The sequence below is a fragment of the Lactuca serriola genome, chromosome 5 (assembly GCF_051521515.1).
Source record: "Lactuca serriola cultivar US96UC23 chromosome 5, Lser_US96UC23_V15, whole genome shotgun sequence".
Taxonomy (NCBI): domain Eukaryota; kingdom Viridiplantae; phylum Streptophyta; class Magnoliopsida; order Asterales; family Asteraceae; genus Lactuca; species Lactuca serriola.
The window spans coordinates 51582734-51654822 of NC_136412.1; positions in this window are offsets into that span (position 1 = coordinate 51582734).

Genomic DNA, 72089 nt, shown 5'->3' on the forward strand with positions numbered 1-72089 from the left:
GGTCGCACCCGATTAAGTTGTCGTAACCCGGCGAGGTCGAATCTAAAAATTCTCAAATTAATAATGTGGGCCGTTTACATGAGGTTCTAAAGGGTTTAGACACTCATGATATCATAATAAACATATTAATTTGGATAACTTAACCCAAAAACTAAATTGGAACAATTCGCAAACAACGAGCTTTATGGACGGAACGGGTTACGGCGATGGAAGAACTTCGTGTTTTCACAATGGGTATTAGAGTTTAACCCTAATCGTCCATACTATATAACGAGGGCCTTGGTTCTAGAATATGCACTAGTGTGTGTTTGAGAAACAAGAGTGGGCCGATTTTAGTGAGAATCGTATTCTCTCAACCATTTCCAAATTGTTTTGGGTGATTTGTGACACCACTTGATGCATCCATTCTATTGGTGCTAAGCTCTAAAACTCCAAGCAATCAACTGCAAAAGAAAGGTATGTTATTCTACTTAAAGTTTTATATTACAAGTACCCCATAACATGCTATTTAGGTTGTGATCCTTGGAAAACAAATTTGCATGTATTTTAGAGAAAAAATAGATCCAAGGTTTTTAGGGTTTCATATACACCATAGGAGTGTTAGAATGCTCAAAACCCATCAGTGGTATCAGTGCCTAGGCTTGATTTCTTGATACTTGGTGTAAACTGTTGAAAAAAATCATGTTTTATGCATTTTGCTGAGTGGAATCTTCGAGTCCATGCGTTCCTTCTACCAACTCGCCGAGTCAGTTCATGCACACGACGAGTTGGCATGTCAAAGTGCAGTTTTTTGAGTTTTGCTGCTGGAAATGGACTAGAAACATTACCCTAAACTGTTGTGGTGTTTTAAAACTTGTTTTTGATGGTGTAATGGTTATGCAAATCCATTTACAATGGCTAATATCAAAATTCCATGTTTTATATATGTTAGTATGATTCTCGAAATTTTGATATAAATGTTCATGTTCTTATGAGTTATTGTTAGATCATAGAAATTATTTGTTGAATTGTTTAATGATTAATTCTTCATCAATTATGTGTTTTAATGGAGTCCATAATTTGTCCTCAAGTTACGGATTACCAAAAGTAACTCTTTTAAAGTCCATTTATAAACACATGGATTACATAAAATGAAAAATCTCTCATTTTTATAAACCATTAACTCATAAGTTATGAAGTTGAAAGGTTTGGAATAGTTTCAATACTTTCCCTCAAGTTTTGAAATTTGTAAAGTCTCACACATTAATACTTTAATTCCAAATTGACCTTAGAATTTTAAAAGTTTAAAATTCAACCCTTATACTTCTATAATATTAAAAGTTTAATTATTATATATGTATAAATATAAGTCAGACTTACCGTTAGTAGGCCTCATTCACGAAGCCGATCTATAAGGGGGGGTATAAGGTTACTGCCTATAAAATGGCAGTTTAATGGATGTCCACTCTCACCCACCGCTTACTGGTGGAGGGTCGTTAGCCGAACGGGTAGGATATGACCTTAATCCTCATTAAAAGTATAATGAAATTATAAAGTAACTAAACCTTTATAAATTCCCAATCTTAGTTACTTTAGTAAAATGTGAAATAGGCGCTAACCCATGAAATTACACTTTGTACCTTACCAAGTCGTTAGTGGAGCGTGTGTGGTTAACCGACACACTAACAAGGACTAGTAAGACTGGCAAAGGGTGACTTAAGTTTTATCATAGATCGGTGGAGCGCGTGTGGTTAACTGGCACATTGATTTGGTGATAAAATTAAGGGTACCAAGTCAATTTGCATGGTTATTCACACCTTGTTTGTTATCCTAGGCATCCCATTCACAAACTTGAGAGGACACAATCGAGATTTAAACATGCCATTGAAAGTTTAATGAATCTCAAAAGATATAGGAGTTTCAAATCCAATTAAAACTTAATAATTTATTTTGTTTTTCATGGTGGAAAATGGTAAATCGTCATTTACCAACCTTCAAATATTTTTTAGCTTGAATTACGACATCCCTCTTCCATGTTATGAAGTAGTTTGTAGGGTCGTAGCCGTAATATTTCATTTGGCACTACTAGAAAAACAGCCTTTTACGACGCGCAAAACACGACGCTCTTTAATTTATGTTACGCATTAGTGAGCGACATTAAAAAAGAGTCATCTCTTCAAAAAATTTAAGAATTTAGGTCGTGCATTACTGAGTGCCCTTAAATTAGTGTGTAATCCAAAAAAAAAAAAAAACACGGAGGGCACCTATAATAAAATGTGTGTCGTCTATGGATGTCGCTTTACAAATTTTAATGGAACGCGCGTTCCATCCCTTAATAACCAGGGGGAAAAATGAAATCCTAAAAAATTAAAAACCCCGCCTCCCTTTTTTTCTCCTTTCCCTCTTGCCCTAATTATCGACGCTCAAATGAAAAGGAAAGACTAGACGCAAAGTTGAAATTGAACGGAGAATTCAATCTACGATGCAAAGTTGAAAAGGAACGACTCAGCAAAATCCGTAATGCTGCGATAATGCTTCTAACTCCTGAGGACAAAGATCCACGAAGAATATTCAAATGCAAAGCTCTCATGAGGTGGATGAAACGGTATGGTTTGTTCGATGAACGTTCTTGCCCTCACTGTTGAAAAATTCATTCAACATCGTGTTCTAACCCTATTCTTCATTGAACACTATTTATCTTATCAAAAAATTAATGGGACCATTATCTAGGGCTTTTTTCAAGGAGTGCTCCCTGAAACTTTCTCTACCTCGGCTCTTCTCACCTGCAAGCGACCTTAGCTCACCTCTTTCCACCGGAGACCTTAGGCTCACCTCACCTCACTGGAGACTGGAACGACTGCTCAAGTTTCCAAGCCCTAGAGTTGATTACGGTATGTTTATCATGATCTCGACACACCTCAACAACACCACTACAACTCATTCTCATTCATTGACTTACTCTGCTGACCAATGTTCTCCATATCACTTACTTCTTGCCTTCCCATGGTTCGCTAATCAGATCCGATTCGCCAAAGCTCACGACTCCATGTGAGTTCATCCCTTTGTGTTGTATCTGAAGAAATTAGAAAAGTTTATTATTAATGTTCATGAGAATTACTTGATTTACCTGATTGAAATCACTCTCCATAGACAAATGATTTGAGCACAAAAAAAGTGAATTTGGAAATTTTTGTCTGTTCACTCGTGAACCATGAGAGCAGGTAACCTGTTTGAATAAATGCATATGAGATGTTACTTTTATAATTTCTGATTGTGAGAGAAAAAAGAAGAAACCTATAGAGCATGTAACCTAGTTTCATATGTAATTTCATTAAGTTATTTAGCAAACCCAACTAATTCAGGGTTAAATGTTTGTTTTCATTACTGGTAATCTATTTTTGTTTATGTAAAACATTATCTTTCATTAAGTTAGTTAGTTTCATATGTAATTTCATTAAGTTAATCTCATTAAGTTATTTAGCATACCCAACTAATTAAGTTATTTAGCATACCTGACTAATTGAGGGTTAAGTGGGTTGGTCTCCAAATGGCGGCCTAAGGACGGAGTAATCTATTTTTTCCTGCATTTACCCCTTTATCATTTTCGATTTCCTTTTGCATTTTTTATGCTTATGAGATAATCTGCTATCAGACAAGATGTATTCCTGCATCTGTCTGACCTATTAGTTTCCCACTAATACTGATTAGATGAGTGGGGTGACCTGTTATCATGTATGCTTGCCACATAAAGCTATATTTTGCCATGCCTGAGTGTCTTGCACCAACAGTTATTAATCAAAAATCTTGTAGTGGGTGATTTAGTTTTATTAGTTAGAGTTCACATGGTTATCAAAGTAGTTCGCTTTAGAGATTTACTGGAGGCTGCTGTTGCTATATGCCAAACCCAACAGCATATTGTTGTTGCTGTGATATACAAATCTTATCTTGTTGTTCTTGTAGCAGTGATAATTCATTGCTAATACAACTATGCATTTGAAAACAAATGCTATGTTGGTGTTGGGTGGTTATTGGTAGTGTATTTCTTTATAGTTAGCTCTGAAATGATAATTCATTGCTAATACAACTATGCATTTAGAATTTTTCTCACGATTGTGCCTCTTCTCTTTACCCAATTTTTTACAAAATTGACAAATATTCACTTTTTGATTGATACATTTAGGGCTATTAGTTGTTTCAATGCGAATTTAGATCATTATCCCCTTCTTGTTTGTCTTTCGTTAATTCAATTGAAACCTGGTGTCAGTGTGGTTGAATTTTTCCTAATGAAGGATAACTAACTGGGAAGCACGGTCAAACTTCTAATTGGAAGCTCTTACATAATTTTTGTATCTTTCTGATTAATGACATGATCATTGATCACACACATTGATTTTAAATTTATTTTAGTGACAAGCGCTTCAATGTTAATAAACTTGGCAGTTGTATTATCCTTACTTATTGTTCTTCGTTACTTCACATTGGATTATGACATGAAGAGAAAAGCTGCATCATATAACAAAAACCCACCAGCAACCCATGTTTTTTCTGTCAAAAAACCACCCTTAGAACCTACATCCATCTCAGGAAAGTCAGACTGGAGAAAAAAAAAAGTCAACTCTCCAGTTGTTGAAGATGTAGTAGATCAAGTCACAAAAACATAGTTTCAGAATGGGTCACTGATCTTTGGTATTCCTGTATTACCCTTGACAAATAAGGTCCAGATGAACTAGTGCTCATTACTTCTTGTAGGTTCTACAACATCTTATGGATGGGTTAATATCTTTAACAATCAGACATTAGGATCTGAATTGTTCTTTATTTCGTTACATAGTGAGGGAAATGATTTCTTGTGCAGTAATACGACCAATTATAAATTTAGCAAATCCCAGGTTTTTATAAATTCGGTTAATTTTTTACTTTTTTTTTTATCATTTTTCTTGTAGTGTTCTTTATTTTTTTCTTTTATTGGATTTAGGTTTATTAGTGAAAGGATTGAAAATGTGGTTCAAAATTCAGCAAGAAAGCCTGAAAAAGTATCAGCCTACAGCAAGGTAAGGCACTGTTTCTTTTTTATTCTACTAAAGTACCAAAATACCCCTGTTATATATATCATTAATTTTTGTTATAAGCTGATCTTAAGGATGCTTGTTCATAATTTTTAATAGATCAGACCCAATTCCCTTGGTGATATTCATAATTTTTAATAGATGAAGCACTAGTGGATCATTGTGATACATGTGTAGCCATTTTTTGATCAGGTGTATTCAATTTTAACGATCATGTTTTCAGAATTAAAACCTTTTTAAAGCCACCTAGTTACCCTTCCCATAATTTATAAACCCAATGAGAATCAGTGCAATCAAATGAGAATCCGTGCATCTTTTTTTTTTAGTTTAGATCTATTACGCCATCTCTCACCAAAAAAAGCTATAATTTGATTTCTAGTTTTCATATATTTGACTTACTCTTTGCATTTCATCCCATCAGGGAACCAAATAGAGCTTTGGTAACGGCTGCAAGTATCATATTTAAAACATAAGATTGACATTTAAGAATCTTGATCTATTACGACATCTCTCACCAATGTCGGCTGGTACTGGAAAATTAATTATAGAAGTCAATGTTGGTTGGTACTGGAAAATTGCCTGGTCGACTTTAAACAAACACATTAGGTGCTATTTCATTTGATTGGATGACAGGAAGTACAATTTGTGTGGCCATTTAGGTGGATTTTTTTATTACCTTTTTATTAGGTTTAGTAAAGTGAGTTGTATCTTCCAACTGATTTGGTTGGTATGCAAGCCTATCTTGATGTTCTCTATCTAGGGGTGTTTTAGGATCGCTATTTCAAAACAACTTTTAAAAATAATAATAATAATAATAAGTGTTTATTAGCTTATGAGGTACCAAACACAACTTAAGAAAAAGTGTTTGGGTTAGCTTTTGTGATGCCAATACACAATAAGCTGATAAGTTAAAATAAAACCACATATCCAAACACTCAAATTAGCTTATTAGCAGTACCTAACCAGAAAGAGATGATAAATTAATAAAGCAACTTCTCCAAAAGTGCTTCTTTAAGTCAATAAACAGAAGCTGTTACTAGCTTATTGGATGTAGTAAACCACAATAAGCTAATAAGAACTAAAGCACCTTATAATTATTAGCAATCCTAAATACCCCCTAATCTTGATGTAATCAAATGTATCCACTGTAGTTCTTGACCATTCATAAATGACTGATGTGTGTGGATTTCTTTTACTTCAGTTGACTATTAGTAATATCTAAATGGGTTTAGTGCTTTAACAATCCTGTTGCTTGAAGTGGAAATCTGAATGCCATAACATGTGCATCTGAGAGCTGTGCACGTATACCAAGGTAATGAAATATTATCTGTATTCCAACCATGTGACATTGGCAGACATACTTTGTGTATTGGACTATTGGTAAAGTTTCAAGTTTTATCATCTAGTTCAGTTTCAGGAGGCATATTAAGATGTGCACACAATTTCATGTTAACTTCCACAATTTGAAAAAATTTCTTTGTGGTTAATACTTAATACATTTCATTCTAAGAATTATTTTCCTTCTTTTAGTTCTAATGCAAATCCACCATTTTGGATTCCAATACATATTGTGATCCCTGAACGACCTACCGAGTCAACCGTATTCAATGTCATAGCAGGTATTGTGTGTGAAATTCTTTTAGGTGACTTCATTTTCATGTTGGCTTTTACTTCAGTTGACTATTTGTAATATCTAATTGGGTTTAGTACTTTAACCATTCTTTATGTTTGAGCTGAAGTTATCTTGCCAAGTTCTTTAGGTTGACATACTAACACACTGATATTGATATTGACATGTTTAATGATACTACAGGGAGCAACTAGTTTTGTTAAAGATGCTAGTTGTTGGCAACGTGAACATGAGTGGAGACAGGATATTGCAGTCATAACAAAGTGGCTATCTGGGTAGGGGAGTGCAAAAAAACCGCAAAAACGAAAAACCGAGCCGATCCGGCCAATTCGAAACCGAAAAAACCAGAACCGAAATAAACCGAAACCGAAAAAAACAAGAACCGAAAAAACCGACTATATACGGGTCGGTTTCGGTTTGGATATTTCAATATCCGCGGATAGCCGAACTGAACCGTTATATATATATATATATATATATATATATATATATATATATATATATATATATATATATATATATATATATATATATATATATATAAGTAACTAAATAAACTAGAATAAATAATAAGAATATTGTTCCAATTTCGTTCGATGCTTCCACACTCGATCAACATTTTCTTTAATTTATTCGTCCTACCGCGTACAATCCAGTAATTCCATATCCCAAACAAAGCTCAAACAATAGTTTAGAACTTTCATCACCTTTTATTGTTAATTTAATTAGTTATTATGTAAATTATAATATATAATTAGAACTTGATGACATACTCATAGTTTATATTTTTTATTAATGATTTTGATTTTTTGTATTTAGTGGGTACCCGTGAACCGAACCGTGGTTACCCGCCTTCATCCGGTTCGGTTTGGTTCGGTTTTTTTCATAATTCGGTCCGGTTTCGGTACCCGCCCCGTGGTCGCGGTTCATAATTTTTTTATTATCCGAGCCGAACCGCCCCGTAAACACCCCTATATCTGGGGTGTCTAATGTATGATGCTTATACTCTCTGGTCTTTTGCCTTCTGTTCATACATGGTAAGATAATCAGGTTTCTCTGTCAAATTACCTTTTTGCTCCTTATTCTAAGACCATGATTCATGGTCAGATGTATCATTCTGTTTTCTGTGTGTATTTGACTTTTTTAGCACAAGTCGAGTACTGCATGATGTACAATATTATTTACGAAATTCCCTAAGATTTAAAAGGGTAAATGGTTATGGTGTTTGGCTATTTATTTTTAAAGCATACAACACAAGTAGGGATTGGTTGGCAACTTGGCATGTATCTTTGTTGTGTTTGACAGCTATATAGACAATGATCTTTTGAAAAGTAAATTTGGAATTTTATGTAAGCGTGGGAGCTTATCACATGTGCCCTGTTTTTTTTTTTTTTTTTATCATAATATGACCTTTTTGGAACTTCTTTTTGCAATGAACATTGATTAGTTCTTTGATTCATTTATATTACTTTTCTTGAAGAAGAAACTCATTGTTTATATATTTTTTACTTGGAACAGTTGCTCATAGGATTTCAACTATTATAGAGAGTGACATGGTCATGGTCCTCTCCTTTGGTATGTATCTTATTCTTCACAAACCCATATATCTAATAAAATGACACAATTACCCTCTACAAAATAGTAAAATTTCATGTATAATAGGTGAAATGATGGAATAATATGCGCCCTCCAAGCTAATGGAGTCGGATTCTTATTTCTCAAAGCTTGTTGCTGAGTACTGCTCCATCTGCAGGACATGATCCATGGGTAATTTCTTTTCAAGTTAAAAGTCGGATTCTTATTTCTCAAAGCTAGTGGTGCCTTTTGTATGTCAATTCAGCAACTTGTCTGCAAATTCTGAAATTAGTATTTGGAATTACAGCCTCTTTATGTTTGTCTAAAACCTTCTGATTTTTTTGACTTTTTAACTTTGTTTTTGGTTTCATTTAGTAATAAAGGATCAAATATCAACAGTTATGTGGTAGTAATCCTTCTTAGGGGGTGTTTGTTGGGCTGCTTCTTTCAATGTCATTAACAACAGTGGTAAGTAAAATCTTACTATTATGAAACTCTTTTGCTTAAACCTATCTTATTTACCTGTAGCTGATTACACATTAATTTAATTATGCAGGTTTTGAAGTTTTTGATGGAAAAGAATAGTGTTAATGCTCTTCATAGAAAAATATGTTGGTATTTTAGGAAATTTGGCTAATAATTTAGTTAATTATATAAAAAATGTTGAAATGTTACATTTGTCTACTATTGGAAGGATTATTTGATGTATTACATTTGTCTACTATTGGAATGCTTATTTGTATGACATTAACTTTTGTGCAATGTATTGTATTTTTTGTATATGGTATTTTATTTTCTATTATGAAACATGAAATGCAAATTTAATATGAAAATCAGTAAATCTATAAATATTTTTTTTTAAAAAAAGTTAAAATTACGATACGCAAAAATGTGTGATGTCTTCATTTATGACATGGCCTTTCTTGACAGGGGCTTCCTTGATACGCATTGCATGTCATAAACACGTGCGTCGTAATGTTACGACACGTAAATGCGTGTCGTATTCCTTTATGACAGAGCCTTCCTTGATACGCATTGCGTGTCATAACCGCGCATCGTAAATGCGCGTCATAAATGTGCGTCGTAAATGCGCGTCGTCTCTCTTTATGACATGGCCTTCCTTGACGCGCATTTGCGCGTCGTCTGAGCGTTTTACGACGCGCAATGAGCGTCGTAAAAGGCTGTTTTTCTAGTAGTGTGGGCGACTTATTAAGGACTCTTTATCTAATTAAAACTTGTCTTTCTTTTCATTCAGACATCTTCCAACATTACTGCTGGCTTAAAACCTACAGGCTGCTTTTCCCTCATGAAATTATGTGGCAAATTCACTTTTGATGGTTCTAATTTCAATGAATGGATTAGGAACATCAGAACGATTACCCGCAATGAGGACAAGGAATATGTGCTTGACAAGGAGCTTAAGGTTATCAATGAGTCCACTACTACTACTGAGGAGATTGCGGAGTTTGCTACACATGAGAGGGATGCTACTACAATGTACATCAATATGTTGGCTACTATGACTCTCGAACTCTAGAAATCCTATGAAGATTCTACCCCTATGAGATGCACCAAGATCTGGTGGAAAGGTACCATCAGAGTGCGCATGAAGAGAGGTATGAAATCATCTCCTCTATGATAACATCCAGGATGAAGGATGGTGAACCCATCACCGGTTACTTGCAGAAAATGCAAAGGTTTGTCGACTGGTTGCTGAAGCTTAACGTAGACTTCCCTGAGGACATGGCGATTGATCTCATTCTCCATTCCTTACCTCGAAGGTTCATTTGCGATAGGGTAGCAGCCACAACAGCACTGACAGCTGCTTGAAACATGACGGGATGAAATTGTGGAGGGGGTGGTGGTGGAGGAGGATTGTTATTCTTTGAGCTGGGTCTTTTTCTTGGAGGCATCTTGATCTAAAATAGTCAGGAAAGAGAGGATCATAAGTCCTCTGAATTGAATCAAGAGATATGGAACAAGGGTTATCTCATTAAGACATATATAGAATTCTATTAAGCGATAAAGCAGGAAGGATATATCAAAGGAGATAAATTTTTGCTAAAGAATGATTATGGAGCAACGCTTGAGTGACGATTTCTACAACGGATTGGCTCGAGAAATACTCCCATAGTATTTCATGATTCGCTGTAACGACGGCTCGTTGTTTGGGTATTGGGTAAGTTTTAGACATGCTGAACACCATAGCCACTCCCAAGCACATGTTGGTCGTGTCTCGAATGAATATAGTTGATCAGGCTATATTGACCCTAGACACGACTACATAACTGCCCAGGTTTAATCGCAGTGTCCAACACCCATTTACTTATGTTTTGTTCTACTTGTAGTTACTGATCTCGACGGTTAGGCTTACTTTTATACTTTTTGAAAATTCTTATATTTGAAGTATACTTTTAGTTCAGAGCACTTAGGCCCCTTTAATGTTTATAATCTTATACCATGTAAGGTTTGGTATACTTTGTTCACTATAAACAAGGGCTCTGATACCAATCTGTCACACCCTGAAACCGAAGGCGGAAACGTACCGGGGCGGAGGTGACGTCATGAAGTATCGCAACCAATGTACATAGTAAGCATAGTAAACACAAAACATTACATTAGATAGAATCATTTACATTTGTTTGAAAGTAAAGTTATACAAGTGTTATACATATATATATCATATGAAAAAAAAGTGAAGATGTGTCTTCTGCGTACACCGTCTTCGCCAAAAAGGATCACAGGGGTACCTGCCTAATGTAGACCTGAGAATACAAGCAGTTTGAAAATCAACATAAAGCTGGTGAGTTCGTAAGCAGTTTATTTTTTAAAAAGAATGAGTTTCCTTTGGTTTTCTGAAAAAGTTGTTATCCAAGAAAATCCCATATTTTCTTATGAAAACAGTTTAGTTATCATTCGTTACACGATTCGATTATGAGTAGTTATGATATCCCAGGAAAATCCCTTATTTTCCTAATTGTTTAGTTATCCATTCGTTACACAATTCGATTATGAGTCGTTATGTTATCCCAAGAAAATCCCATATTTTCCTAATAGTTTAGTTATCCATTCGTTACACAATGTACTAATATTTACCATACTTCTAGTATTAGTTAGGTATTCTGATATCTTAGTTATCCTACACACAAATGTCAAATATCTACCATACTTAGTTGTATTTTCGAATATTTGGATACACTCAGAAACGTACATTAACTGTATATTCGATGTTCTGGTGACTTCCAAAAGCGTACTTTAGTTGAATTTCCGAAGCTCTGTCGACATCCAAAGGCGTATGTTTTCGAAACTCAGTCGAAGTCCAGAGGCGTACTTTCGAATTACTTCTAAAACTCTGGTGACACACAAGGCGTACACTAACTGTATTTCCGAAATCTTAGTGTCATCCAAAGGCGTTCTTTCGTATTCGATCTATTCCTAGTTGTACTTTCGTATTCGTTCTGTTCGTAACTGTACTTTTGTATTCGTTCTGTTCCTAACTGTACTTTCGTATTCGCTATGTTCCTAACTGTACTTTTGTATTAGTTCTGTTACTATCCGAGGGCGTATCTTATTAGTATTAATCCTAGTTTAAGATTAGTATGAATCCTTTTTAAATTATAAAATGTAACATAGATTATAACACTTTATAAAGGAATCTACATTTAGTCTGAAAGTTAACTCTGCAATTCGAACTATTGGTTAATACGAATTTCGATAATTAAAAGCATACAAACTATGAAACATTTGAACTGAAAATAATAAGTTTAAGTACAAGATCTCCTTGTACTTTTGCTTGTATTCCCCCCTGAAAACATTTGAAAAACACGGAAAAAGAGTAGCGGTATGAACTCACCGGTCGAGGGACGTGTCGGTTCGGATGCTAAACGTCAGTTCGGGGCTTGAACGCGTGCGAGGTTCCTATGTAATATGAAAATATACACATTTGTATCTAATTAGGCTTTGAACTACTAATTAGTTGAGGATATACACTTCTAGTCACAAAAACACTTCATTTCAAGTGTTTAGAGTGACACGGGTGACATCTATGGACGTATATGGCTTGGATATGGAGTTTACTCTTCAAGAGTAAACTCCCAAGATAGTTTACAACCCTAATCACCCACTCCCCATGAGTTTACGGCTGTAAACTCATGGTGGGGTGTTCTAGGGTTCTAAATGTCCTTATAACATTTGAGGGGTGATGCTAGTTTTGGTTCTCAGGCATTGGAAGTGTTTAACCCATCATATGGACCATTATAGGGAGTCTATGGCCATAAGCTCCCCCACACACCTTCCTTTGATGTTTTTGTGGTCCTAGGTCATTTACAAGTATTTCTAGCTAAATCTACAAGCCATGGAATGAATTTAAGGCACCAATTGAACCATTTATAGGAGTTTACGGCCCAGGAACCCATCGTTGGGGGGTTTACACCCGTGAACTCCTAAGGGAGTTTTTTTCTTCATGTTTAAGGCTTCTAATTCGTTTGTGGTTGCTTCTAGATATTAGTTCAAGGCTTAGGAGGTGTGTAAGTGGAATTTTAACATCTTAAAAGGAGTTTACTACCCATGAAAGCGTGTTTACGGCCCAAGCATTTTCTTGGGCAGTAGACTCATGTTTATGTTGGATTAATGTCTAAGTCCATAACTATATTTGGTATGTACTTGACCCGACCCGGCATGGTCCATTTGGGTTGCACTTCACCGACACAATTTATATGGATAATCTTTTGAGAATAGTATGTTTATGATTAATATTAATATATTATAAGTTCTAATATATTAATATGGAATCATATTATTTAATTAGTATTGATCAAGAATTAATTTATAATTAATTAAGTGATCAAAAGGAACTAATTAAATATGGACTCTTATATATATGGAATGGGTCAAGTTCATTTATGTTGGGCTAAGCTTTCATGGATAGTCCATGGAGTGTTTAACCCATGGATCCTAGGAAATGAAAGGTCATGGGTATTAGGGTTTAACCCTAATCCTCCATACTATATAAAGATGTCTTTGGTTGGTGAAATTGGCACTAGTGTGGATACACTAAAGAAGGGCTAGCCAATTTCACTAGAGAGAACCAAGTAATCATATTCTCTAAAGTATTCCAAGGTGTCTTGGTGATTTGTGATTCCACTTGAGGCTTCCACACTATTGGGGCTAAGCTCTTAAAGCTTGAAGACATCAAGCTACATCAAGAGGTATGTATTCTATCTTGTTACATTCATGTTTTTGTATGCTAGATTAGGATAATACCTTGGATGTTCTTATTTTCATGTATAATAGAGAAAACATAGATCCAAGGTATTTAGGGTTGCATGTACACTTAGGAAGTGTTAGAATGCTCAAAACCCAACAGTGGTATCAGAGCCAGGTTGTTTTCTGTTATATTGATGCAAATATTTTATTTTCAAAGTTGGAAAAAAAAAAGGAAAAAAAACATGAAGTTTGTCAAATTTTAAGATAATTACTTGTTCTTGTGAAAAACTAATTATTTGTAAAATTTGAATAATTTGCTTTATGAGTTGAATTAGGTCAAATTTAATAAAAGATAAAATAATATGATTATTTTATTAGTTTTAAAAGTTTGATCTAAAGAGTTTTATTTTTTGAAACCTCCATAAGTTATGGATATGAAAAGGTTTTAAAAAAAATTGATTCAAAGTTTTTTATGGAGTTACAAAACTTGGTCTTAATGTTTTAAAGAATTCCATAACTTGTTCTTAAGATATGGAACATGAAAAGTTTTTTTTTGTGTTATCTTGTTTTATGAGTTAATTTAGATTGATGAAAAATATTATTTGTTAGTTGCTTTTAATCCAAATTAATCTAAAAGAAGTTCATAAAATGTGTTTATGTAACTTAAAAGTCACATTTATGAATCTTAAAACTCATAAAGTTGGCAATGGTTACAAAATGAAGAGTCTTGTGTCATTGAATAATTTTTTATGACTCCATAACTTGTCCTCAAGTTATGGAAGTTCAAGAGTCACTTCATTAAAGAAAAATATGTAACCATAATTAAATCCATAAGTTATAAAATAAAGAAAAGTTAATTCTTTTATTAGTTTAAAGTCTTCCATAACTTGTCCTCAAGTTATGGAACTTGAAGAGTTTTTGGATTAAAACTACTTTAAACACATAAGTTATGGAATTAATTAGTTTTGAATAGTTTCAAAACTTGCCCTCAAGTTTTGGAATTTGTAAACTTTTCTCTTATGAATACTTTAATTCCAAGTTAGCCCTTAGAATTTTAAAAATTAAAATTCAACCCTTATACTTTATAATATTATAAGTTAATAATATATATATGTATAAGAGTAAAGTCAGTCTTACCGCTAGTACGCCTCATTCACAAAGCCGGTCTATAAGGTGGGTATAAGGTTGTTGCCTATAAAATGGCAACTTAATGGGTGTCCACTCTCACCCACCGCTTGCTTGACCGGTGGAGGGTCGTTAGCCGAACGGGTTTGACAAGACTATAATTCTCCTTCATTAAAAGTATTAATTATAATACTAAGTAACTAAACTCTTAATAATACCCAATCTTAGTTACTTAGGAAAAATGTGAATAAGGTGCTAACCCATGAAATTACACTTTACACTTTGTCTAAGTCGTTAGTGGAGCGTGTGTGGTTAACCGGCACACTAACTTGGACCTAACAAGGTAGGTAAAGGGTGACTTAATATTTATCATAGTATCGATGGAGCGTGTGTGGTTAACCGGCACATCGATTGAGGGGTAATTTATTTAGGGTACCAAGTAATTTGCATGGTTACTTCACACCTTGTTTTGTGATCCTCGGCATCCCAGTCACAAAACCTGAAGGGCACACTCGAGATTGAAACATGCCTTTGAACAGTTCAATGAATCTCAAAGATCTAGGAGTTTCAAAACCAATTAAAACCTAATAATACATTTCGTTTATCTTGGTGGAAATTGGTGAATCGTCATTCACCTACCTTCAAATATTTTATAGCTTGGATTACGGCATACCTCTTCTAAGTTATAAAATAGTTTGTTGGGTCCTAGCCTTAATATTTCATATTGGGTGTCATATTAAGGACTTTAAATCAACTATCTTGAATATCTCCCAAAAGATGTCTGGTTTAGACATTTATGATCTCCCTAAATCTCTTGAAACAAGCTTTCCTAAATGAAGATGATGTCCCATGGATATCATACTTCTTTCTCCTCCTGCAACTATTCTCCCTAACCCACAAGTTCTTGAAAAGTTTAAGGTCACTCAAGCCCTATTGGCAAGGCAAGGTCTAGGTGTGAGCACATCTTGGAGATGTAGTCACATATTGACAAGCCGGGAGAGTTGGGTGTCAAAGTCTTGAGAAAGTTGGTGGTTCAATCACTTTCTAAGTCACATAGTGAGTTCCTTTGGGACACCTATGAAACAGACTATGACAAGACACTTAACGATCTTATCTATTTGCTAAGATCAACTTCCTAAAACTTTATGGACATTGACAATGATGACATTGGATATCCAGTAAAGCATTCTCTTCCCAATGGAAAGGGATCGGCCATAGTCAACTCGGTTGACCAAATGGTAAAGAGAAAAGCTAAGTCTGTGATAGTCTCGTGTACCATTATCAAAGGGTCCATATGTTTATATTGCCAAGGGAAGGGGCATTGGTTGCGAAGCTGCCAAATTTACCTAAGGATGTTAAAGTCAATAAGTTTGACTCTACTTCAGGTAAAGACCACTATCTAACTCTGTTAAGTTTCTATTCTGAGATTCCTGATACATGATGTGACTGGGTCACATGGTGATGTTTTAAGAATCAAAGAAAAGTGAAGAAACTTAAAGAAAGAATATGCTGAATCTGATGGCGTAGATGGATTTCTATCGCATAGTTTGAAGATCGGATTCTTGAGCAACTTCTTAGGAGTTATGAGATATTGCTTAGGAATAGATAACAACAAGTTTTCATATGGATTGTAAGGATAAGTTTTTCCGCAAAGTTTTAAAATAAAAGAAAATTTTTTTGATTTTATTTATTTTAAAATATCCTTACAATGGCTTTTGAGGAAAAATTGTTGCTTATATGATTCCATTAAGAGCAAGAGTGGAAATATGAAGTTGATTCTTTCATTTGTGGTAATGTCTATATTTACCAAATAAGGAAAGATTCTCATCACCCAAGTTTCATTTGGACCGGGACTTGGAATAATGCAAGTTATATAGCATGATGAATGAGAACTTTCAAGTTTTGGAAAATTAAGACTAATTACTCGGCCACATGGATGTGTGAGTCAAGTAAAGGACTAAGGGATCGAGTACACATTCTTGTGCACTGATTAAGTCCACCACAAAAGTTTGATAAGACTATTCGTCATAGTTTACTAAAGCTCAGTAAATATGATTATACTTACAAGCTTAAGTGTAACTCTGAGACATTGGAAAAGGTTCCAATGTGTGGCAGGGCGAATAAGAAGAATCAACTTAGGCAGAAGGATAAAAGTTTCTCAAATCTGAAAAGATGGGAGAGTACTTTTGTATCAGTTTTGTGATAATCTTGATGATTTAGAGACCTTATCACAATTCATCCTCTAAGAGCCTTCTTATAGCTAAGAAGAGGAACTTGAATTGTTGAAGTGGTTAAATCAAGAAGATGATTCATACTTCGTTCCAAAAACAATTCTTAGAGTAATACTCTAAGATTGTAACTTGAGTGACATGTCTTAAAGAAGGATTAAAACTCTTGTACATTTGAAATTGGTAAGTTGTGATGTTTTGGATAAAACAAAGACCAACTAAGGCCAATTGTGTGAAGTGTTTGTCTTGATTAGAATCCGCACTATTTTTTGGATGTTTGACAAGGGAGTCTTATATGTCAAGAGGACAGTGGGAGTCTTAAAGGTCTTGAAAGTCTCAAGAACTAATCAAGAATAAACCTGAAGTTCTTCACTAGCACACGACTTGAGGTTTATAACCTATCGTGTTGACATATTTTGTGCCCATTCCAGTTAAAGTTGGCTTTGCATATGAGTTCTTAGAGTTCTCAATTTGTTGCACAACTTCTTGGAAGCAATGGCAGGCCCTTGAGCTGCCAGGTGGCTAGAAATTAAGATTGAGTTCAATCCATATGGTTTTGGATTTGTCATTATCCTTGTCTTGTGGCTATGGTTTTGACAATTCACATGGATAAGAACACATACACCATTAAATCTAAGTGTCATAAGGTTTCTCTCCGATTCATGAAAATGATGGTGAGGAAACACTTTCACTAAGTAGATTTTATCTAGATAGCAATTGTGATATTTGCATTCTCAAAGTCGTTAGTGGAGTGTGTGTGGTTAACCGGCACACTAACCTGGACTTGTGAGAAGTGGCAAAAAGGTCTAACCATTATGATTACGGCATACCTCTTCATAATTGTTTAGACACACAAGTGTGCTATCTAAGGGAAGGTGTATGATTTTGATAAAGTTTTATCAAAACAATCTAGCATCAGAAATCTAAACTTTGGTAAGAAAGTCAATGAAGTATTGATTTCTAGAAGTCCAGGTGATTTCTGAGAACATGTCAAAGCTAGTTGGAGCATAAGTGTTATGCTAATAATCATCATGTTAGTGGGAGCATGATAATTATGATAAATATTGCAAGTTAGCAATGTTAATTATAGAAAAACAAAAAGTTTCAATTCGTGAGGTTGCAGGGGTTGAAAAAGTTGTTTTGCTATAATTAAGGGAGAGGAAATTATACTTCATCTCAAATCTATAAGTTTAGATTGTGAGGTTTTAATCATTTAGTCAAGGATATATATGAATTTCATGTTGGAGTGGCTCAACATAAGGAAATTTTGTATATGGATCCATTATTTGCGTTCTAAAATTCGATTATGATTACGGCATCCCTTTTCATAATCTGAATTATGAGAACTTGGCAAATAGAAATGGAAATGTTATAGCAAAAGACTGGTTTAGTCTTTATGTGAGACATCATGAATCGTGTCCCATATGCTTCGGATATAGGTTCGATTACATGTGCTATATTCATCCTTTCTAAAATTTTCCAGATGCCTGGGGCATTAAGAAGGGAAAAGGTTTAGAACTGGATATGACTAAAAGGATTAAACAATTGTCGAGGACAATCTAAGGTTTACCAAAGATTGGTTGCTCAAGGACATTTGGAAGTATAGAGATAATTTTGAAAGGACCATATTGACATAATCTGTAAGGAGGCAACTCCTGTTCAGAAGTGATAGTCAAAATGGAATATGGAAATGTTTCAAAGTTAGAAATTATTCAATCTGTGTAAGATTAGGAAACTTAATGCAAGAAGGATGTTTCCAAGGAGCTAATCTCCTTTGGAATACTCTGTAATGATTGTTGTCAAGTCTTTCTGACTTTGTGTATAATCATTACAAGAGGTTCAATGCATAGAAGTTTAGAATCTAACAGATTTCAGTAAATGGCATGAATTTGGAATTCTTGCATTTGCAGTAAGGATTTGGGACTGTGAAAAGAGAATCATTGAAGTTATGTTCAATTGATCTAGCTCACAAAGTAAAGATCATAGACAAACATAGTATGCATACTTGGTGTATGGCATGACTAGTGTTTAGAAAACATAGTGTACATGCTTGGAGCATGGGACAACTATTGTTTTAAATTCAAGAATAAAGTTGATAGCTGAAACAGTATACAATGAATAATGTGTAATCATATGGTGATAAATAAAAGGTGTTTTATTTATATTCATAAGTTCTGAGACCATATTGGATTCGATTATTATTGTGTTTCATGTTGCATGTTTTGACTTCCCGAATAAACTAGGTTATTCTTCCGGAATGACTAAGTTATTCAAACCATCCACAGTCGGTCATATGTTGGAAGTAGATATGAATTAAGACTGTCATGGGTTGGCTTGTAGAGGTCTAAGGTGTTGGACAAAGGGCTACAACACTCATGAGTGCTCATAAGTTCTGAGTATTGGATTCAACCCGCGCTCATTGGAATCACTTCATGGATTTTATCACGAGTGATCATGAGACGATAATATCTTATATTCTTCAAACCTAGAGATATGAGTTGTTACTATGAGTTGATAGTACATTGATTGCACGAAAACGCATACGGTAACTCGGTGTTATAAAACGTGCCTTTGTGTATGATTCAATAAGTAGTAGAACAAGCCATATGAGTCGAAGTTTATCCGTTCCTTTTTCCTTCGGGATAAAAGCGATATCTGTGGGCCCCTCGATGATTTGATGATGACAAATGGAAGTGCTCGGCCGGGCCAGGACTGATTTGATTTGTTCAATTAGTCAGTCGTCATAAATCGGAAATCGGGAAACAACAAATGGACAGAGAGAATGATTATAATCCATGTCTCAGTCCATATGATATCTAGAATGGAGGAATATATGATCCCTTATCTAATGGACAAGTTCGTTGACAAGATCAGAGTTCGACAGCAGCTTTAAGAGCTACGATTGCCAGTTAGGTTTGAAGTCATACGCAATAATAGTTTTAGACTTATCCAAGTGGGAGACTGTTGGATTAATGTCTAAGTCCATAACTATATTTGGTATGTACTTGACCCGACCCGACATGGTCCATTTGGGTTGCACTTCACCGACACAATTTATATGGATAATCTTTTGAGAATAGTATGTTTATGATTAATATTAATATATTATAAGTTCTAATATATTAATATGGAATCATATTATTTAATTAGTAGTGATCAAGAATTAATTTATAATTAATTAAGTGATCAAAAGGAACTAATTAAATATGGACTCTTATATATATGGAATGGGTCAAGTTCATTTATGTTGGGCTAAGCTTTCATGGATAGTCCATGGAGTGTTTAACCCATGGATCCTAGGAAATGAAAGGTCATGGGTATTAGGGTTTAACCCTAATCCTCCATACTATATAAAGATGTCTTTGGTTGGTGAAATTGGCACTAGTGTGGATACACTAAAGAAGGGCTAGCCAATTTCACTAGAGAGAACCAAGTAATCATATTCTCTAAAGTATTCCAAGGTGTCTTGGTGATTTGTGATTCCACTTGAGGCTTCCACACTATTGGGGCTAAGCTCTTAAAGCTTGAAGACATCAAGCTACATCAAGAGGTATGTATTCTATCTTGTTACATTCATAGTTTTTGTATGCTAGATTAGGATAATACCTTGGATGTTCTTATTTGCATGTATAATAGAGAAAACATAGATCCAAGGTATTTAGGGTTGCATGTACACTTAGGAAGTGTTAGAATGCTCAAAACCCAACAGTTTACTCCCCAAATGATGAGTTCTAGGTGTTCCAAGTCCATTCCAATAAGTCCTTAAGCCATATCTAAGCTCTAAAGGTGGTTTGGAAGGGTTTTAAGGCTCAAAAACCCCATTTGCATGTGTTCACGGCCTAAGGTTGTTCCAGGGACGTAAACACATGTTTATGGTCCTATTTCATAGATTAACCACGAATTTGAAGGCTAAAGATGTTATACCAGGAGCTAGGATAGTTACCTTGATGATTTGAAGCTTGAAAGGAGTGATTTTGGATCAAGAACTTGGATTTCAGGAGAGAGGTTAGAGTGAGAGTGAAAAGGCTTCAAATGAGGCTTAATCAACTTTATATATGGTTTGGATTTGAGACACGGTGGAATTCAACCCGATACCAACGTTAAACGGGGCTTTTGGTCGCACCCGATTAAGTTGTCGTAACCCGGCGGGGTCAAATCTAAAAATTCTCAAATTAATAATTTGGGCCGTTTACATGAGTTTCTAAAGGGTTTAGACACTCATGAGATCATAATAAACATATTAATTTGGATAACTTAACCCAAAAACTAAATTGCAACAATTCGCAAACGACGAGCTTTACGGACGGAACGGGTTACGGCGATGGAAGAACTTCGGGTTGTCACAATGGGTATTAGAGTTTAACCCTAATCCTCCATACTATATAACGAGGGCCTTGGTTATAGAATTGGCACTAGTGTGTGTGAGAAACAAGAGTGGGCCGATTTTAGTGAGAATCGTATTCTCTCAACTATTTCCAAATTGTTTTGGGTGATTTGTGACACCACTTGATGCATCCATTCTATTGGTGCTAAGCTCTAAAACTCCAAGCAATCAACTGCAAAAGAAAGGTATGTTATTCTACTTAAAGTTTTATATTACAAGTACCCCATAACATGCTATTTAGGTTGTGATCCTTGGAAAACAAATTTGCATGTATTTTAGAGAAAACATAGATCCAAGGTTTTTAGGGTTGCATATACACCATAGGAGTGTTAGAATGCTCAAAACCCATCAGTGGTATCAGTGCCTAGGCTTGATTTCTTGATACTTGATGTAAATTGTTGAAAAAAATCATGTTTTATGCATTTTGCTGAGTGGAATCTTCGAGTCCATGAGGGGACTCGACGAGTCCATACGTTCCTTCTACCAACTCGCCGAGTCAGTTCATACACACGACGAGTTGGCATGTCAAAGTGTAGTTTTTTGAGTTTTGCTGCTGGAAATGGACTAGAAACATTACCCTAAACTATTGTGGTGTTTTAAAACTTGTTTTTGATGGTGTAATGGTTATGCAAATCCATTTACAATGGATAATATCAAAATTCCATGTTTTATATATGTTAATATGATTCTCGAAATTTTGATATAAATGTTCATGTTCTTATGAGTTATTGTTAGATCATAGAAATTATTTGCTGAATTGTTTAATGATTAATTCTTCATCAATTATGTGTTTTAATGGAGTCCATAATTTGTCCTCAAGTTACGGATTACCAAAAGTCACTCTTTTAAAGTCCATTTATAATCACATGGATTACATAAAATGAAAAATCTCTCATTTTTATAAACCATTAACTCATAAGTTATGAAGTTGAAAGGCCTGGAATAGTTTCAATACTTTCCCTCAAGTTTTGAAATTTATAAAGTCTCACACATTAATACTTTAATTCCAAATTGACCTTAGAATTTTAAAAGTTTAAAATTCAACCTTTATAGTTCTATAATATTAAAAGTTTAATTATTATATATGTATAAAAATAAGGCAGACTTACCGTTAGTAGGCCTCATTCACGAAGCCGATCTATAAGGGGGTATAAGGTTACTGCCTATAAAATGGCAGTTTAATGGATGTCCACTCTCACCCACCGCTTACTGGTGGAGGGTCGTTAGCCGAACGGGTAGGATATGACCTTAATCCTCATTAAAAGTATAATGAAATTATAAAGTAACTAAACCTTTATAAATTCCCAATCTTAGTTACTTTAGTAAAATGTGAAATAGGCGCTAACCCATGAAATTACACTTTGTACCTTACCAAGTCGTTAGTGGAGCATGTGTGGTTAACCGGCACACTAACAAGGACTAGTAAGACTGGCAAAGGGTGACTTAAGTTTTATCATATATCAGTGAAGCGCGTGTGGTTAACTGGCACATTGATTTGGTGATAAAATTAAGGGTACCAAGTCAATTTGCATGGTTATTCACACCTTGTTTGTTATCCTAGGCATCCCAGTCACAAACTTGAGAGGACACAATCGAGATTTAAACATGCCATTGAAAGTTTAATGAATCTCAAAAGAGATAGGAGTTTCAAATCCAATTAAAACTTAATTATTTATTTTGTTTTTCATGGTGGAAAATGGTAAATCATCATTTACCAACCTTCAAATATTTTTTAGCTTGATTACGACATCCCTCTTCCATGTTATGAAGTAGTTTGTAGGGTTGTAGCCATAATATTTCATTTGGGTGACTTATTAAGGACTCTTTATCTAATTAAAGCTTGTCTTTCTTTTCTTTCAGACATCTTCCAACATTGCTGCTGGCTTAAACCCTACAGGATGCTTTTCCCTCATGAATTTTTGTGGCAAATTCACTTTTGATGGTTCTAATTTCAATGAATGGATTAGGAACATCAGAACGGTTACCCGCAATGAGGATAAGGAATATGTGCTTTACAAGGAGCTTAAGGTTATCAATGAGTCCACTGATACTACTGAGGAGATTGCGGATTTTGCTGCACATGAGAGGGATGCTACTACAATGTACATCAATATGTTGGCTACTATGACTCTCAAACTCTAGAAATCCTATGAAGATTCTACCCCTATGAGATGCACCAAGATCTGGTGGAAAGGTACCATCAGAGTGCGCATCAAGAGAGGTATGAAATCATCTACTCTATGATAACGTCCAGGATGAAGGATGGTGAACCCATCACCGGTCACTTGCAGAAAATGCAATGGTTCGTGGACTGGTTGCTGAAGCTTAATGTAGACTTCCCTGAGGACATGGCGATTGATATCATTCTCCATTCCTTACCTCCAAGTTATGATTAGTTGCGTATGAGTTGTCATATGAACAAGGAGTAAGTCACACTTAGCAAACTTCAAGGACTTTTAAGGACCATTGAAAGTGGCCTTAAAGGTAAATCAGTTGTTACTTCTACTCCTACTCCTACAATAGCCCCTATTCTGGAAATTGGGTAGGGAAAGGGGAAGAAGAGGAAGACCCCTTCGAAGGGTACCAACTGAAAGTCTCTTGATGGCTCCTCTGCAAGTGGGACCAAGAAAGGTCCCATTCCTCATTATTCAAACCCAAAGGAAGCACAATGCTTCTACTGCCACAAAAAGGGGCACTGGAAGCGAAGTTGCCCTAAGTACTTGCAGGATGTAAAGGATGGGAAACTTAAACCCACCCGTTTAGGTATTTATACCATATTGTCTAATAACTCATTGCATACTAACTCTGGGGTGCTTGATATAGGTTTTGTTATTCATATTTGTACTGATTTGCATGGCCTAAGAAGTAGTGAAGAAGTGGAGCACGGGAAGATAAACTTAATCATGGGCAATATGAAAGCATCACCTGTGACCAAGATTGGAGTTTATTCTTTATTGCTTAATAATGAGTTAACTTTAGATTTGAATAAATGTTGTTACTCGTTAGGAATGGTGAGAAATATTATTTTTCCTCATAGTTTGTACAAGCAAGGATTCACATTTTCATTTGATAATAAAATTGGTGCTATTGATGCTTTTAATAATGATATGTTTGATTTTAAAGCATTACCTTGTGATTGTGTATATGAAACTATGTCGATTGTAGAAAACTTAGGAAATAATGTATTTCATATTGATTCTTCGATTACCTTGGATAAAGCATCCTTGTGGCATTGTTGTCTTGGACATGTCAACATGAAGCGCATAGGCCAACTCAAAGGCTGGAGTTTTGGAATCATTTGACCTAAAATCAGCTGATAGCTGCGAGTCTTTTTTACTTGGAAAAATGACCAAGTCACCTTCACTGGTACTTGTGAGAGGGGTGAAGGTTTGTTGGACCTCATACACACAGATGTGTGTGGACCCTTCAAAACTGCCATAAGGAATGCTAATCGCTACTATGTGACTTTTACTAATGGTTACAGTAGATATGGATATATCTACTTAATCAAGCATAAGTCAGAAACCACTGAAAAGTTCAAAGAGTTTAAGCAGGAAGTGGAGAATCAACTGGGTAGGATCATCAAGATGCTCTGATCCGATCGGGTAGGAGAGTATCATAGTATTGATTTCCTTGACTATCTTAAGGAATGTGGGATTGTCTCACAATTGACACCTCCTAGGATAGCATAGCTGAATTGTGTGGCTAAGAGGCGCAATAGAACCTTGTTGGACATGGTTCGTTCCATGATGAGTCGAGCTTCGTTACCAATCTCATTTGGGGGGTATGCCTTAGAGACTTTTGCCCATATCCTTTATCTAGTCCCTACCAAAAAGGTTGCCAAAACACCTCACAAGATGTAGACTGGGAAAGTTCAAAATCTAGACTACACCAAGATTTGGGGTTGCAAGGGTTTCTTGAGGCGCAAGTCTCACGATAAGCTCGACCTCGAAGTGAGAAGTGTATTTTCATCGGCTACCCAAAGAAATCCTTTTGTTACCTCTTCTACAGACCAAACGAGAATGTGGTCTTTGTGGAAAGAAGACGATTCTTTTGTGAGATAGAATTTATAAGCCAAGGAGATAGTAGGAGGCAAATTGACCTTGAAGAGATTCAAGAGTCAAGCGGTGAAAGAACCTCAAACACTAGCGACCAACCTGAGGAGGAAATTCCTGTTGAGCTGAGAGATGAGTCCGTACCTTCGAGGCGTTCCACTAGAGTTAGGAACACACCTGATTTTTATTATGGTTATCACATCACTACTGAAGGTGATACATTTATTAGTGATAGTACATTGATAGATTTGGAGGAACCTAATAATTACATGGAAGCCATGGCAGGCCCCGAGTCTGCTAAACGGATGGAGGCTATGGATAGCGAAATTCAGTCCATGTATGACAATCAAGTTTGGATCTTGGTTGACAATGTACCAGGTCGTAAGAAATTTGGGTTCAAATGGATCTTCAAGATGAAGACCGACGTGGATAGAAAGGTACACACTTACAAAGCGCGACTGGTGGCGAAAGGCTTTACTCAAACTCCTGGAGTTTTCTATGATGAGACCTTCTCACCAGTAGCGAAGATTAAGTCTATTAGGGTTTTGCTGGCCATAGCTGCATTTCATGATTACGAAATATGGCAAATAAATGTCAAAACCGCTTTCCTTAATGGAAAGTTGGCTGAGGATGTTTCCATGAATCAGATAGAGGGCTTTGCGGATGCAAAATACCCTAATAGAGTGTGTAAGCTTGAGAAATCCATTTATGGATTGATACAAGCATCTCGCAGATTGAATCTTTGCTTCGATGAGAATGTCAGAGAGTTTGGCTTTTCGAGGAGCAAGGATGAGTCCTGTGTATATGTTAGGGCTAGTGGGAGTATAGTTAGGTTTTTAGTACTGTATGTGGATGACATACTACTCATAGGAAATGACATCCCAACTTTGTAGGAGGTTAAGTCCTAACTTGGGAAGTGTTTCGCTATGAAGGACCTTGGAGAAGCTTCCTGTATCCTAGGGATAAATATACTGAGACATAGGAAACAGACTAATTCGACTTAGTCAGAGTACCTACTTGGATAAGGTGTTGAAGTGGTTCAACATGGAGAACTCCAAGAAAGGGGACTTACTGATCTAGCATAATGCCAGACGGAGTAAGACTCAGAGTCCGAGTATAGAGGCTGAGATAGCTGAGATGAGTCGATTACCATATGATTCCACTGCTGCCTCGATCATGTACGCTATGACTTGTACTTGCCCTGATGTGACATTTGCTTTGAGCATGGTCAGCAGATATCAGGAAAACCCTGGCAAGGCTCATTGGATTGCGGTAAAGAATATTCTCAAGTACCTACAAAGGACTAAGGACTGAGTTCTTACTCTCAGTGGGAGTGATGACTTGAGAGTAGTAGGGTATAGCGATGCAAGTTTTCAAACTGATAGGGATAATTTCCGCTCCCCGTCAAGTTGGGTCTTTACCCTAAATGGAGGAGCGATTACTTGGAAAAGTTCCAAGCAGGAGATAGTAGCTGATTCTACTTGTGAATCAGAGTATATATCAGCAAGTGAAGCGGCGATATGGCTGAAGAACTTCATTGGAGACATTGGAGTTGTACCAGCTATATAGGAGCCTATGGCGGTTTTTTGTGATAGCAATATTGCGGTTGCCTTAGCCTAGGAACGCAGAGATCATGGTAGATCCAGACACATAGACAGAAAATATTGCTTCATAAGACATAAGATAGAAGAAGGACTCCTCATAGCAAAGAGGGTATCGTTAGAAGAGAACCCTGCAGATCCCTTCACGAAGGGACTGACTTGGGTTAGGCATTTGCAGCATGCGAGGATCATCGGGATGAGAGATGATATTAGTTTTAGTAATTAGATAGCTATTTACGAAACTTGTAAAATGTGATTTACATTTGATGATTAAATAAAAGTTGTTATTTATTTATAAGAAAGGTGTTACTATCTTATGTTAATCGTTTACTATTGTTTCAATTTTTCATGTTTTCACTTCCAGAATAATTATTTTACTCAAAACTCTCCACAGTTCGTCATACGTTGGAAGTAGGTATTGAATTAAGATTGTCATGAATTTGGCTTGTAAGATTTGTCTAAGGTGCATTAGGCATGCTAATGGTTGCGGCAACATTCATCAGTGCTCATAAGGTCTGAGTATTGGATTAAACCCACGCTCACTTGTATCACTTCATGGAATTTATCTCGAGTGATCGTGAGACAGTAATATCATATATATCTTCAAACCCAAAAATATGAGTTGTTGACTATGAGTTGGTTATCCATTGATTGTACGAAAACGCATTAGTAACTTGATGTCATAAAACGTGCTTTTGTGCATAATTCAACAAATAGTTAGTACAAGCAAATGAGTCGAAGTTTATCTATTCCTTTTAGCAATAGAAGCGATATATGGGCCCCTTGATGATTTGGTTTTGACTTTTGGTGCCGGGCCCGGTCAGAATCTAATTGATGTGTTCAATTTAGTTCGATGTCAAACAAATCTGAGATCATGAAACAACTGTTGGAGAATAAGTACAACATTGTTCCATGTATTTGTCCGACTGATATCTTGAGAACATAGGATTTTATGATCACTTATCTAAAATGGCCCTTCATAGTTCAACAGAGTTTTAAAGAGCTATGATTTCTGGTTGGTTCATGAAGTTATACTTGCAACTATAGTTATAAAACTTATCCAAGTGGGAGACTACTGGATAAAGTGTCTAAGTCCGTAACTCTATTTGGTATGAACTTGACCCAACCCGGCATGGTCCATTTGGGGTGCACTTCATCTAACAATTTGTATGGATATACTTTTGAGAATATGATGTTTATCATCTATTAATATATTATAAGTTGTAATATATTAATATGAAATCATATTATTTAATTAGTGTTGATCAAGAATTGATTTTAGATATAATTTATTGATCAAAAGAGGCTAATTGATATGGACTCTTACATATATACGGATTATGCTAAGATATATTTAGGATGGGCTAGAGTATATGGAAGTCCATGGAGCTGTTAACCCATGGATCCTAGGTAAATGAAGATTCATGGGTGTTAGGGTTTAACCCTAATCGTCCTTACTATATAAAGAGGTCCTTGGTTCTAGAATTGGCACTAGTATGTGTGAGAAACAAGAGTGGGCCCATTTTAGTGAGCATTATATTCCCTCAAGTATTTCATAATTGTTTTAGGTGATTTGTGACACCACTTCAGGCATCCACACTATAGGTGCTAGGCTCTAAAACTCCAAGCAATCAACTACAAAAGAAAGGTATGTTATTCTACTGAAAGTTTTGTATTACAAGTACCCCACAACATGCTAGTTAGGTTGTGAACCTTGGAAAACAAATTTGCATGTATTTTAGAGAAAACATAGATCCAAGGTTTTTAGGGTTGCATATACACCATAGGAGTGTTAGAATGCTCAAAAAAAACCATCAAATAAATAAGAAATAACCTCTTTCTCAATTCTCCAACCTATCAAATTGTTTTGGTGAAGTCAACCTGGAATGGACCATGCTACTATCGCCTCAAGTACATACCAATTATAGTTATGGGATTAGACACCTATTCCAACAGTCTCCTACTTGGATAAGTGTAACAACTATAACTGCCAATGTAACTTTAAAATACGTTTAGCAATCTTTGCTCTCAAAAATCCGTTGTCGAACTCTGATGTGTCCATTAGATCATGGATCATATAATCCTCCATTCTTCAAGATATCGTAGGGAAAAATACATGGAACATTGTCATACTTATTATCCTACAGTTTGTTTCCCGATTTATGATTTGTTTGACATGGAACTTAACTGAACACATCAATTAAGTCCTGACCGGGCCCGACACATAAGTCAAAACAAAATCATCGAGGGGCCCAAGATATCGCTTTTAATCCTCTTAGGATAAAAGAAACATATAAACTTTAATTTATATGCTTGTACTAACTATTCATTAAATCATGCACAATAATATGTTTTATAAAATCAAGTTACTTATGTGGTTTCGTACTATCAATGCACAACCAACTCATAATCAACAACTCATATATCTTGGTTTGAAGATTGTACGATATTATCATCTCACAATCACTCGTGATAAATTCAATGAAGTGATTCATGTGAGCGTGGGTTTAGTCCAATACTCAAATCTTATTTCAAGAGCACTCATAAGTGTTTGTAGCTTCTGCTATGTCTAACACTTTAGACAATCTTACAAAAACCCATTCTTGACAGTCTACTTTCATATACTACTCCAAAGTATGATTGACTGTGGATAGTTTGAATAATCTTATTATGTTGGAAGTCAAAACATGCAAAAATGAAAGAATAATAAACAATAGGCACAAGATAATAACTTTACTTATAAATAAAACTCCTTTTATTCAATCATCAAATGCCAATTACATTTTAGCTATTACAAGTTTCTAAATGTCTATCTAATCATAAAAACTACTATTGTCCTTAAGCCTGATACTCCTAGCATGTTGCAAGTGCTTACCCTACTTAGAACCTTTGTAAGGGGATCTGTTGGGTTCCCCTATGACGATACCCCCTTCATTACGAGGAATCCATCTTCTACTCGATGTCTTATGAAGTGATATTTTTTTTTGATGTGTCTGGATTTGCCATGATCCCTTGGTTCCTTGGCTAAGGAGACCACACCCTCGTTGTCGCAGAAAATCTCTATAGGCTCCTTAACCGCTACTATAACTCCAAGGTCTCCGATGAAGTTTTTTAGCTATATTGCCTCCTTCGACGCTTCACTTGCTGATGTGTACTCTGATTCGCATGTTGACTCAGCTACAGTCTCCTGTTTGGAAATTTACCAAGTTAATTCTCCTCCATTTAAGGTAAATATCCAGCCTGACTAAGAGGGGAAATTATCTCTATCGGTCTTAAAGATGGCGTCACTATACCCTGTCACTCTCAAGTCATCACTCCCACCAAGGGTAAGGACCCAATGCTCAAAGCAAAGGCTACATCAGGGCGAGTACATATCATAGCATACCTGATCGAGCCAACGACAGAAGCGTATGGTATTCGACTCAATTCTGCTATTTCGACCCCTAGACTCGGAGTTTGAGTCTTACTCAGTTTGGTATTGCTCTAGATGGGTAATTCTCCTTTCTGGGAAATCCTTCACATTGAAACGTTTCAAAACCTTGTCAAAGTAAGTACATTGACTAAGTCCTATTAGTCTTTTACTCCTATTTCTCAATATCTTTATCCCTTGAATGTAAGCAGCTTCCCCATGGTCCTTCATAGAATAACACTTCCCAGGCCAGAACTTAACCTCCTGCAAGGTTGGGATGTCGTTTCCTATGAGTAGTATGTCATCCACATATAATACCACAAAGCTAACTATAGTCCCACTAGCTTTGACATATACACAGGACTCATCCATGCTCCTCGAAAAACCAAACTCTTTGAATTTCTCATCGAAACAAAGATTCCATCTGCGAGATGATTGATTTAATCCATAAATGGATTTCTCAAGCTTACACACTCTATTAGGGTATTTTGCATCTACAAAACCCTCTGACTAATTCATGTAAACATCTTCAGCCAACTTCCAATTGAGGAAAGCGGTTTTCACATCCATTTGCCATATGTCATAATCATAAAATACAACTATGGCTAGCATAACCCTTATAGATTTAATCTTCACTATTGGTGACAAGGGCTCGTCATAGTCAACTCTAGGATTTTGAGTAAAGCCCTTCGAAATGAATCGTGCCTTATAAGTGTGTACTTTCCCAGCCATGTCGGTCTTCTTTTTAAATATCCATTTGCACCCGAATGTCTTACAACCCGGTACATTGTCAACCAAGTTCCAAACGTGATTCTCATACATGGACTAAATCTTTTTGTCCATCGCGTCTTTCCATTTTGGTGACTGGGGGCCTGTCATGGCTTCCTTGTAGTTATTAGTTTCATCCAAATTTATCAATGCGCTATCACTGATAAACATATCACCTTTAGTTGTTATATGAAAACCATATATATACAGGTGGAACAGTAACTCTACTCGCATGTCTCAGAAGTAAGGACTCGTCAATTTGTTCAACTGGAGTTTCCTCCTCAGGTTGAGCGCTAGTGTTTGAGGTTCATGTTGGATTAATGTCTAAGTCCATAACTATATTTGGTAAGACTTGACCCGACCCGGCATGGTCCATTTGGGTTGCATACCATCATGCACTTGGATGAGAGAAATAAGACACTTATGGTTATTAATATATTATAAGTTCTAGTATATTAATAATAAGAATAATGAGATTATTTAATTAGTATTGATCAAGAATTAATCTAGGATTAATTAAGTGATCAAAAGAAGACTAATTAAATATATGGGTTGATTGTGTAAATCATCCATACTTGTATAGTAGGCTAATGCTCCATGGATAATCAAGTTGGGCTAAAACCCATAGGATGGTCCATGGATGCTCCATGGTGTATTTGAACCCATGGATCCAAGGAAATGGAAAGTCATGACAATTAGGGTTTGCCCTAATTGTAACACTATATAAAGATATTATTCTTGGCAAAATTGGCGCTAGTATTATTCTAGAGAGGGCTAGCCGATTTCATGAGTTGTAGAATTCTCTCAAGCTATTGTAAGTGTTTTGATGATTGTGATTCCATTTGAGGTGTCACACTTGGGGCACTAGGCACTCAAGCTTCATGAAGACTTTCTACACCAAAGAGGTATGTATTCTATCTTGCTATAGTCATTGTTTTGTATGCTAGATTAGGATAATACCTTGGAAGTTCTTATTTGCATGTATAATAGAGAAAACATAGATCCAAGGTATTTAGGGTTGCATGTACACTTAGGAGTGTTAGAATGCTCAAAACCCAACAGTGGTATCAGAGCATAGGCTTGCTTTCTCTTGTACTTGTAATTAAAAGTTGGAAAAAGTTGAAAACTTGCTGTCTGACGAATGGACTCGGCGAGTCCATGGGGGGGACTCGGCGAGTTCATGTGTATCTTCAACCTACTCGGCGAGTAGGTTCATGCAACTCGGCGAGTAGGGTCGACAGAGTGCAGATTTTCGACTTTAGTTGCTGGAAATGGATTGGAAACATTACCCTAAACTGTTTTGGTACTTGAAAACTTGTTTTAGCTGGTGTAATGTTTTTGCTAATTCATTTACAACAACTAGTTATCAAAATTACAAAGTTTAATGTGATTTTGATTCTTGAAAGTGTTCATGTTCATGTTCTTGTTCATATGAAGTTTAGATGATCATAGGAATTATTTGTAACCTATACGGTAGTTTAATTCTTGATCATAATGTGTTTTAATGGAGTCCATAACTTGTCCTCAAGTTATGGAAAACCAAAAGTCTCTTGGATTAAAAAAAACCATTAAAAGAACACAAGAGTTAGAAAAATGAAAAGTCCTCATTTTATTACTCTATTAAACTCATAAGTTACAAGAAATGAAAAGTTTTGAATAGTTTCAAAACTTGCCCTCAAGTTTTGGAATTTGAAAAGTTTTCACTTATGAATACTTTAATTCCGAGTTAGCCCTTAGAATTTTAAAAGTTAAAATTCAACCCTTATACTTTATAATATTATAAGTTAATAATATATATATGTATAAGAGTAAAGTCAGTCTTACCGCTAGTACGCCTCATTCACGAAGCCGGTCTATAAGGTGGGTATAAGGTTGTTGCCTATAAAATGGCAACTTAATGGGTGTCCACTCTCACCCACCGCTTGCTTGACTGGTGGAGGGTCGTTAGCCGAACGGGTTTGACAGGACTAGAATTCTCCCTTCATTAAAAGTATTTAATGATAATACTAAGTAACTAAACTCTTAATAATACCCAATCTTAGTTACTTAGGAAAAATGTGAATAAGGTGCTAATCCATGAAATTACACTTTGCACTTTGTTTAAGTCGTTAGTGGAGCGTGTGTGGTTAACCGGCACACTAACTTGGACTCAACAAGGTAGGTAAAGGGTGACTTAATATTTATCATAGTATCGATGGAGCGTGTGTGGTTAACCGGCACATCGATTGAGGGGTAATTTATTAAGGGTACCAAGTGATTTGCATGGTTACTTCACACCTTGTTTTGTGATCCTCGGCATCCCAGTCACAAAACCTGAAGGGCACACTCGAGATTGAAACATGCCTTTGAAAAGTTCAATGAATCTCAAAGATCTAGGAGTTTCAAAACCAATTAAAACCTAATTATACATTTCGTTTATCTTGGTGGAAATTGGTGAATCGTCATTCACCTACCTTCAAATATTTTATAGCTTGGATTACGGCATACCTCTTCTAAGTTGTAAAATAGTTTGTTGGGTCCTAGCCTTAATATTTCATATTGGGTGTCATATTAAGGACTTAAGATCAACTATCTTGAATATCTCCCAAAAGATGTCTGGTTTAGACACCTATGATCTTCCGAATCTCTTGAAACAAGCTTTCCTAATGAAGATGATGTCCCATGGATATCATACTTCTTCACCTCTTCAAATTATTCTACCCAACCCACAAGTTCTTGAAAAGTTTAAGGTCACTCAAGCCCTATTGGCAAGGCAAGGTCTAGGTGTGAGCACATCTTGGAGATGTAGTCACATATTGACAAGCCGGGAGAGTTGGGTGTCAAAGTCTTGAGAAAGTTGGTGGTTCAATCACTTTCTAAGTCACATAGTGAGTTCCTTTGGGACACCTATGTAACAGACTATGACAAGACCCTTAATGATCTTATCTGTTTGCTAAGATCAACTTCCTAAAACTTAATGGACATTGAAAATAATGACATTGGATATCCAGTAAAGCTCTCTCTTCCCAATGGAAAGGGATCGGCCATAGTCAATTCGGTTGACCAAATGGTAAAGAGAAAAGCTAAGTCTGTGATAGTCCTGTGTGTCTTTATCAAAGGGTCCATATGTTTATATTGCCAAAGAAAGGGGCATTGGTTGCGAAGCTGCCAAAATTTACCTAAGGATGTTAAAGTCAATAAGTTTGACTCTACTTCAGGTAAAGTCCACTATCTAACTCTGTTAAGTTTCTATTCTGAGATTCTTGATACATGATGTGACTGGGTCACATGGTGATGTTTTAAGAATGAAAGAAAAGTGAAGAAACTTAAAGAAAGAATATGCTGAATCTGATGGCGTAGATGGATTTCTATCGCGTAGTTTGAAGATCGGATTCTTGAGCTACTTCTCAGGAGTTATGAGATATTGCTTAGGAATAGATAACAACAAGTTTTCATATGGATTGTAAGGATAAGTTTTTCCGCAAAGTTTTAAAATAAAAGCATAGTTTTTTTTTGTTTTTATTTATTTTAAAATATCCTTACAATGGCTTTTGAGGAAAAATTGTTGCTTATATGATTCCATTAAGAGCAAGAGTGGAAATATGAAATTGATTCTTTCATTTGTGGTAATGTCTAGATTTACCAAATAAGGAAAGATTCTCATCACCCAAGTTTCATTTGGACCGGGACTTGGAATCATGCAAGTTATATAGCATGATGAATGAGAACTTTCAAGTTTTGGAAAAATTAAGACTAATTACTTGTTCACATGGATGTGTGAGTCAAGTAATGGACTAAGGGATCGAGTACACATTCTTGTGCACTGATTAAGTTCACCACAAAAGATTGATAAGAATATTCGTCATAGTTTACTAAAGCTCAATAAATATGATTATACTTACAAGCTTAAGTGTAACTCTGAGACATTGGAAAAGGTTCCAATGTATGGCAGGGCGAATAAGAAGAATCAAATTAGGCAGAAGGATAAAAGTTTCTCAAATCTGAAAAGATGGGAGAGTACTTTAGTATCAGTTTTGTGATCATCTTAATGATTAAGAAACCATAGCACAATTAGTTCTCTAAGGAAGTCTTAGTGCATTCTTATGACTAAGAAGAGGGATCTTGAATTGTTGAAATGGTTAAATCAAGAAGATGAGTCATACATCGTTCCAATACAAGTCTTAGAGTCATACTCCAAGATTGTAACTTGAGTGACATGTCTCAAAAGAAGGTTTAAAACACTTGTCAAATGTAAGAGTAAAAGTTTTCTACTCTAGTACATTTGAAATTGGTAGATGTTTTGGATAAAACAAAGACCAACTAAGGCCAATGGTGTGAAGTGTTTATCTTGATTAGAATCCGCACTATCTCTTGGATATTTGACAAGGGAGTCTTACATGTCAAGAGGACAGTGGGAGTCTTAAAGGTATTGAAAGTCTCAAGAACCAATCAAGAATAAAACCTGAAGTTCTTCACTAGCACACGACTTGAGGTTTATAACCTATCGTGTTGACATATTCTGTGCCCATTCCAGTTAAAGTTGGCTTTGCATATGAGTTCTTAGAGTTCTCAGTCTGTTGCATAACAACTTGGAAGCAATGGCAGGCCCTTGAGCTGCCAAGTGGCAAGAAATTAAGATTGAGTTCAGTCCATATGAGTTTAGATTTGTTATTATCCTTGTCTTGTGACTATGGTTATGACAATTCACATGGATAAGAACACATACACCATTAAATCTAAGTGTCATAAGGTTTCTCTCCGATTCATGAAAATGATGGTGAGGAAACACTTTCACTAAGTAGATTTTAGCTAGATAGCAATTGTGATATTTGCATTCTCAAAGTCGTTAGAGGAGCGCGAGTGGTTAACCGGCACACTAATATGGACTTGTGAGAAGTGGCAAAAAGGTCTAACTATTATGATTACGGCATACCTCTTCATAATTGTTTAGACTCACAAGTGTGCTATCTAAGGGAAGGTGTATGATTTTGATAAAGTCTTATCAAAACAATCTAGTATCAGAAATCTGAACTTTGGTAAGAAAGTCAATGAAGTATTGATTTCTAGAAGTCCAGCTGATTTCTAGGTACATGTCAAAGCTAGCGGGAGCATAAGTGTTATGCTAATAATCATCATGTTAGTGGGAGCATGATAATTATGATAAGTATTGCAAGTTAGCAATATTAATTATAGAAAACAAAAGTTTCAATTGGGAAAAAGTTGTTTTGCTATAATTAAGGGAGAGGAAATTATACTTCATCTCAAATCTATAAGCTTAGATCGTGAGGTTTTAATCATTTAGTCAAGGATATATATGAATTTCATGTTGGAATGGCTCAACATAAGGAAATTCTGTATATGGGTCCATTATTTGCGTTCTAAAATTCGATTATGATTACGGCATCCCTTTTCATAATCTGAATTATGAGAACTTGGCAAATTGAAATGGACATATTATAGCAAAAGACTGGTTTAGTCTTTATGTGAGACATCATGAATCGTGTCCCATATGCTTCGGATATAGGATCGATTACATGTGCTATAATCATCCGTTCTAAAATTTTCCAAATGCCTGGGGCATTAAGAAGGGAAAAGGTTTAGAACTGGATATGACTAAAAGGATTAAACAATTGTCGAGGACAATCTAAGGTTTACCAAAGATTGGTTGCTCAAGGACAGTTGGAAGTATAGTGATAATTCTGGAAGGACCATATTGACACAATCTGTAAGGAGGCAACTCTTGTTCAGAAGTGATAGTCAAAATGGAATCTGGAAATGTTTCAAAGTTAAGAATTATTCAATCTGTGTAAGATTAAGGAAACTTAATGCAAGAAGGATATTTCCAAGGAACTGATCTCCTTTGGAATGCTCTGTAATGGTTGTTGTCAAGTCTTTATGACTTTGTGCATAATCATTACAAGAGGACCAATGCATATAAGTTTAGAATCTGACAGATTCCAGTAAATGGCATGAATTTGGAATTCTTGCATTTGCAGTAAGGATTTGGGAGTGTGAAAAAAAGAATCATTGAAGTTATGTTCAATGGATCTAGTTCACAAAGTAAAGATCATAGACAAACATAGTATGCATACTTAGTGTGTGGCATGACTAGTGTTTAGAAAACATAGTGTACATGCTTGGAGCATGGGACAACTGTTGTTTTAAATTCAAGATTAAAGTTGATAGCTGAAACAGTATACAATGAATAATGTGTAATCATATGGTGATAAATAAAAGGTGTTTTATTTATATTCATAAGTTCTGAGACCATATTGGATTCAATTATTATTGTGTTTCACTTTGCATGTTTTGACTTCCCGAATAAACTGGGTTATTCTTCCGGAATGACTAAGTTATTCAAACCGTCCACAGTCGGTCATATGTTGGAAGTAGATATGAATTAAGATTGGCATGATGGGTTGTAGAGGTCTAAGGTGTTGGACAAGGCTACAGCAATCATGAGTGCTCATAAGTTCTGAGTATTGGATTCAACCCGCGCTCATTGGAATCACTTCATGGATTTTATCACGAGTGATCATGAGACGATAATATCTTATATTCTTCAAACCTAGAGATATGAGTTGTTACTATGAATTGATAGTACATTGATTGCACGAAACCGCATTTGGTGACTCTGTGCTATAAAACGTGCCTTTGTGTATGATTCAACAAGTAGTAGAACAAGCCATATGAGTCGAAGTTTATCCATTCCTTTTACCTTCGGGATAAAAGTGATATCTGTGGGCCCCTCGATGATTTGATGATGACAAATGGAAGTGCTCGGCCGGGCCAGGACTGATTTGATTTGTTCAATTAGTCAGTCGTCATAAATCGGAAATCGGGAAACAACAAATGGACAGAGAGAATGATTATAATCCATGTCTCAGTCCATATGATATCTAGAATGGAGGAATATATGATCCCTTATCTAATGGACAAGTCATTGACAAAGGTCAGAGTTCATCTACAAGGTCAGAGTTCGACAGAAGCTTTTGAGAGCTACGATTGCCGGTTGGTTCCTGAAGTCATACGCAATAATAGTTTTAGACTTATCCAAGTGGGAGACTGTTGGATTAATGTCTAAGTCCATAACTATATTTGGTAAGACTTGACCCGACCCGGCATGGTCCATTTGGGTTGCATACCATCATGCACTTGGATGAGAGAAATAAGACACTTATGGTTATTAATATATTATAAGTTCTAGTATATTAATAATAAGAATAATGAGATTATTTAATTAGTATTGATCAAGAATTAATCTAGGATTAATTAAGTGATCAAAAGAAGACTAATTAAATATATGGGTTGATTGTGTAAATCATCCATACTTGTATAGTGGGCTAATGCTCCATGGATAATCAAGTTGGGCTAAAACCCATAGGATGGTCCATGGATGCTCCATGGTGTATTTGAACCCATGGATCCAAGGAAATGGAAAGTCATGACAATTAGGGTTTGCCCTAATTGTAACACTATATAAAGATATTATTCTTGGCAAAATTGGCACTAGTATTATTCTAGAGAGGGCTAGCCGATTTCATGAGTTGTAGAATTCTCTCAAGCTATTCTAAGTGTTTTGATGATTGTGATTCCATTTGAGGTGTCACACTTGGGGCACTAGGCACTCAAGCTTCATGAAGACTTTCTACACCAAAGAGGTATGTATTCTATCTTGCTATAGTCATTGTTTTGTATGCTAGATTAGGATAATACCTTGGAAGTTCTTATTTGCATGTATAATAGAGAAAACATAGATCCAAGGTATTTAGGGTTGCATGTACACTTAGGAGTGTTAGAATGCTCAAAACCCAACAGTTCCTTCATCATTTAACTCTTGAAGCTCTTCAAGGTCAATTTTCCTCCCACTGTCCAATTGCAATATAAGTTCTCTTTCGTGAAAAACTCCTTCCCTTGCAACAAAGACAACATTGTCACTCGGTCTATAGAATAGATATCCAAAGGATTTCTGTGGGTAGCCGATGCACATACAGTGCTCACTACGAGGTTCAAGTCTTTCGTGAGTCTCTTCTCTTAAGAAAGTCTCGCAACCCCAAACCTTGATATGTGCTAACGAGGCAACCTTCCCTGTCCACATTTCGTCAGGTGTTTTGGCAACCTTTTTAGTTGGGACTAGATTAAGGATATTGGTGGCAGTCTCTAAGGGATACCCCCATAAAGAGATAGGTAATCAAGTTCCAGTCATCATGGAACGAACCAGGTCCAAAGAGGTTCGATTACGCCTCTCAGCCACACCATTAAGTTGTGGTGTCCTAGGTGGCGTCAATTGTGAAACAATTCCACATTCCTTAAGATAGTTATGGAAATCCATACTAAGATACCCACCACCTCGATTAGATCAGAGCATCGTTATCTTCCTGCCCAATTGATTCTCCACTTATTTTTTAAACTCTTTGAACTTTTCAAAGGTTTCTTGCTTATGGTTGATTACGTAGAGATACCCATATCTGCTATAATCATCGATAAAAGTCACATAGAATAGGTTAGAATCCCTTGTGGCAGATCTAAAGGGTCTACACACATTGGTGTGTATGAGATCTAACAAACCTTCATCTCTTTCACAAGTACCAGTGAAAGGTGACTTGTTCATCATTCCAAGAAAACATGATTCACATGTGTCCTCCGATTTTAAGTCAAATGACTCCAACACTGCATCCTTTTGGAGTTGGGATGTGCGCTTCTTGTTGACATGTCCTAGACGACAATACCATAAACATGCTTTATCCAAACTATTGGATGAATCGATATGCAACATATTATTTACTAAGTTATCTACAAGCATCACAGTTTCATATATACCATTACAAGGCAATGCTTCAAAATAAAATGTACCATTATAATAAGCATTAATACCACCAATATCATTATTAAATGAAAAAAGTAAAACCTTGTTCATACAAAACATGAATAGAAATAATATTTCTCACCATATCATACAAGTAGAAACAAATATTCATTTCTAAATTTAACCCACTACTAAGCCATAGAGAATAAACTCAAATATTGGTGATAGGCGACACTTCCCTGTTCCCCATGATCGAGTTCATCTTCCCATGCTCCACAAACCTACTTCTCTTTAGACCTTTCAAATCAGAACAAATGTGAAAACCACATCCTATATCAAGGCCCCAAGAATTTTTTGGATTAGGTGTCTAAGCCCATAACTATTATTGGTATGTATTCGACCCGAGAGTAGCATGGTCCATTTAGGTTGCATATCATCAGGACAATTTGTTAAGATGGACTTTTGAGAGAAGGTTATTTATGGTATTATTAATATATTATAAGTTATAATATATTAATATGAAATCATATGCCTTAATTAGTATTGATTAAGAATTAATTTGGAACTAATTTACTGGTCAAAAGAGACTAATTAAATCTATGGGGACTAATTATGATAATTAGTTATATTTATATGTGTTGGGCTTATGATCCATGTTGGACCAAGTTTATGTATGGATACATAAAGAGTTGGGCGACATGAACCATGGATCATAAACCTATGGGTATGGATTTGGGTTATATCCATGACCCTAGAAATCCCATATATAAATAGATACTTCATTGCCCAAAATCGCCACTTGTATCTTCTTGGAGTTCATGGTGTCTTTTGTGTGCATGGAATTCTCTCTCAAGTTCATCCTTTGTCCATGGTGTGTTGTGATTCCTTTTGAGGCTTCCACACTATTGGTGCTAAGCTCTTTAAGGCCAAATACACCGAGAATTCAAGTGCCATCAAAAGGTATGTTATGCTAACTAGTATTATATTCTTTAGTTAAATGCATGCTAGTTGTAAGATTAATACCTTGGAAACCATTTGCATGTATAATTAGTGAAAACATAGATCCAAGGTATTTAGGGTTGTATGTGCACCATAGGAAGTTGTAGTATACCAAAACCCAACAGTGGTATCAGAGCCATGGGTTGTTTTCAATTACACTTGATGCAAGTTGCAGGAAAAACTGAAAAAATCGAATTTTTTACTATCTAAACAGGAGACTCGACGAGTCAAGTTATGGACTCGAGGATTCCATGAACAAATTGATCCAACTCGTCGAGTTGGTTCATGCACTCCACGAGTTGGACCCCCTGACAGCATATCTTCGAGTTTTTTTGGCCTGTTTTGGATTAGAATGATTACCACAAAGTGTTTTTGTTCATAAAATTTGTTTTTGATACTATGGTAATGTTTATTCTCATCCAAATAAAGGATAATAATCAAAGTTTCAAGTTTTATACATGTTTATATGATGCTTGAAAAATGTTGATTATGAATGTTCATGTTTATGAGTTTGTTTAGATTAATAGAAAAAATTATGAGATAATTGTTTTCAATCCAAATTAATCTAGAAGTAGGTAATAATATGTGTTTTTGTAACTTGTCCTCAAGTTACTTGAAAAGTCACATTCATGAATTTTAAAACTCATAAAATTTCCATAAGTTATGAAAAAAATGAAGAGTCACATTTTTTAAATGCTTTTAAAGTCTTCCATAACTTGTCTACAAGTTATGGAACTTGAAGAGTTTTTCCATTAAACCACTTTAAAACTCATAAGTTTTGGAAACCATAAGTTTTTGAATTGTTCAAAACTTGTCCTCAAGATTTGGAATTTGTAAAGTCACCCCCCATATACACTTTAATTCCAAACTCTAGAATTTTAAAAGTTAAAGTTCAAACTTTATGGACTTCATTAAATTAATTAAAGTGTGTAATTAAAAGAGTTCATAATTCCATAAAGACATGGTTTAAGTTGAATAAATTTAAGGGTATAGTTTAATTAATAGATTAAACCACCAAGTATTTTAAATGTTTAAAATACACCCTTATACTATTATAATATTAATAGTTAATACTTATATATATATATATATATATATATATATATATGTCATAACAAAGTCAGTCTTACCGTTAGTAGGCCACATTCACGAAGTCAGTCTATAAGGGGGGTATAAGGTTACTGCCTATAAAATGGCAGTATAATGGGTGTCCACTCTCACCCAACGCTTCCTTGACTGGTGGAGGGTCGTTAGCCGAACGGGTTTGACAGGACTATAATTCTCCCTTCATTAAAAGTACTATAATGATAAATACTATGTAACTAAACACTTATTAAATTCCCAATCTTAGTTACTTAGGAAAATGTGAATTTGGTGCTAACCCATGAAATTCACACTTTGTACCTTACCAAGTCGTTGGTGGAGCGTGTGCGGGTAACTGACACACTAACTTGGACTAGTAAGGATAACAAAGGGTGACTTAATGTTTATCATAGATCGGTGGAGCACGTGTGGGTAACCGCCACATCGATTAAGTGATAATATTAAGGGTACCAAGTGAACTTGCATCGTTATTCACACCTTGTTTTATAATCCTCAGCATCCCAGTCACAAAATTTGAGAGGGCACACTCGAGATTGAAATATGCCATTGAAAAGTTAAATGAATCTCAAAAGATCTAGGAGTTTTAAATCCAATTAAAACCCTAATAAATTATTTCGTTTTTCATGGTGGAAATTGGTGAATCGTCATTTGCCTACCTTCAAATATTTTATGGCTTGGATTACGGCATCCCTCTTCCAAGTTATAAAATATTGTGTTGGGTCCTAGCCTTAGTATTTTATATTGGGTGTTATATTAAGGACTTAAAAATCAACTAACTTGAATATCTCCCATTTTTTATGTCTAGTTTAGACATCTATGATCTTCCCAAATCTCTTGGAATTTTACTTCCTCCACCCCCTCCAATTATTCTCCCTAACACACAAGTTCAAGTTCACTCATGCCCTATTGGCAAGCAAGATCTATGTGTCATCACATCTTGGAGATGAAGTCACATATTGACAAGCCGGGAGAGTTGGGTGTCAAAGTCTTTAGAAAGTTGGATGGTCAATCACTTTCTAAGTCACATAGTGAGTTCTTTTGGGACTACTATGTGACAGACCATGACTTGACCCTTAAAGATCTTACCTATTTTCTTGGTGCTGCTGAATCAGAAATGATTTGAGGACTAGTAAAGAAAATTTGATTAGAAGATCAACTTCCCAAACCTTCTATTGCCAAAGGATGGGGCATTGGTTGCGAAGCTGCCTAATTTACCTGAACAATCATCAGGTTTGTAAAGTCAAAGAGTTTGACTCTACTTCGGGTAAAGTGCACTATCTAACTATATTAAGTTCCTATTTGAGATTCTCATACATGATGTCACCAGATCACATTTTGATGTTTTGTAGAATCGAAGAGAGGAAGCTTAAAGGAAGTATATGTTGATTCTGATCGCAGAGATGGATTTCGATCGCATGGTTCGGTGATCAGAATTGTGAGGTGTTGCTTAATAATTATGATATATTGCTTAGGAATAGATAACAACAAAATTTTCATATGCATTTGCATTATAAGGATAAGTTTTTTTACCAGTTTTAAATAAAAGATAAGGTTTTATTTTAAATATCCTTACAGTCCCATTTGTGAAAAAATGGTTGTTTATATGATTCCATTGATAGCAATATTGGAAAATGGATTTGATTCTTTCGGATGTGGTAGTGTCATAATTTACCAAATAAGGAAAGATTCTCATTACCCAAGTTTCAATTGGATCAAAACTGGGAATCATACCAGTTGTATGATGGATGAGAATTTTCATCTTTGGAAAATTAAGTCAAGTGAAAGGACTAAGGGATTGAGTACACATTTGTGTGCACTGGTCAAGTCCACCACAAAGATCGATATATGGTAGAACAAATGAGAAGAATCAAATTAGGCAGAAAGATAAAAGTTTCTCAAATCTAAAAAGATGGGAGAGTACTTTAGTATCATGTTTTATGATCATCTTAATGATTAAGATACCATATCACAATTAATCCTCTAAAGACATCTTAGTGCATTAATATGGCTAAGAAGTGGAGTCATGAATTGTTGGAATGGTTAAATCAAGAAGACGGGTCATACTTCGTTCCAAAAACAAAGTCTTAGATTCATACTCCAAGATTGTAACTTGAGTGACACATCTTAAAAAGGGTTTATTAACACTAGTCAAATGTAAGAGTAAAATGTTTTCTACTCTTGTACATTTGAAATTAGTAAGTTGTGATGTCTTGATAAGAATCTTCACTGTTCCTTGAATATTTGTTTTGTTAAGGAATAGTTCTTGACAAGAGAGTCTTATATGTCAAGAGGATAGTGGGAGTCTTAAAGGTATTGAATGTTTCAAGAACTAATCAAGGATAAAACCTATAGCTATTCACTAGCACACGACTTGAGGTTTATAACCTATCGTGTTGACATTTATGTGCCCATAACTACTTGGAAGCCATGGTAGGCCCTTAGGCTGCTAGGTTGCAAGAAATTAAGACTGCACAAGTCAATCCATATGAATTTGGAAGTGTCACTAACCTTATCTTGTGATTATGGTTTTTACAAAATTCATATGGATAGGTGTTGGATTAAGGTCTAAGTCCATAACTATAATTGGTAAGACTTGACCCGACCCGGCATGGTCCATTTGGGTTGCATGGCATCATGCATTTGGATAGACTATAATAAGGAAATAACACTTAAGGTTGGTTAATATATTATAAGTTCTAATATATTAATAAGATTATTTAATTAGTATTGATCAAGAATTAATCTAGGATTAATTAGGTGATCAAAAGAAGACTAATTAAATATATGGGTTGATTATGTAAATCATCCATACTTATATAGTGAGCTATTGCTCCATGGATTATCTAGTTGGGCTAAAACCCATATGATGCTTCATGGATGCTCCATGGTGTTTTCGTACCCATGGATCATGGAAATGAAAAGCCATGTCAATTAGGGTTTACATGGTGTAACCCTAACTATATATGCATCTTATTCTTGACCAAAATCGACACTAGTATTATTCTAGAGAAGGGCTAGCCGATTTCAAGGGGTTCTAAGTTTCTCTCAAGTTATTCCAAGTGTATTTGGTGTTGTGTGAACCATTTTAGGTGTCACACTTGAGGCACTAGGCACTCAAGCTTCATGAAGACATTCTACATCAAAGAGGTATGTATTCTATCTTGTTATATTCATTGTTTTGTATGCTAGATTAGGATAATACCTTGGATGTTCATATTTGTAAGTATAATAGAGAAAACATAGATCCAATGTATTTAGGGTTGCATGTACACTTAGGAGTGTTAGAATGCTCAAAACCCAACAGTGGTATCAAAGCCTAGGCTTGTTTTCATGTTATACTTGCAATAGTAGCTAAAAAATCGAGTTTTGATGCTGTCTGCTCAGCAGACTCGCCGAGTCCATGAATGGACTCGCTGAGTCCAAGGCAAAATGCATCCAACTCGCCGAGTTGGTTCGTGCACTCGACGAGTTGGACCCCCAGACAACATATATTCGACTTTTTTGGCTGGAATTGGACTAGGAACATTACCCTAAGATGTTTTTGGACTTATAAACTTGTTTTTGATGTGGTAATGTTCATGCTAATCCAATTTCAAAGATAATTGTCAATAGATTCATGTTTTGTATTAGTTTAAGGTTTAGACTAAATACATGGAAAAGTTTGATTTTAATTATCTTGTTCTTATGAGTTGCTTAAATTAATAGAAAAGTTGTGTGAAATAGTTGTTTTCAATCCATTTTAATCTAAGAGTTGATTCCAAAGTGTGTTTTTGTAACTTGTCCTCAAGTTATATGAAAAGTCACATTTATGAATCATAAAACTCATAAAAGTTGGCAAAGGTTACAAAATGCAGAGTCTTGTCTCATTGAATGGTTTTAGGACTCCATAACTTGTCCTCAAGTTATGGAAGTTCAAGAGTCACTTCATTAAGTAATAATATGTGTAACCTTAATTAATTTCATAAGTTTTAAAATAAATAAAAGTTAATTCTTTTATTAGTTTGAAGTCTTCCATAACTTGTCCTCAAGTTATGGAACTTGAAGAGTTTTTGGATTAAAACTACTTTAAACACATAGGTTATGGAATTAATTAGTTTTGAATAGTTTCAAAACTTGCCCTCAAGTTTTGGAATTTGAAAAAGTTTTCACTTATGAATACTTTAATTCCAAGTTAGCCCTTAGAATTTTAAAAGTTAAAATTCAACCCTTATACTTTATAATATTATAAGTTAATAATATTTATATATATATATATATATATATATATATATATATATATATATATATATATATATACGTATAAGAGTAAAGTCAGTCTTACCGTTAGTAGGCCTCATTCACGAAGCTGGTCTATAAGGGGGGTTATAAGGTTACGACCTATAAAATGGAAGTTTAATGGGTGTCCACTCTCACCCACCGCTTCCTTGACCGATGGAGGGTCGTTAGCCGAACGGGTAGGACAAGGACTAGAATTCTCCCTTCACTAAAAGTATTAATGATAAATATTAAGAAACTAAACAATTTTTAAATACCCAATCTTAGTTACTTAGGAAAATATGAATAAGGTGCTAATCCATGAAATTAGACTTCGGACTTTGTTTAAGTCGGTTAGTGGAGCGTGTGTGGTTAACCGGCACACTAACTCGTATTTAACAAGGTAGGCAAAGCGTAACTTAATGTTTATCATAGTATCGATGGAGTGTGTGTGGTTAACCGGCACACCGATTGAGGGGTAAACACTTAAGGGTACCAAGTAACTTGCATGGTTACTTCACACCTTGTTTTGTGATCCTCGGCATCCCAGTCACAAAACCTAAATGGCACACTCGAGATTGAAACACACCATTGAACAGTTCAATGAATCTCAAAAGATCTAGGAGTTTCAAATTCAATTAAAACCTAATAATACATTTTGTTTTTCATGGTCGAAATTGGTGAATCGTCATTCGCCTACCTTCAGATATTTTATAGCTTGGATTACGGCATCCATCTTCTAAGTTATAAAATAGTTTGTTGGGTCCTAGCCTTAATATTTCATATTGGGTGTCATATTAAGGACTTTAAATCAACTATCATGAATATCTCCCAAAAGATGTCTAGTTTAGACATCTATGATCTTCCCAAATCTCTTGAAACAAGCTTTCCTAAATGAAGATGATGTCCCAAGGATATCATACTTCTTTCACCTCCTCCAGTTATTCTCCCTAACCCACAAGTTCCTGAAAAAGTTTAAGGTCACTCAACCCCTATTGGGAAGGCAAGGTCTAGGTGTGATCACATCTTGGAGATGTAGTCACATACTGACAAGCCAGGAGAGTTGGGTGTCAAAGTCTTGAGAAAGTTAGTGGCTCAATCACCTTCTAAGTCACATAGTGAGTTCTTTTGGGATTCATATGAAATAGACTATGACAAGACCCTTAATGATATTATCTATTTTCTAAGATCAACTTCCTAAAACTTTATGGACATTGACAATAATGACACTGTATATCCAGTAAACCTCTATCTTCCTAATGGAAAGGGATCGGACAGAGTTAACTCGGTTGACCAAATGGTAAAAATAGAGGCTAAGTCTAAGATAGTCCCATTATCAAGGGTCCATTGCCAAAGGAAGGGGCATTAGTTGTGAAGCTGCCTAATTTTACCTAAGGATGTTTGACTCCACTTCAGGTAAAATCCACTATCTAACTCCGCTAAGTTTCTATTCTGAGATTCTTGATACATGATGTGACTGGGTCACATGTTGATGTTTTAAGAATAAAAGAAAAGTAAAGAAACTTAAAGAAAGAATATGCTGAATGCGATCGCGTAGATGGATTTCTATCGCATAGTTTGAAGATTGGATTCTTGAGCTACTTCTTAGGAGTTATGATATTTTGCTTAGGAATAGATAATAACAAGTTTTCATATGGATTGTAAGGATAAGCTTTTCCGCAAAGTTTTTAAAATAAAAGGAAATTTTAGATTTTATTTATTTTATGTATTCTTAGAATGGCGTTTGTGGAAATTTTCGATGCTTATATGATTCCATTAATAGCAAGAGTGGAAATATGAAATTGATTCTTTCATTTGTGGTATTGTCTAAATTTACCAAATAAGGAAAGATCCTCACCACCCAAGTTTCAATTGGACCAAAACTTGGAATCATGCAAGTTGTATAACATGATGAATGAAAATTTTTCATCTTTGGAAAATTAAGACTAGTTCCTTGTTCACATGTATATGTGAGTCAAGTGACGGACTAAGGGATCGGGTATACTTTCTTGTGCACTGATTAAGTCCACCACAAATAATCGTTAAGACTATTCCTCGTTATTCACTAAAGTTTAGTAAATATGGTTATACTTACTAGCTTAAGTGTAATTTTGAAGCATTGAAAAGATTTCAATGTAAGGCAAAACGAATAAGAAGATTCAACTTAGGCAGATAGATAAAAGTTTCTCAAATCTGAAAAGATGTGAGAGTACTTTAGTTTCAGTTTTTGTGATCATCTTAATGATTAAGAAACCATATCACAATTAGTTCTCTAAGGAAATCTTAGTGCATTCTTATGACTAAGAAGAGGAATCTTGAATTGTTGAAATGGTTAAATCAAGAAGATGAGTCATACTTCTTTCCAATACAAGTCTTAGAGTCATACTCCAAGATTGTAACTTGAGTGACATGTCTTAAATAGGGTTTAAAACACTTATCAAATGTAAGAGTAAAAGTTTTCTACTCTTGTACATTTGAAACTGGTAAGTTGTGATGTTTTGGATAAAACAAAGACCAACTTAGGCCAATTTTGCGAAGTGTTTGTCTTGATTAGAATCCACATTATCTCTTGAATATCTGACAAGAAAGTCTTATATGTCAAGAGGACAGTAAGAGTCTTCAAGGTCTTGAAAGTCTCAAGAACTAATCAAGAATAAAACCTGAAGTTCTTAACTAGCACATGACTTGAGGTTCATAACTTATCGTGTTGACATATTCTGAGCCCAATCCAGTTAAAGTTGGTTTTGCATATGAGTTCTTAGAGTTCTCAATTGGTTGCACAACAACTTGGAAGCAATGGCAGGCCCTTGAGCTGCCAGGTGGCATGAAATTAAGATTGAGTTCGGTCTATATGAGTTTGGATTTGTCATTATCCTTGTCTTGTGACTATGGTTTTGACAATTCACATGGATAACAACACATACACCATTAAATCTAAGTGTCATAAGGTTTCTCTCTGATTCATGAAAATGATGGTGAGGAAACACTTTCACTAAGTAGATTTGAGCTAGATAGCAATTGTGATATTTGCATTCTCCAAGTCGTTAGTGGAGCTGTGTGGTTAACTGACATACTAACATGGACTTTTGAGAAGTGGCAAAGGTCTAAACAATTGAGACTATGATTACGACATCCCTTTTCATAGTTCTAAAATTTTTTCGACACACCTGTGAGCTATCTAAAATAAGGTGTATGATTATGATAAAGTTTTATCAAAGCAATCTAGTATCAGAAATCTGAACTTTGGTAAAGACAGTCAATAAAGTATTGATTTCTAGAAGTCCAGCTGATTTCTGAGTACAAGTCAAAGCTAGTGGGAGCATAAGTGTTGTGCTAATAATCATCATGTTAGTGGGATCATGATAATTAAGATAAAGGTTGCAAGTTAGCAATGTTAATTATAGAAAACAAAAAATTTCAATTGGGAAAGAGTTGTTTTGCTATAATTAAGGGAGAGGAAATTATACTTCATCTCAAATCTATAAGCTTAGATCGTGAGGTTTTAATCATTTAGTCAAGGATATACATACATACATATATATATATATATATATATATATATATATATATATATATATATATATATATATATATATATGAATTTCATGTTGGAATGGCTCAACATAAGGAAATTCTGTATATGGGTCCATTATTTGCGTTCTAAAATTCGATTATGATTACGGAATCCCTTTTCATAATATGAATTATGAGATCTTGGAAAATTGAAATGGAAATATTATAGCAAAAGATTGGTTTAGTCTTCATGTGAGACATCATGAATCGTGTCCCATATGCTTCAGATATAGGATCGATTGCATGTGCTATATTCATCCTTTCTAAAATTTTCCAAATGCCTGGAGCATTAAGAAGGGAAAAGGTCTAGAATTGGATATGACTAAAAGGATTAAATAATTGTCGAGGACAGTCTAAGGTTTACCAAAGATTGGTTGCTCAAGGACAGTTGGATGTTTAGTGATAATTCTGGAAGGACCAAATTGACATAATCTATAAGGAGGCAACTCTTGTTCAGAAGTGATAGTCAAAATGGAATATGGAAATGTTTCAAAGTTAAAAATTATTCAGTCTGTGTAAGATTAGGAAAATTATTGCAAGATGGATGTTTCCAAGGAGCTGATCTCCTTTGGAATGCTCTGTAATGGTTGTTGTCAAGTCTTTCTGACTTTGTGCATAATCATTACAAGAGGATCAATGCATATAAGTTTAGAATCTAACAGATTGTAGTAAATGGCATGAATTTGGAATTCTTGCATTTGAAGTAAGGAAGTGGGAATGTGAAATGAGGATCATTGGAGTTATGTTCAATTGATCTATTTCACAAAGTGAAGATCATAGACAAACATAGTATGCATACTGGGTGTATGGCATGACTAGTGTTTAGAAAACATAGTGTACATGCTTGGAGCGTGGGACAACTATTGTTTTAAATTCAAGAATAAAGTTGATAGCTGAAAAAGTATACAATGAATAATGTGTAATCATATGGTGATAAATAAAAGGTGTTTTATTTATATTCATAAGTTCTGAGACCATATTGGATTCGATTATTATTGTGTTTCATTTTGCATGTTTTGACATCCAGAATAAGCTAGGTTATTCTTCCGAAATGACTAATTTATTCAAACCATCCATAATCGGTCATATGTTGGAAGTAGATATGAATTAATGTCATGGGTTGGCTTGTATAGGTCTAAGATGTTGGACAAAGGGCTATAACACTCATGAGTGCTCATAAGTTCTAAGTATTGGATTCAACCCGCGCTCATTGGAATCACTTCATGGATTTTATCACGACTGATCATGAGATGATAATATCTTATATTCTTCAAACCTAGAGATATGAGTTGTTACTATGAGTTAGTTATACATTAATTGCACGAAAAACGCATTCGGTAACTCGGTGTTATAAAACGTGCCTTTGTGTATGATTCAACAGGTAGTAGAACAAGCCATATGAGTCAAAGTTTATCCATTCCTTTTACCTTCGGGATAAAAGCGATATCTGTGGGCCCCTCAATGGTTTGATGATGACAAATGGAAGTGCTCGTCCGGGCCAGGACTGATTTGATTTGTTCAATTAGTCAGTCGTCATAAATCGGAAATCAGGAAACAACAAATGGACAGAGAGAATGATTATAATCCATGTCTCGATCCATATGATATCTAGAATGGAGGAATATATGATCCCTTATCTAATGGACAAGTCATTGACAAAGGTCAGAGTTCATCTACAAGGTTAGAGTTCGACGGAAGCTTTTGAGAGCGACGATTGCCAGTCGGTTCTTTGAAGTCATACACAATAATAGTTTTAGACTTATCCAAGTGGGAGACTGCTGAATTAATGTCTAAGTCCATAACTATAATCGGTAAGACTTGACCCAACCTGGCAGGGTCCATTTGGGTTGCATGGCATCATGCATTTGGATAGACTATAATGAGAGAAATAACACTTAAGGTTGGTTAATATATTATAAGTTCTAATATATTAATAAGATTATTTAATTAGTATTGATCAAGAATTAATCTAGGATTAATTAAGTGATCAAAAGAAGACTAATTAAATATATGGGTTGATTGTGTAAATCATCCATACTTATATAGTGGGCTATTACTCCATGGATTATCTAGTTGGGCTAAAACCCATATGATGCTACATGGATGCTCCATGGTGTTTTTGTACCCATGGAACATGGAAATGAAAAGCCATGTCAATTAGGGTTTACATGGTGTAACCTCAACTATATATGCATCTTATGCTTGACCAAAATCAACACTAGTATTATTCTAGAGAAGGGCTAGTCGATTTGAAGGGGTTCTAAGTTTCTCTAAAGTTATTCTAAGTGTATTTGGTGTTGTGTGAACCATTTGCGGTGTCACACTTAAGGCACTAGGAACTCAAGCTTCATGAATACATTCTACATCAAAGAGGTATGCATTCTATCTTTTTATATTCATTGTTTTGTATGCTAGATTAGGATAATACCTTGGATGTTCATATTTGTATGTATACTAGAGAAACATAGATCCAAGGTATTTAGGGTTTCCTGTACACTTAGGAGTGTTAGAATGGTCAAAGCCCAACAATAGGAACTCATACAACTTAAAATCTAAGTGTGATAAGGTTTCTCTCTGATTCATGAAAATGATGGTGTGGAAACGCTTTCACAGAGTAGATTTTTAGTAGATAGCAATTATGTCATTTGCATTCTCAAAGTCATTAGTTGAGTGTGTGTGGGTAACCGGCACACTAACATAGACTTTTGAGAAATGGAAAAGGTCTAAACAATTGAGACTATGATTACGACATCCCTTTTCATAGTTCTAAAATTGCTTAGATACACATGTGAGCTATCTAAGGAAAGGTGTATGATTGTGATAAAGTTTAGCAAAGCATCTAGAATCAGAAATCTGAACTTTGGTAAGAGAGTCAATAAAGTATAGATTTTTAGAAGTCTAGCTAATTTCTGGATACCTGTCAAAGCTAGTGGGAGCATAAGTGTTATGCTAATAATTATCATGTTAGTGGGAGCATGATTATTATGTTAAGTGTTAATTATAGAAAACAAAAGGGTTTCAATTGGGAAAAGTTGTTTTGATATAATTAAGGGAGAGGAAATTATACTTCATTTCAATTCTAAAATCTTAGATAATGAGATTTTAATCATGTTTAGTCAAGTATATGTATGAATTTTATGTTAGAATGGTTCAACTTAAGTAAATTCTATATATATTGCGTTTTCAAAATTTGATTATGATTATGGCATCCCTCTTCATAGTCAAATTTTGAGAACATGGCAAATAAAAATATTGTAGCAAAAGATTGGTCTAGTATCATGTATTTATGTGAGACATCATGAATCGTGTCCCATATGCTTCGGATATAGGATCGATTGCATGTGCTGCAATATTCATCCTTTCTAAATTTTACAAATGCTCAGGGCATTAAGAAGGTAAAAGTGTAGAATTAGATATGACTAAAATGATTAAGCAATTATCGAGGACAGTCTAAAGTTTACCAAAGATTGGTTGCTCATGGACAGTTGGAAGTATAAGTGTTAATTTTGGAAAGGAGCATAATTGACATATTCTGAAAAGAGACAACTCTTTTTCAGAAGTGATAGTCAAAATGAGATTATGAAAATATTCCCATAGGTGGAAGTTATTCAATACGTGTTAGATGAGAAAGCTTAATGCAAGAAGGATGTTCAAAGTAATGTACTTTGAATTTGAGACTTCATTTCGATGGAATTGATCTCCATTGGAATGCTCCGTAATGTCTGTTGACAAGTCTTTGTGACTTTGTGGATAGTCATTACGAGAGGGTCAATGCATATAAGTTTAAAATCTAACAGATTTCGTTAAATGGTAGGAATTTGGAATTCTTTTATTTACGATAAAGATTTGGGATAGTGAAATGAGCATCATTGGAATCATGTTCAATTGATCTATTTCACAAAGTAAAGATCATAGATAAACATAGTGTGCATACTTGGTGTATGGCATGACTAGTGTTTAGAAAACATAGTTTACATGCTTGGAGCATGGGACAACTATTGTTTTACTTCAAGTATAAAGTTGATTATTTGAAACATTATACAATGAATAATGAGCAATCAATATGGTGTTTAAATAAAAGGTGTTTTATTTACTCTCAAAGGTGCTTGGGACCATAGAGGATTAGTATTATTCTTGTTTTTTACTTTGCATGTTTTGACTTCCAGAATAACTAGGTTATCCTTTCCGAATGATTAAGTTATTCAAACCATCCACAGTCGATAATACATTGGAAGTAGGAATTAAGGCAAGATTGTAATGAATCGGGTTTGTAGATGTCCAAGGCAGTGGACATAGTAAGAGTAACTACAACATTCATGAGTACTCGTGGAATAGGGATTCGAGTATTGGATTCAACCCACGCTTATTTGAATCACTTCATGGATTTTATCACGAGTGATCATGAGACGATAATATCTTATATTCTTCAAACCTAGAGATATGTCTTGTTGCCTATGAGTTGGTTGTATATTGATGCACAAAAACGCATTCGGTAACTCGATGTTATAAAACGTGCCTTTGTGTATGATTCAACAAGTAGTAGAACAAGCCATATGAGTCGAAGTTTATCCATTCCTTTTACCTTCGGGATAAAAGCAATATCTGTGGGCCCCTCGATGATTTGGTGATGAAAAAATGTAAGTGCTTGGTCGGGCATGGACTGATTTGATTTGTTCAATTAGTCAGTCGTCGTAAATCGGAAATCGGGAAACAACAAATGGACAGAGAGAATGAATATAATCCATGTCTCAGTCCATATGATATCTAGAATGGAGGAATATATGATCCCTTATCTAATGGACATGTCATTGATTTGTTCAGAGTTCGACAGCGGCTTTTAAGAGCTAAGATTGCTAGTCGGGATCTCGGAGTCATACTTGAATAATAGTTTTTGACTTATCCAAGTGGGAGACTATTGGATTAGGTGTCTAAGCCCATAATTATTATTGGTATGTATTCGACCCGAGAGTAGCATGGTCCATTTGGGTTGCATATCATCAGGACAATCTGTTAGGATGGACTTTTGAGAGAAGGTTATTTATGGTGTTATTCATATATTATATGTTATAATATATTAATATGAAATCATATGTTTTAATTAGTATTGATCAAGAATTAATTTGTAATTAATTTAGTGGTAAAAAGAGACTTATTAAATCTATGGGGACTAATTATGATAATTAGTTATATTTATATGTGTTGGGCTTATGATCCATGATGTACCAAGTTTATGTATGGATACATAAAGAGTTGGACCACATGAACCATGGATCATAAAACCCATGGGTATGGATTTGGGTTATATCCATGACCCTAGAAATCCCACATATAAATAGATACTTCATTGCCCAAAATCGCCACATGTATCTTCTTGGAGTTCATGGTATCTTTGTGTGCATGCAATTCTCTCTCAAGTTCATACCTTGTCTATGGTGTGTTGTGATTCCATTTGATGCTTCCACACTATTGGGGAAAAGCTCTTTAAGGCCAAATACACCAAGAATTCAAGATCCAACAAAAGGTATGTTATGCTAACTAGTATTATATTTTTATGTTAAACGCATGCTAGTTGTAAGATTAATACCCTGGAAACCATTTGCATGTATAATTAGTGAAAACATAGATCCAAGTTATTTAGGGTTGTATGTGCACCTTTGGATGTTGTAGTATACCAAAAACCAACAGAATCAGCATGTTATGAGTTATTAGAGATAATAGCGTAAATACCTACGAAAGTGGGCTTGATCTTCCCATCATTTATGTCCTACAAGTATTTGGGGCAGCTTCGTTTCCAGTGCATGTTTGCATGACAATGGAAACAGTCTGTTTCCTTTGGATTTGAACATGGTTTAGCAGAACCAATTTTGTTCCCACTAGAAGAGGATACATCATGGGACTTTCCCTTGTGGCTCTAAGGAGGAGCCTTCCTATTTTTTTCCCTTCCCATGTCCAATTGGCAAGACAGGGGTAGTAGTAAGAGTAGACACAACAAATTTTGCTTTCAAGCTGCTTTCAGTAGTTCTCAGAAGGCATTGATGCTTGCTTGGAGTGTCCTCCTCATTTTTTATATGATAAGTCATATGAAACCGATCATAACAAGGAGGCAAAGAGTGAAGTATAATATCAATTGACAACTCTTCATCGAAGTTGGCATTCAACTTCATCAAGCGTTCCACAAACCTTTTCATCCTTTGCAAGTGGGCCGTGATGGACTCTCTATCCTTCATTTTAGTTGTGATCATGGAGGAAGTGATTTCATACATTTCATTCCAAGAACTTTGATGGTACATTTCTATCAAATCTTGGTGCTTCTCATAGGGACAAAAGTCCTCATAGGAATTTTAAAGCTCTGCAATCATGGAAGCAATCATGATACATGACACCATTGTTGCGTCCCTCTCATGGGACTTATATTCAGCAATCTGTTCAGGAGTGGAAGTGGATTCATCAATCTCCTTAAGCTCTTTATCGAGGACATATTCCTTTTCCTCATATTGAATGGCCATACGGATGTTTTGAATCTAGTCAATGAAGTTCAATCCATCAAAGATGACCCTCCTACATAAGTTCACGAGGGAGAAAGCGCTAGAAGCAGTGTTTGAAGTAGACATCTGAAAAGAAAGACAAAGTTTAGATTAGATAGGGATCCTTAATATAACACCTAAATGAAATATTAAGGTTAGGATCCATCACAATATTCTACAATTCGGAAGAGGGATGTCGTAATCCAATTGAAAAATATTTAAAGGTAGGTGAATGACAATTTATGAATTTCCACCATGAGAAACGAAAATGAAGATTAAGTTTTAAATGAATTGAAATTCCTAGATTATTTGAGATTCATTGAACTTTTCAATGACATGTTGATTATGCCTTTCAAGTTTGTGACTGGGATACCGAGGATCGCAAACAAGGTGTGAATAACCATGCAAATGCGTTTGGTACTCTTAATGTTACTTATCACCTAATCAATATGTCGGTCAACCACACACACTCCATTGATCCATGATTAACATCAAGCTAACCTTTGGTACCCATGTTAGTCCCAAATTAGTGTGTCGGTTAACTACATATGCTCCAATAACGACTTAACAAGGTGCAAAGTGCAATTTCATGGAATAACACCATTTTCACATTTTTCCTAAATTAACTAAGATTGGGAATTTATAAAATTTTAGTTACTTTATAATATCATTATAGTTATTAATGAGGATTAATGTCCTATCCTACCCATTCGGCTAACGACCCTTCACTAGTCAAAATTGTGTTGGGTAAGAATGAACACCCAATGACAGTCATATTGTAGGCCACTTCCTTAAACACCCCTTATAGACTAGCCTCGTGAATGAGGCCTACTAATGGTAAGACTAACTTGACTTTTATATATATATATATATATATATATATATATATATATATATATATAAGTATTAAACTTTAATATTATAACAGTATAGGGCTGAATTTTAAACTTTTGAAATTCTATGGTTTGGAATTAAAGTTTCATGAAAAAGAATTCAAATTCCAAAACTTGAGGGAAAGTTTTGAAAGTCTTCAAAATCTCTTGAGTTTTAGAATCTATATTACATAAATGAGACTTCCAAGTTCCGTAACTTAAGGACAAGTTATGAAACCCTTCAAGACTTTTGGAATTCTATAACTTATAAAGTTAATGTTTCATGAATGAGACTTTTCATATTCTATAACTTAAGGACAAGTTATGAAACTTTTCAGGAAGCATTGGGATCAAATTTAACTAATACAATTATCATATAATTTATCATTTACCAATTTGACCTAATACTAGTCATATAGCAAGATAATTTCAAATTCTACAAATAATTTTAAAGATAGATTCGATCTTCTCGAACCATCAGGAGAGGGAAATGACACCTCCAGTGGCATCAAAGGACGTTGGTTTCGCGTTCATGAAATCTTTATAGGAACCCTCCTTTCGGTGTCCCTGACTATCTTCCTGGTTTTGAGGCTGGGGACCACCTCCTGAACCACCCGGGTTCATTTGAGACATGGTGGCTGCTACTGCAGCAGTAATAGTTGCCTGGAACATCACAGGGTCAAATTGAGGAGGAGGTGATGGCGGAGGAGGATTGTTGTTCTTTGAGATGGGTCTCTTTCTTGGAGGCATCTTGATCTATAAAGATCAGGAAAGAGAGGATGGTAAGTCCTCTGAATTTGATCAAGAGATATGATATATATTAAATTCCATTAAGCGATAAAGCAGGAATGAATTATCAAAGCATATAAATTATCGCTAAATGAATGATCGAGGAGCAACGTTGGAATGAGGATTTCTGTAATGAAGCTTGCTCTAGAAATACTCCCATAGTATTTCATGATTTGCTATGACGACGGCTCATTTTTTGGGTATTGGGTAAGTTTTAGGTATGTCGCATACTACAGTCAGTCCCAAGCACATGTTGGTCGTGCGTCGAATGAATATAGTTGGCCAGACTATATTGATCCTAAACACGACTACATAACTGCCCAGGTTTAACCGCAACATACAACACCCATTAACTTATGTTTTGTTCTACTTGTAGTTACGAATTTCGACGGTCGGGTATACTTATATACTTTTTGAAAATACTTATATTTTAGAGTATAATTTTAGTTCAGGGCACTTAGACCCCTTATTGTTTATAGTCTTATACCATGTAAGGTTTGGTATACTTAGTTCACTATAAATATGGGCTGTGATACCAATCTGTCACACCCCGAAACCCAGGGCGGAAACGTTCCGGGGGGGAGGTGACTTCATGTTGAATATCATAACCAATGTACATAGTAAGCAAAGTAAACAACCATTATATTACATATAAAAGTTTACATTTGTTTAAAAGTAAACTTGTACAAGTGTGATACATAGTATATATCAAGGTTCTAAATGGCGTGAGGCGTGGCGAGGCGGCAAGGTCAAGCCTCAAGCTTAACGAGCCATGGCGAGCCATGGCGTTTTTGAAGGCATGATGTAAGGCGGCGATTTTGTATTAATTTAAAATTATATTACCACATAAATATAAATTTATATTAAATATAAGTACTTTTTATAAGTGTTAGATCAATAACTAGTAACAAAAATTTAACGAAAACCACAATACATGTATCTCCGATTAGAAAAGACATAACAAAGAGCAAAAAACCGTGCGTCAAACGAAAAAACACGCGCCATAACACGCCATAACGCGCCATGGCGCGCCATATCACACCTTGCCACGTGCCATGCCTAACAGCAACGTTATGGGGCTTTTCGTAATGGCGGAGCCACGCCTCACGCCATGGCGCGCCTTTTAGAACGCTGGTATATATGAACAAAAGTAAGACGCGTCTTCTACACACTCCGTCTTCGCCAAAAGGAATCATCATATACATGTCTAAAATGGACCTGAGAATACAAGCAGTTTGAAAATCAGCATAAAGCTGGTGAGTTCATAAGCGGTTTTGTTTTCTGAAAATGTACAAGTTCCCTTTCGGTTTCTGAAAAAGTTACGCACCAAGAAAATCCAATATTTTCCTAAAATTTGGTTACTAATCCGAAATGTAATGCAAAAGATGTACACTAAAAACATGGTTACTCTTGTAAATTTTAAGGTTTAGTTATCTCGTTTGTTACACGAATCTGGTTATGTACAAATGTTACCTTAGGAAAATCCCATATTTTCCTGAAAGTTGGTTACCAATCTGTAATGTGAAAGATGAATACCGAAAACCTGATTGTCCTTGTGAAATGTATTAGTTTTAACACATATATAAAACTAATAAGTACAAGTAAACTAGTTACTTTATTCATTATTACTATTTAGTAAATATCTGTTATCCAAATTGCAAGTTCCATAACCCTACGATAGACTAGATATGGCAATAAGTAGTCCACATCACCTTATGACTTTCGTCACCCTTGAACCTTTTGGTTCGGCTGTAGCTAGCAGCCAGGTGTGGGGTAGTCAGCCCCGTATAGATCTATACACTCAAGTCACGCTCTCTATCTAAGAGATTCTGGTTACGGGTGCGGTCCTCCACTCGCGTATCTGTGTGGAGTGTTCTCCGGGGACGTGTCTCCAATTTATGGTAATAAAAAATTTACTAGTAATAATACAGAAAGATACTGATACAAACAATAATCCTCCACTCGCGTATCTCTATGGAGTGTTACTGAGGACAAAACAGTGTACTAAGTTTCATGTTCAAAGTTAAAATGATATGCTTTTAAATGATAAAATGTGGAAAACCATTTGTGAAAATATAAAATACAACATTTTATAACGTTTTTCACAAATAATACGGTAATGTGTTCTGCAAGTTCAAACGGTTATCTGTTATGATTGCCAACGTTAAAAGCATATGAAATATGAAACACAACACATGTAAAACAAGTTTTTGATTACAAGTATTCCCTGTACATTGCTTGTATCCCCCCTGAAAACAGTGAAAAACATTGAAAAAGGGTAGGGGTATGAACTCACTAGTCGAGGAACGTGTCGTCTAGGATGCTAAGAGTCAGTTCGAGGCTTGATAACGCGCGAGGTTCGTATGTAATATGGAATGATACCCAAATGTATCTAATTATACTTCAAACCACTAATTAGATAAGAGTAAACACTTCTAGACGTGAAAACACTTCATTCCAAGTGTTTGGAGTGACCCGGGTAGCATTTATGGACGAGTATGGTTTGGAGATGGAGTTTACTCCCCAACAGTAAACTCCTTTGGGAGTTTACAGTCCAAATGACCCATTCTCCAAGAGTTTACAGCCGTAAACTCATGGTGGGGTGTTCTTGGTTACTAAATGGAGTTTACGGAAGTAAACTATGCGTTTACGTCTGTAAACTCTTGTGTGACATGTTTTAATGTGTTTTGGTGGTCTTGGGTCAATTACCATGCACAAAGGAAGGTTCTAGGGTGGATTCCATGGCTTAGGAAGTTTTTGGGACTTGAATTGACCTTGGAAAAGTAGTTTACGGTCTATGAAGATGTTCTTGGGAGTTTACTACCTTAAACAGATGAGTTTACAACCATAAACTCATGTTTGTCCAAGATTCATGGGTTTTAGTGGTTGAAAGTTAAGCATACAAGGTTCTAGGTTCAATTCCAATCCATACAAGGTGTTAAAGGCACTTTAACACCCATTTGGGGAGTTTATGGTATAAGGCGATGAGTTTATGGTCTAAGAATGTTCTTGGACCGTAAACTCAAGTTTGTCCCATTTGTATATGATTTGGTGCATTTCTAGAAGGGTTTTAAGGTTCTATGCACTCATGGAAGTTATTGGAGGTGTTTAGGGCAAACTAAAACCCTAAAAGGTGTTTAAGGTCTATGAATGAGGGTTTACGGTCCAAGCATGTTCTTGGACCATAAACTCATGTCCATACCTCAAATTGTGTGATTTTGGGGTCCTAAGCTCATGCATGCAAGTCCAAAGGTATTAACAAAGCACTAGAAATGGTTTGGAGGGGTTTTGGGGCTTCAAAACCCTCCTTAGGGGAGTTCACGGTTTTGGGAGGGTCCCCAAACCGTAAACACATGTTCAGGGGTGTTTTAGAATGATTCAAACATAAATTTGCATCTTAATCAAGTTAGATAACAAGTTAGGGTAGATTGCTTACCAAATTGAGGCTTGAAAGGCGGTTTTTGGACCAATTTCGAGTTCTAGAGAGAGAGAGAGTAGTGAGAGAAAGTTGTGAGATGGGCAAAAGTCTTCAAAAGTTGCCCACTCAACCTTTATATAGTGGTTGGGTTTGAGACCCGGTGAAATTCTACCCGATACTGACGTTATACGATGCTTTTGATCGCACCTGATAAATATGTCGTAACTCGTTATGGTCGAAACTAAAAATTTACTAATTTTTAATTTAGAATATTTTCTTGAGTTATTATCATGTTTGAACACCCATTAGATCATAATAAACGACCCAAATATTATGACTTAATTTAATAACGAAAACGGAAATAATTCGAAAACGACGAATTTATTAACGTAACAAGTTACAATAATGGAAAGAATTTCGGGTTGTCACACCGCTAGTAGGCCTCATTCACGAAGCCGGTATATAAGGGGGGTATAAGGTTGTTTCCTATAAAATGGCAACTTAATGCGTGTCCACTGTCACCCACCGCTTTCTTGATTGGTGGAGGGTCATTAGCCGAACGGGTAGGACAAGGACTTATAAATTCTCATTAAAAGTATAATGAATATTATAAAGTAACTAAACGTTTTATTAAATCCCAATCTTAGTTACTTTAGGAAAATGTGAATAAGGTGCTAATCCATGAAATTACACTTTACACTTTGTTTAGGTCGTTAGTGGAGCGTGTGTGGTTAACCAACACACTAACTTGGACTTAACAGGTTTGGTAAAGGGTGACTTAAGGTTTATCATAGTATCGGTGGAGCGTGTGTGGTTAATCTACACATCGATTGAGAGATAAACCTTAAGGGTACCAAGTGATTTGCATGGTTACTTCACTCCTCGTTTTGTGATCCTCGGTATCCCAGTCACAAAACATGGAGGGCACACTCGAGATTGAAACATTCCTTTGAAAAGTTCATTGAATCTCAAAAGAATCTAGGAATTTCTAAGAACCAAATTAAAAACTTAATATATTAATATTTCGTTTTTGGTGGAAATTGGTGAATCGTCATCCACCTACCTTTCAAATACGTTATTACTTAGATTATGGCATACCTCTTCTAAGTATAATATATTGTGATTGGGTCCTAGCCTTAATATTACATTTGGGTGTTTTATTAAGGACTATATTTATATCTAAACTAATCTTGTCTTTCTTCTTACTAAGATTTCTTGAAACAATGCTGCTTCTGGCTCTAATCCTAATGGCTCCTTTACCCTTATGAACTTGTGTCAGATAGTCACTTTTGATGTATCCAACTTCAATGAATGGATCAGGAACATCAGGATGATTATCCGCTACGAGGACAAGGAATATGTCCTCGATAAGGAGCTTAAAGAGATTGATGAGACCATCGTAACTCCCCAGGAGATCGTTGACTTCCGGGCACATGAAAGGGATGCCACCAAAGTGGCATGCATCATGATGGCCACCATGATAGCAGAACTCTAAAATTCCTATTAGGACTTCTACCCTTTTGAAATGCACCAAGACTTGATAGAAAGATACCATCAAAGTGCACGACATGGGATCTAATTCACAAGTTGAATCAGCCCTTGTCTCTTGCTTGGAACTCTTCCAAGAAATTGCTCCTCCGTTTAGGGTAAAGACCCAGCCTGACTGAGAGTGGTAATTATCCCTATCAGTCTGGAAGCTAGCATCACTATACCCTACAACTCTCAAGTCATCACTCCCACCGAGGGTAAGGACCCAGTCCTTAGTCCTCCGTAGGTACTTGAGGATATTCTTTACCGCAGTCCAGTGTGCCTTGCCAGGGTTCCCTTGATACCTGCTAACCATGCTCAGTGCAAAGGCTACATCAGGTCGAGTATATGTCATTGCATACATGATCGATCCTACAGCCGAAGCATAAGGTATTCGACTCATTTCTGCAATCTCAGCCTCAGTGCTAGGGCTTTGTGTCTTACTCAATCTGGCGTTACTCTGGATGGGTAACTCTCCTTTCTTGGAGTCCTGCATGCTGAATCTCTTCAGCACATTATCCAAGTAGGTACTCTGACTAAGTCCAATTAGTCTTTTACTCCGATCTCTTAAGATCCTTATCCCTAGAATATAGGCAGCTTCTCCTAGGTCCTTCATAGAGAAAAACTTCCCAAGCCAGGACTTAACTTCCTGTAGAGTTGGGATGTCATTTCCTATGAGTAGTATGTCATCCACATACAATACCAAAAAGCTAACTATACTCCCACTAGCCTTGACATACACGCAAGACTCATCTTCACACCTAGAAAAACCAAATTCCTTGACCTTTTCATCAAAGCAAAGATTCCATCTGCGAGGTGCTTGCTTCAATCCATAAATGGATTTCTCAAGCTTACACACTTTATTAGGGTGCTTGTTGCTGAAAAAACCCTCTGGCTCACTCATGTAAACATCTTCAGCCAACTTTCCATTACGGAAAGCGGTTTGGACATCCATTTGCCATATTTCATAGTCATGAAATGCAGCTATGACTAACAGAACCCTAATAGACTTAATCTTGGCTACTGGAGAAAAGGTCTCATCATAGTCCACTCCAGGAATTTGAGAGAAGCCCTTTGCAACCAGTCGTGCCTTATAAGTGTGTACTTTACCATCCATGTCGGTCTTCTTCTTGAAGACCCATTTGCACCCTACTGTCTTACAACCTGGTACATTCTCAACCAAGTTCCAAACTTGATTGTCATACATGGACTGTATTTCGCTGTCCATTGCCTCTTTCCACTTGGCTGACTCAGGGCCTGCCATGGCTTCCGCGTAACTGTTAGGTTCATCCAGACCTATCAGTGTCTCATCACTGATAAGTGTATCACCTTCGGCAGTAATGTGGAATCCATAGTAATGCTCAGGAGCATTCCTAACCCTTGTAGACCGCCTCAGAGGTACAGACTTGTCAATTGGCTCAACAAGAGTTTCCTCCTCAAGTTGAGTGCTAGGGTTTGAAGTTCCTTCACCGCTTGACTCTTGAATTTCTTCAAGATCAACTTGCCTCCCACTGTTTCCTTGGCTTATAAACTCCCTCTCTCTCTAAAGAAAGTCTCGCGTCTCACGAAAGCCTCGCAACCCCAAATCTTGAAGTGGTCTAGTTTAGGTACTTTACCAGTCCACATCTCGTGAGGAGTTTTGGCAACTTTCTTTGTAGGGACTAGATTAAGGATATGGGCGGCATTCTCCAAGGCATACCCCTAAAATGAGATTGGTAGCGAAGCTCGACTCTGTTGGGTTTTGAGCATTCTAACACTCCTAAGTGTACATGCAACCCTAAATACCTTGGATCTATGTTTTCTCTATTATACATGCAAATAAGAACTTCCAAGGTATTATCCTAATCTAGCATACAAAACAATGACTATAGCAAGATAGAATACATACCTCTTTGGTGTAGAAAGTCTTCATGAAGCTTGAGTTCCTAGTGACCCAAGTGTGACACCTCAAATGGAATCACAATCATCAAAACACTTAGAATAGCTTGAGAGAATTCTACAACTCATGAAATTGGCTAGCCCTCTCTAGAATAATACTAGCGCCAATTTTGCCAAGAATAATATCTTTATATAGTGTTACAATTAGGGCAAACCCTAATTGTCATGACTTTCCATTTCCTTGGATCCATGGGTTCAAATACACCATGGAGCATCCATGGACCATCCTATGGGTTTTAGCCCAACTTGATTATCCATGGAGCATTAGCCCACTATACAAGTATGGATGATTTACACAATCAACCCATATATTTAATTAGTCTTCTTTTGATCACTTAATTAATCCTAGATTAATTCTTGATCAATACTAATTAAATAATCTCATTATTCTTATTATTAATATACTAGAACTTATAATATATTAATAACCATAAGTGTCTTATTTCTCTCATCCAAGTGCATGATGGTATGCAACCCAAATGGACCATGCCGGGTCGGGTCAAGTCTTACCAAATATAGTTATGGACTTAGACATTAATCCAACAGTCTCCCACTTGGATAAGTCTAAAACTATTATTGCGTATGACTTCAGGAACCAACCGGCAATCGTAGCTCTCAAAAGCTTCTGTCGAACTCTGACCTTGTAGATGAACTCTGACCTTTGTCAATGACTTGTCCATTAGATAAGGGATCATATATTCCTCCATTCTAGATATCATATGGACTGAGACATGGATTATAATCATTCTCTCTGTCCATTTGTTGTTTCCCGATTTCCGATTTATGACGACTGACTAATTGAACAAATCAAATCAGTCCTGGCCCGGCCGAGCACTTCCATTTGTCATCATCAAATCATCGAGGGGCCCACAGATATCACTTTTATCCCGAAGGTAAAAGGAATGGATAAACTTCGACTCATATGGCTTGTTCTACTACTTGTTGAATCATACACAAAGGCACGTTTTATAGCACAGAGTTACCAAATGCGGTTTCGTGCAATCAATGTACTATCAATTCATAGTAACAACTCATATCTCTAGGTTTGAAGAATATAAGATATTATCGTCTCATGATCACTCGTGATAAAATCCATGAAGTGATTCCAATGAGCGCGGGTTGAATCCAATACTCAGAACTTATGAGCACTCATGATTGCTGTAACCTTGTCCAACACCTTAGACCTCTACAACCCATCATGACAGTCTTAATTCATATCTACTTCCAACATATGACCGACTGTGGACGGTTTGAATAACTTAGTCATTCCGGAAGAATAACCCAGTTTATTCGGGAAGACAAAACATGCAAAGTGAAACACAATAATAATTGAATCCAATATGGTCTCAGAACTTATGAATATAAATAAAACACCTTTTATTTATCACCATATGATTACACATTATTCATTGTATACTGTTTCAGCTATCAACTTTAATCTTGAATTTAAAACAACAGTTGTCCCATGCTCCAAGCATGTACACTATGTTTTCTAAACACTGGTCATGCCACACACTAAGTATGCATACTATGTTTGTCTATGATCTTTACTTTGTGAACTAGATCCATTGAACATAACTTCAATGATTCTTTTTTTCACACTCCCAAATCCTTACTGCAAATGCAAGAATTCCAAATTCATGCCATTTACTGGAATCTGTCAGATTCTAAACTTATATGCATTGGTCCTCTTGTAATGATTATGCACAAAGTCATAAAGACTTGACAACAACCATTACAGAGCATTCCAAAGGAGATCAGTTCCTTGGAAATATCCTTCTTGCATTAAGTTTCCTTAAACTTACACAGATTGAATAATTCTTAACTTTGAAACATTTCCAGATTCCATTTTGACTATCACTTCTGAACAAGAGTTGCCTCCTTACAGATTGTGTCAATATGGTCCTTCCAGAATTATCACTATACTTCCAACTGTCCTTGAGCAACCAATCTTTGGTAAACGTTAGATTGTCCTCGACAATTGTTTAATCCTTTTAGTCATATCCAGTTCTAAACCTTTTCCCTTCTTAATGCCCCAGGCATTTGGAAAATTTTAGAACGGATGATTATAGCACATGTAATCGATCCTATATCCGAAGCATATGGGACACGATTCATGATGTCTCACATAAAGACTAAACCAGTCTTTTGCTATAATATGTCCATTTCAATTTGCCAAGTTCTCATAATTCAGATTATGAAAAGGGATGCCGTAATCATAATCGAATTTTAGAACGCAAATAATGGACCCATATACAGAATTTCCTTATGTTGAGCCATTCCAACATGAAATTCATATATATCCTTGACTAAATGATTAAAACCTCACGATCTAAGCTTATAGATTTGAGATGAACCCATATACAGAATTTCCTTATGTTGAGCCATTCCAACATGAAATTCATATATATCCTTGACTAAATGATTAAAACCTCACGATCTAAGCTTATAGATTTGAGATGAAGTATAATTTCCTCTCCCTTAATTATAGCAAAACAACTTTTTCCCAATTGAAACTTTTGTTTTCTATAATTAATATTGCTAACTTGCAATACTTATCATAATTATCATGCTCCCACTAACATGATGATTATTAGCATAACACTTATGCTCCCACTAGCTTTGACATGTACCCAGAAATCAGCTGGACTTCTAGAAATCAATACTTCATTGACTTTCTTACCAAAGTTCAGATTTCTGATACTAGATTGTTTTGATAAGACTTTATCAAAATCATACACCTTCCCTTAGATAGCACACTTGTGAGTCTAAACAATTATGAAGAGGTATGCCGTAATCATAATAGTTAGACCTTTTTGCCACTTCTCACAAGTCCATATTAGTGTGCCGGTTAACCACTCGCGCTCCACTAACGACTTTGAGAATGCAAATATCACAATTGCTATCTAGCTAAAATCTACTTAGTGAAAGTGTTTCCTCACCATCATTTTCATGAATCGGAGAGAAACCTTATGACACTTAGATTTAATGGTGTATGTGTTCTTATCCATGTGAATTGTCATAACCATAGTCACAAGACAAGGATAATAACAAATCCAAACTCATATGGACTGAAGTCAATCTTAATTTCTTGCCACTTGGCAGCTCAAGGGCCTGCCATTGCTTCCAAGTTGTTATGCAACAGACTGAGAACTCTAAGAACTCATATGCAAAGCCAACTTTAACTGGAATGGGCACAGAATATGTCAACACGATAGGTTATAAACCTCAAGTCGTGTGCTAGTGAAGAACTTCAGGTTTTATTCTTGATTGGTTCTTGAGACTTTCAAGACCTTTAAGACTCCCACTGTCCTCTTGACATGTAAGACTCCCTTGTCAAATATCCAAGAGATAGTGCGGATTCTAATCAAGATAAACACTTCACACCATTGGCCTTAGTTGGTCTTTGTTTTATCCAAAACATCTACCAATTTCAAATGTACTAGAGTAGAAAACTTTTACTCTTACATTTGACAAGTGTTTTAAACCTTCTTTTGAGACATGTCACTCAAGTTACAATCTTGGAGTATGACTCTAACACTTGTATTGGAACAAAGTATGACTCATCTTCTTGATTTAACCATTTCAACAATTCAAGATCCCTCTTCTTAGTCATAAGAATGCACTAAGACTTCCTTAGAGAACTAATTGTGCTATGGTTTCTTAATCATTAAGATGATCACAAAACTGATACTAAAGTACTCTCCCATCTTTTCAGATTTGAGAAACTTTTATCCTTCTGCCTAATTTGATTCTTCTTATTCGCCCTGCCATACATTGGAACCTTTTCCAATGTCTCAGAGTTACACTTAAGCTTGTAAGTATAATCATATTTACTGAGCTTTAGTAAACTATGACGAATATTCTTATCAATCTTTTGTGGTGAACTTAATCAGTGCACAAGAATGTGTACTCGATCCCTTAGTCCATTACTTGACTCACACATCCATGTGAACAAGTAATTAGTCTTAATTTTTCCAAAACTTGAAAGTTCTCATTCATCATGCTATATAACTTGCATGATTCCAAGTCCCGGTCCAAATGAAACTTGGGTGATGAGAATCTTTCCTTATTTGGTAAATCTAGACATTACCACAAATGAAAGAATCAATTTCATATTTCCACTCTTGCTCTTAATGGAATCATATAAGCAACAATTTTTCCTCAAAAGCCATTGTAAGGATATTTTAAAATAAATAAAAACAAAAAAAAACTTTTCTTTTATTTTAAAACTTTGCGGAAAAACTTATCCTTACAATCCATATGAAAACTTGTTGTTATCTATTCCTAAGCAATATCTCATAACTCCTGAGAAGTAGCTCAAGAATCCGATCTTCAAACTACGCGATAGAAATCCATCTACGCCATCAGATTCAGCATATTCTTTCTTTAAGTTTCTTCACTTTTCTTTCATTCTTAAAACATCATCATGTGACCCAGTCACATCATGTATCAAGAATCTCAGAATAGAAACTTAACAGAGTTAGATAGTGGACTTTACCTGAAGTAGAGTCAAACTTATTGACTTTAATATCCTTAGGTAAATTTTGGCAGCTTCGCAACCAATGCCCCTTTCTTTGGCAATATAAACATATGGACCCTTTGATAAAGACACACAGGACTATCACAGACTTAGCTTTTCTCTTTACCATTTGGTCAACCGAATTGACTATGGCCGATCCCTTTCCATTGGGAAGAGAGAGCTTTACTGGATATCCAATGTCATTATTGTCAATGTCCATTAAGTTTTAGGAAGTTGATCTTAGCAAACAGATAAGATCATTAAGGGTCTTGTCATAGTCTGTTACATAGGTGTCCCAAAGGAACTCACTATGTGACTTAGAAAGTGATTGAACCACCAACTTTCTCAAGACTTTGACACCCAACTCTCCCGGCTTGTCAATATGTGACTACATCTCCAAGATGTGCTCACACCTAGACCTTGCCTTGCCAATAGGGCTTGAGTGACCTTAAACTTTTCAAGAACTTGTGGGTTGGGGAGAATAATTTGAAGAGGTGAAGAAGTATGATATCCATGGGACATCATCTTCATTAGGAAAGCTTGTTTCAAGAGATTCGGAAGATCATAGGTGTCTAAACCAGACATCTTTTGGGAGATATTCAAGATAGTTGATCTTAAGTCCTTAATATGACACCCAATATGAAATATTAAGGCTAGGACCCAACAAACTATTTTACAACTTAGAAGAGGTATGCCGTAATCCAAGCTATAAAATATTTGAAGGTAGGTGAATGACGATTCACCAATTTCCACCAAGATAAACGAAATGTATAATTAGGTTTTAATTGGTTTTGAAACTCCTAGATCTTTGAGATTCATTGAACTTTTCAAAGGCATGTTTCAATCTCGAGTGTGCCCTTCAGGTTTTGTGACTGGGATGCCGAGGATCACAAAACAAGGTGTGAAGTAACCATGCAAATCACTTGGTACCCTTAATAAATTACCCCTCAATCGATGTGCCGGTTAACCACACACGCTCCATCGATACTATGATAAATATTAAGTCACCCTTTACCTACCTTGTTAAGTCCAAGTTAGTTTGCCGGTTAACCACACACGCTCCACTAACGACTTAAACAAAGTGCAAAGTGTAATTTCATGGATTAGCACCTTATTCACATTTTTCCTAAGTAACTAAGATTGGGTATTATTAAGAGTTTAGTTACTTAGTATTATCATTAAATACTTTTAATGAAGGGAGAATTCTAGTCCTGTCAAACCCATTCGGCTAACGACCCTCCACCAGTCAAGCAAGCGGTGGGTGAGAGTGGACACCCATTAAGTTGCCATTTTATAGGGAACAACCTTATACCCACCTTATAGACCGGCTTCGTGAATGAGGCGTACTAGCGGTAAGACTGACTTTACTCTTATACATATATATATATTATTAACTTATAATATTATAAAGTATAAGGGTTGAATTTTAACTTTTAAAATTCTAAGGGCTAACTCGGAATTAAAGTATTCATAAGTGAAAACTTTTCAAATTCCAAAACTTGAGGGCAAGTTTTGAAACTATTCAAAACTTTTCATTTCTTGTAACTTATGATTTTAATAGAGTAATAAAATGAGGACTTTTCATTTTTCTAACTCTTGTGTTCTTTTAATGGTTTTTTTTAATCCAAGAGACTTTTGGTTTTCCATAACTTGAGGACAAGTTATGGACTCCATTAAAACACATTATGATCAAGAATTAAACTACCATATAGGTTACAAATAATTCCTATGATCATCTAAACTTCATATGAACAAGAACATGAACATGAACACTTTCAAGAATCAAAATCACATTAAACTTTGTAATTTTGATAACTAGTTGTTGTAAATGAATTAGCAAAAACATTACACCAGCTAAAACAAGTTTTCAAGTACCAAAACAGTTTAGGGTAATGTTTCCAATCCATTTCCAGCAACTAAAGTCGAAAATCTGCACTCTGTCGACCCTACTCGCCGAGTTGCATGAACCTACTCGCCGAGTAGGTTGAAGATACACATGAACTCGCCGAGTCCCCCCCATGGACTCGCCGAGTCCATTCGTCAGACAGCAAGTTTTCGACTTTTTCCAACTTTTAATTACAAGTACAAGAGAAAGCAAGCCTATGCTCTGATACCACTGTTGGGTTTTGAGCATTCTAACACTCCTAAGTGTACATGCAACCCTAAATACCTTGGATCTATGTTTTCTCTATTATACATGCAAATAAGAACTTCCAAGGTATTATCCTAATCTAGCATACAAAACAATGACTATAGCAAGATAGAATACATACCTCTTTGGTGTAGAAAGTCTTCATGAAGCTTGAGTGCCTAGTGCCCCAAGTGTGACACCTCAAATGGAATCACAATCATCAAAACACTTAGAATAGCTTGAGAGAATTCTACAACTCATGAAATCGGCTAGCCCTCTCTAGAATAATACTAGCGCCAATTTTGCCAAGAATAATATCTTTATATAGTGTTACAATTAGGGCAAACCCTAATTGTCATGACTTTCCATTTCCTTGGATCCATGGGTTCAAATACACCATGGAGCATCCATGGACCATCCTATGGGTTTTAGCCTAACTTGATTATCCATGGAGCATTAGCCCACTATACAAGTATGGATGATTTACACAATCAACCCATATATTTAATTAGTCTTCTTTTGATCACTTAATTAATCCTAGATTAATTCTTGATCAATACTAATTAAATAATCTCATTATTCTTATTATTAATATACTAGAACTTATAATATATTAATAACCATAAGT